Consider the following 68,045-nt stretch of genomic DNA (forward strand, 5'->3'; position numbering starts at 1 on the left):
AGTGCTGTGAACCACCTGACGCCCTGAGCATCTCTGTCCTGTCCCCAGGGAAGCCAGTGATGACCTTTTAAGCTGGAGCAGCTCTTAGTCCTGCCTGTGTGGGTGTTTCACAGAATTGGGCAGATCGATAAAACTGCCGTCCTGAAGGAGGGATTGTTGTCCTGTAACACATTTTTCCACCAATTTGTTGAGAATGAGCAGAGGCTGGATAATCCCAGGATCGTCTACAGCGGGTGTATCTGAAGCTACCCGTAATTAAAAATTAAATGATAACTGACAAAACAAGATCACAGCTGAAATGGTTTATAATCAGCAGTGAGTTCCTCCTTCGTGCCACGCAAGAGACATCTTATTACCCGTTCTCCTCGAAGAATATTATAACTAAATGTTCAGGTGACCAAAGGTAGGGGAGATTTTTCTCATCCATAGTCCAAGCTCAGGAAACCTCAGTTATGTGGGTTTGTCTGCCTGGAAATGCAGCTGGTGTCCCCCTGTCTGTCCCCCGGAGCAAGATGCGGACTGCAGGACAACATCCACAGCAGAAACGTGACGAAGAAGGAGTGAACCTCGCACCAAAACCTCAAGTATTGTGAGGGCTTGGAGGCTATCAAGGACACTAAGTCCATTCAGGAGAGATTTTGCACAGTTCCACCACATTACTGTTTGTGGCTGTGATGGTTTTTGGTCAGGATGTGACTGGAGAATGGCAGGGGTGAAATATTCATGAAAATATACTGAGGATTTAGAGATGGATGCAAACCGTCCCCTGCAGTAAACGTTTATTTCAAAGATTCTGTTTAAAAGCTATGGCATGAATCCCACACCACACTTTACAAATAAAACCAAACTGGGGTCCTTCTTTGTGTCCTCAGATTCCCCAAAAGATCTCAACCTCTTGCCAAGCCCTCAGTGATGCTCTCCTAACCCAACCTCCCCTAGTCTGAGGATTCAGCCCCAGGATGTTGGACCCAAGGAACCGGTGCCAAAAACCCCATCTATATTCTGGCTCGACTTCTGCCAGGGAGCATCCTGGGCAAAATGACTTTGAGGACGCACTCCAGGAGCACCACCAGATCCCACTACCTCACACAGCTCTTCAGCTCTTTCATTTATCAGAGACGTGACCGCAATTTGGAGGAATAATTGGGTCGGAGAAATGTAAATGAGATTGGTTTGAGGTTTTGTTATGTATCTAGATGTTACCTACCTGAGGCGCAGGTGGGGGCATTATTCACAAATGTCTCATATTGTAATCATATTTTTTCTGTATGGTGTCCAAGGACACATCCTGCACCACAGAAGACTGAGCATGTCAGAGCTCAGGATATTAGAGGATATCAGGATTATTATCAGGATATATACACAGGACAGGACTTTGCCATTTCTAATTGCCATCCAACAGCTCTCACTGAAGGATGGTTAGGGGACAGAGAAGATATTTACGCAGGAATCTGGAGCAGGAGGACATTGGTCTGGGAGAATATCTGGAGAAGGAGTTTACTTTAGTAGCCATGAATTGCTCCTCAAAGGGAATGTCTCCCTCCATTGACTGTAGAGCCAGGTGGCAGTATCTTCTCATGCCACGTGCCTGGATTCACCAGTCCACGCAGCTCCCAAGGGCTGTCGTTCTCCCCCTTGGCCTCAGCCACACTTGACAAAGCCTCCCAAAGAAGAAGCTGTGAGGTTCAGAGGTGATGGTCTCAGGGCGAGGAGATGGGCTGCTCACAGAGGCAGCCTGGTTGTCCGTGTAAAGGGGTTGTCAAGAAAGACAGGGAACTGCTGGAGAGGGTCCAGCAAAGGGCTGTGGAGATAATGAGGGGATTAGAACATCTCTCTTATGTGGAAAGACTGAGGGATTTGGGGCTTTTTAGTATAGAGAAAAGAAGATTGAGGGGGGATCTTATCAACGCTGATAAATCCTTCAAGGGCGGGTGCCGGGGGATGGGAGTGGTCTTTGTTCAGTGGTGCCCAGTGACAGGACAAGAGGGAACGGGCACAAACGTGACCATAGGCAGTTCCATCTCAACCTGAGGAGGGACTTCTCTCCTGTGCGGGCGGCAGAGCACTGGCACAGCTGCCCAGAGAGGGGGGGAGTCTCCCCCTCTGGAGCCATTCCAAACCCGCCTGGACGTGTCCTGTGCCACTGCTGGAGGTGCCCCTGCTCTGGCGGGGGGTGGCACTGGGGGAGCTCCAGAGGGCCCTTCCCACCCTCACCAGTCTGGGATTCTGCGAACATAGCTAGACATATCTAAGCATGGTGCACAGAGCAGTCCTGGGCTCCTCTCTGAGATGGCATTAAGAACAAGAGGTCAACCTGCAGAGATGGCTTCCAAAGAAACTCCCGAGCAGCCAGAGAAGTTGCCCAGCCCAGTCCCGTGCACGTTGTCTTTCCGGTTGCCCACTCCTCCTGCGCCAGCTGAGCCACGTACCAGGCTTGACCTGAAAATCCTGGAGAAAAGAGACAGAGCTAGAAGAGAGACAGGATGGGATCCTCTCTGGTTGCGTTTGCATTCGGGCATGCCCACCTTTGAGAGAGCTGCTGCTGGTTCTACCTGAGAGCTGTTCCTCTGCCTTGGCCGTGTACTACATCTTCAGTGTATGTCAGGTGGTGCAGAGGGGGAGATGGAGACTTTCACACCGTCCAGAGTATGACTCAGGCATTGGAAAGGAAATGCCAAAGGAAGGGTCAATATTAAACCATTGGAAGCTCCTCCAGATCTGGGAAGAAAGACTGGTGTTCCTCCAGTGTTTCTGCACCAGCCGTTGCCCAGGCCTTGCTTGACACAATGACGCACTTCCACCACACAAAAAACTTCATGCAGTGGAAAACTCTTGTCTATGCAAATCTGTTTGTACGATCTCCACCTGCTGTGACCTGCGGCGTGCAACAGGGGGATTCAAAACTGTTGAGATGCTCTATTGGGAAAATGACGTGTTGGTCTCCCAGCTCAAGGCAAGAAAACATCACGGAGAGCATCTCTGGGGAACATCTCTTGAGGGGGAGCCGGGCAGCACGTTCAAATACGTTCAATATCGGCAGCGGCTTTCCCCATTGATTTATTGCAGGAGCTTTGCACTTATCGCTAAGGATAACATTAAGGAAGGAGAAGACCTTGTTAGAACTTCAAAGTGCGAGTGAGTTATTGTTGCTACGATTCTGTTAATACGATAATATTTTTCTGACTAATTAAGTGTTTCGTTTTGATTTACTTTGTTCTCATGGGGCCCAAAATGGAAAAATATTATTGTAATACATGTCAACAAGCTCCAAAGAACGAGAATTTGATCTACTGTGTCTGAAAACAACTTCCAATCAATGCTAATTTTAAGGACATTACATGCTGGCAATTTTAATTCAATACAATACATTATCTTGTTTTTTTTTTAATAGCGTGGCGTTGTTTATACAAATTACATCCTTGAAGCTTACTAGTTTGGAAAAAATAATAACAAGAAAGAGAAATGGAGAAGGGTAGATTAGATGAGAGGTAGAGAGCAAACAAAATATCAATTATATTTAAATCTCAGTGGGGCAGAAAATCTATTTATTTGTAATATTAAATGGATCTCTCCTATATGGTTATGGAGATGACTTTCTGGGTGAAAGGTAAGACTATCTAAAAATTACCAGAGATTTAATAATGTTAGGAAATTGCATGAGACCAACCATTACTCTCAACCACCTGTGGCCAAGCACAAAACATTTCCAAGAGAGCTTTATTTCCCTTCTCTTAAATTGGAATAAGGAAACCAAGAAAAGACATAAAAACTTAATTTAGCTTCATCTTGCCTTCTTTTTTTGGCATAAACCTAATGAAAACAAGGGTGTTTTTTCTTCTGAACATGTTCTTAGTTCTGATTTACTCAATGTTAGAGAAAATAGATAAATTCCAAAGGAATTTGCACCTATGAAAGTGCAGCAGCAGTTTCATGGCTTGGATAGAAGGTGCTGGAAGTTTCCAAAATGTTGCTTTATTTTGCCACAGCAAACAAGCGTATTCCGTAGGGTTTGGGCAGAACACTCCTTTCTAATCTGCATTAAATCTTTATGAGTGACAAAGGAAGTATTTCTATTGAGAGGGAAGAAAATCTGTGTAACTCAGAAGTCTTAAAAGCTCATAAAGTAAAATAAATGGAAAAGTACGACGTGCTCCTTCTTACCCTTCCTGGCGAAATCCAAAAAAGTATCACAAGTTTATATGAATAATGCAACTGTAGAGCTTCATTATGTAAAATAAAGATGTGTAAGGGCTGTAAACTGTCGCACATCACGTCCTACTCCATCAGAGCCAAAGTCACTGACGGATACTTATTCCTAGTTTTTTATTACGGTGTCTTTGAACTTCATGAATCTCTTGCACATTTCTTACCGTGGTGGTAAAAGACATGATGTTGACCTACATCAGCCAAAAAAAAAAAAAAAAATTACTGAGAAAATTCCTTTGCTTTTATGTACCAGGAAATGACCTGGAAGTCAAAAGAAATTCTGTGTTTTCATCTGAATTTCAGCAACAGCGGCAGAAATTGACTGTGCGCTGCAGTGACCGTGGGAAACGCAGTGAGTTGCCAGTAGCCAACGAGAGGTAACGTGGGTGTGAAAAACAGTGATGAGAATGACTTTGGGCAGCAAAGATTGCCATAATCTAGCAAAAGAGAGATGGTTGATTGACTGCTTCTGAGCTAATTCCCTGAATTCCCTTAGAGAAGAGAAATGGGTATTTCCACAATGCTGCTCATCTCCTCCTCGGTGCAGAATGGGGCCACGTCCCCCAAAACGCTCCTTTTCCCCACAGACCAGAAAAGGGACCCAGGATGACCAGTGTAGATGGGGGAAGCTCTGCATGCAGAGCTCATCCAAAAGCTAGGTGAGACAAATCATGACCAAAGCTGAAGAAGCGTGCCACCTATAGGAGTCATCCACATCGTCAACAGAGAATCCAAATCATCTTAATTGTGGGTTAGAGACAAGAGGGGCCGAGCTGTGTCTTGCAATGTGCTCAGTTTCACCCAACGTGTGTTTTCCTTGCAGAACTTCTGCAAAGCTCCTCAGGGAAACATCTTCCCGCACATCAGCTTTTTTCCTTACTCCCTCTTCATCCTTGCAGGTGTTTTGACCAGCCCCACCATGGAGAGCTGCGGCAGCAATGCTTCCACTAAAGTCTTTTTCTTGGTGGGGTTTCCAGCTCTCCAGGATTTCCAGACCCCCCTCTTCGTTGTGTTCTTGCTTTTCTACCTGCTGATCCTAGTTGGTAATGCCATTATCATCACCGTGGTCGTGGTCGACCATATGCTCCACAAACCCATGTACTTTTTCCTGATTAACCTCTCCATGTTGGACGTGCTGTTCACAACCACCACTATCCCCAAAATGCTGGTGATGTTCCTGGCCAACGCTAAAACCATCTCGTTTCAGGGCTGTTTTCTGCAGATGTACAGTTTTCATGGGTTGACGGTAACCGAAGCGCTTCTCCTGCTGGTCATGGCTTACGACCGCTACGAAGCCATCTGCAACCCCCTCCATTACCAGGCCAAGATGACAAGAAGAGTGAACATCCAGCTGGCAGCGAGCGCCTGGATCACTGCACTGCTCATACCCGTGCCCGTCATCACGCAGACCTCTCGGTTAGCTTACAGGGACACAACCAGGGTTCACCACTGCTTTTGTGACCACCTGGCAGTGGTACAAGCCGCGTGCCCGGATTTCAGTGCTGATTTCCAGACCTTCTTGGGGTTCTCCATTGCTATGACAGTGTCGGTCGTCCCTCTGTTGCTCGTCACCCTCTCATACATACACATCATCCTCTCCGTACTGAAGATCAACTCCAAAGAAGGACGCATGAAAGCTTTTTCAACGTGTACTTCCCATCTGCTTGTGGTGGGCACTTACTACTTCTCCATCACTGTGGCGTATATGTCCTACAGAGCGGACATCCCCGTTGATGTCCATGTTGTGAGCAACGTTGTCTTCTCTATTTTAACTCCGTTGTTAAACCCCATCATTTACACTTTACGGAACAAGGAAGTAAAATCTGCAGTTAAAAAGTTTGTTTTCCTGAAAATCTTTCCGCTTTCTAAAAAATTGTATTTATTTGGGTAAAATTTACAGCAGTGCAGAAGCCTCATGCCATTTATTATTTCAGTCCTCTGGTTAATTAAGACATCACCACCTTTAGAGTTTTGTTTGGTTCCCCTGAACTGTGGTATCTCCTCTGTCAATGTATTTCAGCCTATTTCTCTGAGGTTTTTAGTAAACTTGCTGTAATATTCATAATTTTCTAGTTTGGTTTCTATCCTTCAGTGACTACATCCCTGATGCACTAAACAAAGCCACGAATGCACGAAATAAAGCCGAAAATGCACTAAATAAAGCTGAACTGGAGCGCTGCCGCATTTCTTTATGCTTTCCCCTCCGCATTGCACCGTGGAAGACGCGTTATTTTAATTCCTCCATTTAAGAGTTTCAGGGGTGGTAGCAGTTATTTTCCCTGCAAATGACGGAGGTGACCCTGGGCTGTTATTCCTGGGTGAGGAAACTACAAAATCACTTTACAGGACTGCAGAATCGCGGGAAACATTAAAGATAAATTAAGAATGCAGCACGTACAGCTGGATGAAACGGTGCCCGCGTGCAATACGGTGCCACCAACCACCTCTTACATCCAACAGCCTGATTTACAGGTTCCTGCATTATGAAAGCCAATGTGAAGTCACTAAAACACCACGAACCTCAAATTTAAGGCAGAGGTGCTATCAAGCATCAGAAAGCATGATTGTTTATCTGGAGCTTATTTAATTCATTTTTTCTTCCTGATCAGGCAGATAGTTGGGTGTGAATGAGCATCTCTGACCTTTTGAGACATGACTGAATTTTTTCGAAGATTAACATACTGAAATATATGTCTTCCCTATGGCATCTGTTTAACAGAACCTTTCAAAACTCACTAAAGGTGTTGGGGTCTGCATCAGGGATCTGGGGGAAGGCTTGGGCTATCTCCTCACTCATTTTTCGGCTATCATTTTTAACTCCAGATGCTGATTCAACCCATTGCTCTGATAGCCCACGTAAGACTAGAAGGGTCTCGATTTCTCCATTTCTTTAGCCTCCTGTGACCAGCCTTCAATGCTCTTGGCCACCTCTGAGCAGAGGACCTCCACAGCCAAGGGGGCTCGAGAGGAGAAAATGTTGCTAGGTGGGCAAGGAGGTGACATGGTCACTTCTCCTGCACCATCCACCACCAAAAATGTACACGTAGATTGGGAACTAATTGAAAGACAGTTAAGAAAGAGTTCATCTAACCATAGCAGTTGATTTTGGTGGAAGATGTTGTTTTTAAAATGTTATTTAAACATTCAGTGTTTCCCATGACACTGAGTCCCCAACATGCAGAGCATCACCTCTATCACAAGTGTGCGAGTAGGACCCGTGAGCTTGTAAGAGTCACTGAAGGCATTTGCATGGCATCCTCTTGGTTGCCTAAAAGTGTCCACCACACTCGGGTATAGTCTTTTGCTCCAAAGGAGGAGGCACCATGGCATCCAGAGAGGGGACAAAAGACGCCTGTGAGATTTTTAGCACATGAAAACTCAGCGCTGATCCCCTGTTCACAAGAGAGGAGAGCTGCACACGTGTTGAGAAAAAGGTTTCCACCAGGGATCCTGCAGACACACTAACAAGCACACCAAGTTCAGCTGCCTGAAGAGCTTCTGTGGGACCAGGATGTCTCTAATGAGCTTTGGGGACTTCCAGGGTTAGAGAGTGGGTGCCAGGGATCATTAATTTTTCCCTTGGTCCCAGCTTTTGCAAACTGTGGCCTTTGGGTCTGAGAGAGCTGACGTCTCCTTGCAGAACAAAGATCGATCACTTCTAGTTGGACAAAAGGAGTTTTCGGTTGAAATCCCCTCCTAGCAAAGCGGTTAGCAGCAAAGAACTATTCACAACGACCAGTAAAATGTTCTTTTTTTATTACTTGCACAGTTAAAAACCTAAGCAATTTCCACTTTGATGTTACTCACTTCCAGCTGTAAGATCTCATTTCACTTTCTGTCTGACACCAAATCCCTGTTGTCCCTGTAAATTCACATATGAGATGATCAAACTCTTCTTTAGGAAATGGGTGCCATGGGGCGGTCATTGTAATACATGTTTTCCAAAATTTTAACTGTTCTCATGATTTTTCTCCCAACCCTCTTTATGTTTTAACACTCTTCTTGAAGGGTAGTTATAAAAACTCGATATAATAATCCTGTATTGGCTGCACCATCATCAAACAGAGATTACCACTATTGAATCCTTCCAGCATTCCCCACTGATATATATAGGATTGCTCTACTCCTCTCAATGAGTCATTTGCAGAGACAAGCGTTCCCAAGAAAAAAAAAAGTAGCCCTAACTATATGAATTTCAGCTACTGCTTTGATTGCATGGATTGACCTGGACAGGCTGGAGAGTTGGGTGGAGAGGAACCCAATGAAATTCACCAAGGGCAAGTGCAGGGTACTTCACCTGGGGAGGAACAACCCCACACACCAGTAGAGCTTGGGGGCTGACCTGCTGGAGAGCAGCTCTGTGAAAGGGACCGGGGAGTCCTGGGGGACAACAGGGTGCCCACAAGCCAGCGATGTGCCCTGGTGGCCAAGAAGGCCAATGGCATCCTGGGGGGCATCAAGCAGAGTGTGGCCAGCAGGTGGAGGGAGGTCATCCTCCCCCTCTGCTCTGCCCCGGAGAGGCCACATCTGGAGCACTGTGCCCAGTTCGGGGCTCCCCGGGTCAAGAAGGACAGGGAACTGCTGGAGAGGGTCCAGCAAAGGGCTGCGGAGATGCTGAGGGGACTGGAGCATCTTTCTGATGAGGAGAGGCTGAGGGCCGTGGGGCTGTTCAGTCTGGAGAGGAGAAGGCTGAGGGGGGATCTCCTCAACGCTGATAAATCCTCCAAGGGGGGGGGTTGGGGGATGGGAACAGTCTTTTTCCAGTGCCCAGTGACAGGACAAGAGGGAACGGGCACAAACGTGACCATGGGCAGTTCCATCTGAACCTGAGGAGGGACGTCTCTCCTGTGCGGGCGGCAGAGCACTGGCACAGCTGCCCAGAGAGGGGGGGAGTCTCCCCCTCCGGAGCCATTCCAAACCCGCCTGGAGGTGTCCTGTGCCACTGCTGGAGGTGCCCCTGCTCTGGCGGGGGGTGGGACTGGGGGAGCTCCAGAGGTCCCTTCCCACCCTGACCAGTCTGTGATTCCGTGATTTTTCCAAGTGCCCCAAGGATCGGAAGCAGCCAGCGCATCGAGCAGGGAGCTGTGCAGAGCCCACCATCGTGGAGGCGCTGAGCCCAAAGGGGTATTTCCCAACCCAGCAGGGCTTGCATGCCTTTTTTCATCTGCTGCTTGGAAACTCCTTCCATAGCCCTGGGATGGGGCTCTGGAAAGGGATTAAAAATTCGTTGCCCTCTGGAGGAAGAGTGAGCACGGTCTGCGAGGAAAGGGGGAGTGCTTTGCTCTCCCCTCGGCTAGCCATCAGGAAAAGAAGAATTAAGCCGTGGAGAAAGGATGCATTCGTGTTTCCCCCAGCGCCAGTGGGGTGGATGTTACCAGCTGCCATAAAAATCCCATGGTGGTCCTGGGTGATGGCTCGTAACCACAAACCGCGGTGGGAAATCAGCCTCCGCAGCCACAGGGGTGAGATGCTGAGACCCACCAGCAGCACCGCTCCTCCCCTTCCAACACCCATGGGCAAACTGGGGTGAAAAAGCCCCAAAAAAACTGAACCGAAACCAAATACCACTCGTCACTTCTTACAGGTTGGTTTCGTTATAAGGGAATCAACCTCCCCCAAGCCGCAGGTGTCCCCTCTGTGTCCTTCACAGGAGCCATCTACAGGAGCTGCACCCATTGCTCCAGCACAAGCGCCTTCATCTCAGGAAATTATTAATATAAAGCCATTACTTGGAGTTTTGTCCCCCTTTGCACATCATGGCATTGCTGAGACTTAGTCTTGAGGAAGAGGGGATGTTTCTAGGACATCCCGAGAAGGGACGAGCCCTGGTGCAGCACCTTGCTGGGGGCAGGACTATATAAAAGAAGGAAATCCACCCAAAGGATCTTACATAGTTTTTAAATAGTTTTCCCCTCGTACAATGTGAGCTGTTCGTTTACTTTGAGGGACTGGACTATTTTACCCGGGTAAAGCCTGACACTGTTCGTCGCTCGAGAGGGAAGCAAAGACCTCGGCTGGCTCTTAACATCTGCATCCAAGGGCAAGATTCGAGCAGGCAGGGTAGAGGGGCTTGCAGCCGGCATTCAGAATAACATTACAGAACAGAACTACCAAGATAGGATGCTAAAGCCTTCTCCGCTTCCCTCATTCATCACATTTGACAATATAATAATTCTGCCTAACAGCTAGAGACCATTTCCAGCTAATATTATTTGTTATCTGCAGCAATAGCATTATACCAATATCCAGAGGGTCATGCAGCTGCCTTTTACAAGACATTGCATTCACGTAATGCGCTTTCTGCTCCAAACCTTCATCTCAGTTTTATAGGAAACAAAAAAAAGAAATAAGAATTACACCGAGCAGAAGAACCCGCAGACTCCAAGAACGAGTCTTCCAGATGTGGCTGGGTATTTCCGAGCCATGAGACACAGTCTGGTTATGAATGTGAACCCCCGAATCCTCCCCATACCCAATCTGTAGGTCAGCCAGAACAACACTGGGTAATACTTTACTCTCCATCCAAGCAGCAAATTCCTCACCTAATGCTCATTATTGTCCTTAAATCACTCCAGTGCTCTCCACCTCACCTTCGGGGATGTCAGCCCCCCTTCTCCAGCCCCTCCACATCTCAGTGGCTCAGACCACTCTCCTTTCTCAACAGAAATCTTGCAGGAAAACCATGATTTGATTATTATTTTTTTTCCCCCCTGATTTCAAAATGAAATAAAACCAGAAAATCATATCAAAAGATGTCAGGTTTTGCATCAAGCTAAAACTGTGTGCACCCCAAGGAGCTTAGCAGTGCCCACATCCATCTGCTGGTCTCCCCCTCCATCGTGAGAGCCCTCTCCCCCTCGCCTGGCTGCTCCTTCGTGCCTGAGACACCCTTCCCAAGTGGGTCATGAGCTTATATGTCATGCAAATTATGTGCACACGGCTGCAAAGCACAGGCCAGATTGTTTCAAGTGCCATTATAATAATAGCTTAAAAGGACATAAGTGTTTATGTAATCTATTTTGCAATCAGAACTCTTCTGCAAAAAGTTCTTGCAAAAGCAGATGTTCTTTTTCCATGGTTCCCTTATGCTCGTCATCAAACACAAGAACTTCAAAATACTTTTGCTTTCATTGTTTTTCTGTTTTGGTTTGCTTGTTTCTGCCTGGCGTGAAGTGAAAGCCTCACCCACCATGGTGCTCCACGGGGAAGGCACCCAAGGGTACCCTCCCACACCTCCTTCTCCCCCTAAAAAAAGCACAATGCTCAGTGGGATCACCCAAAAGCCTCCAAAGAAACCCCTGAGCACCACAAGCAACACCCCGTTCCCCCCCAGCTGATGTCTCCCCCTTCTCACCCATCAGGGCCAAGCTCTCCAGCTGGGCTCTTCCAAAGCCAACAAGGAAAAAAAGAGCCATATTCAGGGGTAAGTCATCTTGCCTCTTGCATTTCTCCACGTGGGATGGTCTGCACCTGGAAATGTTTGCAGTCGCCAGGGTGATGGGGCTGGACACTTCTTCTCTCTTTAAAGCAGATCAGTTCTGGTCAGCTCACAGGGGATCTTGCTGCGGCATCACAGCAGGGAACTATGAAGCCGTGAGGTTTCCGGGACTCTTTACAGATGTAAAAGCCAGGGAAATCTGGGTTGGGAAATGTCACAACATCTGCAGTAGAGTGATACGCATTTTGACTATTTTTTTTTTTTAATAGAATAAAAACTGAACCTGCAGGTTGAGAAGTGGGTGTCCCTGCAGGCAAACCCCCAGACACACAGCTTCTCCACTGGGACCTGTCACGGCAGAAGTCCCAGCATCTGGAGAGTGAACCCATCATTGTCTCGGTGGTTTAACACCATTTTTCATCGTTTGTACCAACGGTGCAGCACTCAGTCACACGGATGTCTGTTTTTTTCCCCTCTGCTTTTTGCATAGATTTTTTTCTGCGGTCGCCTGCATCCCGTCGCTCCCGGAGAGCTGCATGACATTTGCTGTGTATTTGTCATGCTGGGAGAGTCTGAAAATAGTCAAGGGGGGGTGGGGGGGTGGGGGGGAGAATTTTTTTTGTACACAGAAGAAGAAAAGCCTTACGGCCTGAACCACAGGGAGCCCGGGGAGCAGCTGGGAAGCACTCCCAAGTCATGCTCTACTGCAACTTCCCTGCTTGATGGCTTTCTTCACCATTTCTTCCACGGAAATCCACACAGCTGCAAACCCCACCAGGAGCTGGGCGTCTTTAAGGGTCTTCCACGAAACCCTTGGTCTTCCCTGCAGGCCTCTACTTTGAGATATCTCCTTTCCCATGTCCTAGGTGGGTGACCTGTCCTTTCAGAGAAGTGATGTTGCTGTGTTTGAGATTAGATGGCTCCTTTCACCCGACCAGGCAAGAAGGGATCAAGAGGGAACCTCCTCCCCGTTCCTGCTGCCGAGAGCCTTCTCCTTGGTCCCTCTGCCCCAGGCTGGTGGGAGCAGGGGAGACATCACGTCCTGGAAGGTGCTTTTCCCGTGTGAGGTTTGCTCCTTGCGCTGGGGGTGAGCTGAGCTCTCCTGAGAAGGAGAGGCAGATGTGCAGCGTCTCACCGTGAACCAAATCCTCCAGCTCTTGCTGTTAGAAAGGAGGGGGCTCGGGGAGGTCACTGCAAGAGTCCTGTTTGGCCCCACACACCTTTCTACGAGTCTTCAAGGCGAGAAAAAGTAGTAGCATCCTTCTGCCCCTGCAGCAAAGGTGAATGGTCTCCTGGGCTGCATTAAAGATGTTGCCGGCAGGTCGAGGGAGGTGATCCTTCTCCTCTGCTCAGCACCGGTGAGGCCACAGCTGGAGTGCTGTGGCCGGTGCTGGGCTCCCCAGTACAAGAGAGACAGGGACATATTGGGAAGAGGCCAGAGAAGGGCCACGAAGATGCTGAAGGGACTGGAGCATCTCTGCTGTGAGGAAAGGCTGAGAGAGCTGGGACTGTACAGCCTGGAGAAGAGAAAGCTCAGGGGAGATCGTATCAAAGTCTGTAAATACCTGATGAGAAGGTGCCAAGAGGATGGAGCCAGGCTCTTTCCAGCGGTGCCCAGTGCCAAGACCAGAGGCCATGAGCACAAACTGAAACACATGAGGGTCCTTCTGAACATCAGAAAACACTTTTTGCTGTGAGGGTGACAGAGCACTAGCACGGGTTATCCAGGGAGGTTGTGGGGTCACCAACCTTGGAGATATTCAAGAGTCATCTTGACATGGTTCTAGGCTCTAGGTGGCCCTGCGTGAGCAGGGGGTTGGACCAGATGACCTCCAGAGATCCCTTCCCACCTCAACCAACCTGTGATTCCGTAGCAGCTGGGGGAGATGCTTGGTGTGGTTGCAATCCCACTGCACACCAGGGAATTACTGCAAAACTATGTGAATCCTCATTCCTCGGGGTGGGGGGTGGGGGGATGGAGCTTTGTGAGCAAGATATGGGCTTGTCCTGCCTTTGTGTCACTTTGTACGCTTCTCAGCCCTTGGATTTGCTGTCCATAACAGCCATTTTATCCATTTGCCTCCAGGAAGCTTCTGGTCTTCCCAGCGTGTGTGCACAGATGCACGGAAGTAGGATTTTCTGGTCAAACCTGAATCTGGTTAAGTTTCTGTGGTACTTTGTGCTTGGGTGTATTTTAAGCGTGTCGGTGGTGTAGTTCCTCTGCTTGATAGATGCGCTTGTGCTGGTTTGACTTTGCAAACTGCTTTATGGATTAAAACACAATATTCCCTTCGGTCACAGGCTGGAGAGGTGGAAATGCAAAAACACCTTCTTTGGTGAAACACATTTCTTATTCATAGTATCATTTATGGTTTTAGGAGCAGCTGCCCAACTTATATGTAAATTATACTTGGTAACGTTTATCAACTTCATTGCTAAGGAAGGAGGATGAAGGTGAATTTAAAACAACAACTAGGGAAAGGGCTGCAGCCCTTGGCGTGAAAAAGACTGGATTTGCTGACTGTAGGTCATTCAATCCAACGGGGAACTGCTGCTCTGGCTCCTCCTGCAGCGCAGAGGATCATAGAATGATTCAGGTTGTAAGAGATCTTAAAGATCATCTCATTCCAACCCACCTGCCATGGGCAGGGACACCTCCCCCCAGCCCAGGTCGCTCCCAGCCCCGTCCAACCCGGCCTTGAACACCTCCAGGGATGGGGCAGCCACAGCTTCTCGGAGCACCCTGCGCCAGGGGCTCACCGCCCGCACAGGCAACAATTTCCTCCTAATATCTAACCTAAATCTCCCCTCTTCCAGTTTGAAGCCATTCCCCCTCATCCTATCACCATATGCCCTTGTAAAAAGTCCTTCCTCAGCTCTCCTGGAGCCCCTTTAGGCACTGGAAGGGGCTCTGAGGTCTCCCCAGAGCCTTCTCTTCTCCAGGCTGACCCCCTCCACCTCTCCCAGCCTGTCCTCCCAGCAGAGGGGTTCCAGCCCTCCCAGCATCTCCGGGGCCTCCTCTGGCCCCGCTCCAACAGCTCCATGTCCTTCTTATGTTGGGGGCTCCAGAGCTGGAGGCAATATTCCAGGTGGGGTCTCACGAGAGTGGAGTACAGGGGCAGAATCACCTCCCTTAACCTCCCTCAGTCTGTTTCTGGTTTAAGTAGGAATCTATGGATATCCATATCCAAGAGGGATTCGAGCAACTGAGACTGGGCACCCAGTTTTCCCATCCGCACCAGTTCCCCGCCACCTCTCATGCCTCTTTCCCTCCTCACAGCCCTTTTCAACCCCTGCAGTGTGTTGGGGTGGGACAACCAGGGCTCAGCCAGCGGTGTCCCCTGCAAGCCCCGGCAGCAGGAGGGATGGAGCAAAGCAGCAAGCAATCACCACTGGAGAAGAGAAGGCTCCGGGGAGAGCTTATTGCGGCCTTCCAGTCCCTAAAGGGGGCCTACAGGAGAGCTGGGGAGGGACTTTTTACAGGGGCATGTAGGGATAGGCCAAGGGGGAATGGCTTCAAACTGGAAGAGGGCAGATTTAGATGAGATCTTCGGAAGAAATTGTTGACTGTGAGGGTGGTGAGCCCCTGGCGCAGGGTGCTCCGAGAAGCTGTGGCTGCCCCATCCCTGGAGGTGTTCAAGGCCGGGTTGGACGGGGCTTGGAGCACCCTGGGCTGGGGGGAGGTGTCCCTGCCCAGGGCAGGGGGGTTGGAACTCGATGATCTTCAAGATCCCTTCTAACCTAAACCATTCTGTGATTCTATGATTTTTTAGCAACATGAACACCGCGGGAACGGGACCCTCCTGTCTCTTGCTGGCAGTGGCAGCTCTGCTACTGGGCTGGAGCAAGGCAGGAGCAGCACACAGCACATCCCCAGAAGATTCTTCTGCTTTCCTGGCTGTTTTCTACCTTTAAGATGTTAAGAGTCACGCGGGAGATGATCAGTTCCTTGAGGAAGGTTTTGTTTTGTGAGGAAGATGAGGGCTTCTACCCCTACCTGGGAACCTCGGCAGGAGCTTAGTGCCTTGGGGCAACGATGCTTTTTTACCTCATCACATGCAAAAAGCTGCAATATTATCGTACCCAATTTATCACCCTTTCTCTGGTGGATGAGATCTAACTTCAACCCTATTTCATACCTCCTGGCTACCCTCACCATTGTGTTCTCATCCTGGGAAGAGTCGCTCCCGCTACAGCTCCTCACAGCAGGATTTCCTTTGATTCTTCCCCCAACAGCTCTGTTTTGCTTAATTTAATCTTACCTACATTTGGTTGTTATGTTTTGCAAATTATCTAGCGTTTCTATTTTGAAGATCTATGGAAGCCTGTCAACATTACTCCATCCCCTCCAGCAGCCGCTGTACGTTTCCTCCTCCTTTATGTTTGAATGGTCCTTATTTTCTGTCTTTTACCCTCCCCCAAAAAGTCCCCAAAAGGAACAAAGTTACCATGGGTTAAAAGAAAACATCTCCTGTAAATAAATACCTGGTTAATGGAGATGATGTACACAAGGGTAGAAATTAAAGGGGAGACAGCCGGGGACTGGTTAGAATCCCACGTAGTTTGGCGTGGTTTCTAAAAACTGTCCTCCGCGGTTTCTCGTACGCTGAGCTTCATTAGAAACCAGCATTAACAGCAGAGAGCCGCTCAACCACCTCCTTTATACCTCTCATTGAAGACAGATGGACTCACGAAATTTAAACACACCAATTTTTTCAAACCTTCACTTCAAATCCTCCTTCTGCGCTGCAGGGGTGAGAAATCCGTCATTGCCTGGTGTGATTAATGCCCTTTTTCCCTACATGCAGAACCTCTTTCAGGTTTTACTGAAGCATCAAGAATCATCTACGCCGAAGTAACGGTGCCCAGGCGGCTGGTGGCAAAGGACAGGACCTTCACACAGGTCATCTGCTTTGTAGGAAATGCTTTTTCCACCATGGGTCTAGACCATGGGCTGAGTAAAATCAGCCAGTAAATAGTGTTTCCGCTGTTGGATTAATTTCTGAAATCAATCAGTGCCTCGGCGTTCCAGGGGGATGCGTCCTATTTAATAACGGCAGAAGAGAACCACCACGTCGTCCATCTGACACAGGCAGAGTAAGGCTCTTCCCCAGTTTTCCTTCCCCTGCTATTTTTTGCACAGGGCGATTACAGGGAATTAATTAACCTGCACCAAAGATTTCTGCTTTGTTTTTTTCAGAAATTTGACAGCCAAGGACATCCCCGTTTTCACGTACAGTCTGGAGCGACACCTGATAAATGAGTTTCCACATATTCAGGTAAGTTTAGACATCTGCCAAGGATGCACCAACGGGCAGAACTAAATGACCTCCTCCTCCTCGCAGGCTCATCCGAATATACCAGTGGATATTCAAAGCAAGGGATGGCTTTCTGTTTTTTTAAAAAAATCATTATTTTTACACCATTTGTTTAAGAAAAATGAGGGAAACAGTATAAAGACTGATAAAAACTGGAAAAAGCAATTTCAGATTCATCAGCACACTTGATTTCCCTTTCAAACTTTTGAAGTTTTTAAAATCATTTCACTCCATCAAAAGAAAAATCGAGAAATCACAAAATACCCCCCGGAAAATTCATCATTATCCAATGATGAGCTCTCAGGCTCCTGCGTTTTCCTTGCTTCCCTTCTTTGCTTTCACTTGGTTTTTTTGCACATGAACCACCCCTCCCAAAGCGGTGAAGGGTGGATTTGGGGAGGTTTTATGTGTCCTTTTACTGATGCAGGGTTTTTTTTGACCACGGCATGAGAGCTTTTCCCACAGCCTGAAGCCACGTTTGCACCTCGCAGGACGGCTGCTACTATGAGGGGTTTGTGGAAGGTTCCCTGGGATCCATCATCTCCCTCAGCATGTGCCTCAGGATCAGGCGAGGCTCTTCGCAGGGGAAAAACGGGGTTTCGGTCTCAAATTACCTGGGCTGGGCATTTCTCTCCCTTTTTAAAGCAGGTACCATCACTTCTGCGTGCAATGCTTCCTGGTGCATCCCGCTGCTGACATGCAAATCTTCAAACGCAGCTGAGATTTTTTTTTTTAGCGTTACAGTTTTTACAGCATCTCAAGTATAGGTTTTAAAGGCAGATACGAGCACAGAAATGAAATTTTTGGCCAAGCAATGTGCTTTATATTCTTCTGGCAGCCTGTAAGCAGGCAGCAGGTTCGACACGCCAAGACAGATCAAAGATTTACTTTAAAGACAGTAAAGCAGACAAGCACTGCTCGAGAAACTTTCCTCTTCAGGCACAGTCCACATGTGGGATGTATTTATTTCCGACAGTGCAAGCGCTGAACACGTGGCAGAAAGCGTATCTGTGCGGGAATAACAGTCTCCGGCAAATCAGACTTCCCAAGACACAGCATTAAAGTGGGGGTCACCCACAGCCATCACCTCCATCCCTCTTGAAGTTCCTCTTGTAGAACTTACTCGCTTCATAATATCAGTCAAACGGAAAGGAATACCAGCGTAACCTCTCCTCTGAAGATTAAGAGGATATTTTAATGCACCGCGCACAGCTCAGCAGTTGCGTTATCCCTCTGCAACGTTATCAAACCCAAACCTTCGATCTTCTCCAGAAATATCAGTCCCGGGGAGCAGGAGCTGCTTTTTCTTAAAGAGATCGTCTTAACTTTGAAAACGTTTAATATTATTTTGTATTACTTCCGCTGGCTTTGATGGAAGGAAGTCATCCAGCCTTCCACGCAGCCGTCCATGATTTACAGCACCCAGCAGAAATGCCCACGCTCTGCTCCGGCGTCAGACTCCTCACAACAATTCTTGGCTTCCTTCACAGCCTGGATGGGGGAAACCGGCGATTTTTTTCCCATTAAAGACCTTCTTGATGAGTCCACTAGCACCACTGCCTTAGCAAAGTCTTCTGGGTTTCCAGCTCAGTGTTTGGTGAGGCCACATTTTCCTATTGCGATATACAAACCAGTTGTTATGAACATTTTAGGACTAAATAACTCAAACTCCAACAAAACTAAACCCCATTGAGCCTCTCTTATAAGACCAGGCATGAGATAGAGATTTGGCAGACCTACCTGCACCTTCTTTCTCAAACAAGCACCCCAAAAAGTCTCTGAATTAAGTGAATTTTTTTTTAGGATGCAAGCTTATTAGCAGATGCAGCTTATTTAGCTGCAGTGTCTACACAGGGATAAACAGATCTTAAAGATGGATGCTCCTTGGAAGAGCCACAGCGCAGAGGTTTTATTGCCTTCCCACTTTCATTTAATATATGGCATTTATCTGTAGCTTCTTTACTTTTCCCAAAAGCTGCGCGATTGCTCTTTGCAAGATGGCTGTCTTACATATCCTAAAGCTCAGGCACGACACTTTTTTCCCATCAAAGATCTTTTAGGTGAGCTCCTTGTATCTTCTCACAGGATCCCTGCCCACAGGTGCACTGGTATGAAAAAGCTAAATCTTTCCATATCACATTTTTCCCAAAAAAAAACACCCAACCATAAAATATGGGCTGATCCAAATAGCCCTGAACCCCAGAGGTGGCTCCTGTGGTTTCTACCTGTTGGTGAGATAGACGGGGCTGCCCCACATCTCCGGCCATGCTGTGATGAGCACCCTGCACCTTGCTTGTTTTTGTATTTACTAAATAATTTCAGAAGTCATTTAGTTCGCGTCTCTTACTGTCTTCTCTGTTTGAAAATTCGCAGTGGATTTTTGCCAATTGGAGCTCTGAGGTACAAAATCGAGGCCATGGAGAACTCCTCAACGTTTCAACACCTCATTTACTGAAGGGGACTGGAAGGTGGCTCATGTTGGCTGCACCAAGTACCCAAAGAGCACAAGAATCACCTGCCTGAAGACAGAGAACTTGCAAAGGGGAGTCGTAAAGTCCTTGTTATGGAAGTAAGGACATCCCATTCACTCACGTCGCTGTCACACACTCGTGTGTATACATACGGGTTATGTTAAATGCTGGGAGTGAGCCAACCATCGGGGAAATTCCCGTTGCATTCATAAGAGCGTGGCAGCGGGTTCACGCTGTAAAGTATCTGCGGGTCTGGAAGCAAAGAGGATTTCTGTGCAGTGACCGTGAGCAAAGCACCCTCACATGGTATAGAAACTATAACTACAGCCATGCCTAAGCCTCACACTGCCAACCAAAGACCTCGTTTTGTTTCTGAAGGAGTGTTAGGTAGCACTTAGGTGCAGATCATCCTGCCCTGGGGTTGATTCTCGCTTGAGAACCCGTCCTGCTTGCAAGTCCATCTCGCAAACCCTGAAAAAAAAATATTCAAGTCTTAAAAATGGTAGTTGAAATGAAAATGGAAGTAGAAAAAAAGACTTTTTTTTTTTTTTAAGACAGTGATAAAGAGGGAAGCTGACATGTCTGTCAGCGCTGGAGGTAAAAGCAGCCGAAGGTTTCAATAAACAAATCTGAAATGTTGCATTATTTTTAAAGACAGTTAGATAACGTTTCTAAATAAGCTGTGTTCAGAGGCTGTCGAAGCAATGATTTCAATTGTTACTGAGTTTCCATTATAGATAATCTATCGACAATCCAGTACTTTACCGCCTGACTCCAGAAAGGAAAGTGCAGATTTGTGGACCAGGGATCTGCATCCAGGGTTCTTCCCTCCAGACCCTCTTCTTCTAGGGCTGCCCCACCAAAGAACCTGGGAAGGACGCAGCCTGGCAGGTGGGCCGTGCTCCGGGACATGGGTGCCATCAGCCTCTCTGACAGCAGTCTCAAGCTCCATCCCATAGGAAGATAGGATGACCCAGGTTGGAAGGGACCTCAGGAGGTCTCAGGCCCAGCCTCCTCCTCCACATAGGGTCAGCTCTGAGGTCAAACCAGGTTGCTCAGGACTTAATCCAGTTGGGTCTTGAAGACATCCGAGGATGGAGACTTCACAAGCCCTCTGGGCAACATCCTGCAATGGTTGAGACTTCCTTATTAATGTGTCAGAAATAAATGCTCTGAGGATGTAATTCCCCTTTTTTAGAGAAACCTCTGAAAACCTTCCAGTGGCTCTGTCTGTGCTGCCTTTCCCTTACCTCCTTCCAGTACCTAAACAGGGCCTACAGGAGAGCGGGGAAGGACTTTTTGCAAGGGCATGTAGCGATAGGACGAGGGGGAATGGCTTCAAACTGGAAGAGGGGAGATTTAGATGAGATATCAGGAAGAAATCGTTGACTGTACGGGCGGTGAGCCCCTGGCGCAGGGTGCCCCGAGAAGCTGTGGTGCCCCATCCCTGGAGGTGCTCAAGGCCGGGTTGGACGGGGCTGGGAGCAAGCTGGGCTGGGGGAGGTGGCCCTGCCCAGGGCAGGGAGGTTGGAACTAGATGATCTTCAAGGTCTCTTCCAACCTAAACCATTCTATGATTCTATGACCTGGAGGTGCGAGTCTTTGGGGCCGTGGCTGGGGGCCTCTCTCCCAGCAGGCATTTTTTGCTGAAGCGTTGTGAGCACTGAGTGAGGAGGAATTTTATGTCACCTGCCTTTACCGATGATACTCCTGCTCCTACATCCTATCTGTTTGCTTTTCCCTCATGGAGTAGCAGAATAATTTCGAGTCTCATCACAGTTCATCGTACTACTCTGATGGAGATGTTCGCAAATCTGCCAGCACGCTGCCTTAACCGCGGGTTGCTGGGATAGACGTTGAACAGGTTCCACGCCGGGTCTGACCCCCTCGGGACTTCATTTAATGCGTCTTTACATCTTGGCAGTAGAGATCGGCAACTGCTCTCTCTGTGCCTCTAATTAGTATTCACCCTATAGAAAGCAAATTTGAACTCTACTGCCCCAGATTGCTTAAATGACACGAAAAAAAAAAAAAAAAGCCTTAGCGATGTCAAAATGCACACATCTGCTGGTTCTCTTCTGTTCAGAAGCGCAGTTTCTATGTTATCAAAGGAAATCAGTTTGTTCTGACATCACTTGTTATTGGGTATTACTGATGCCGTTCTTTTCAGAAACACCTTGGTTAGAAAAATAGTTTATTTGCTTTGATTTGTGAATGCTTTCAGAGCTTGTGAGGACTTTTGTCACTGCTGCTCCTGCTTTCAAAAGAGCTGAGATAAAGTGTTATTTTTGTACCTACGAGCGTGGATTATTTATAGCGACAGTCTGGCCTATGCCAGCGTACTGTGATTGCATTCGGTGAAAGAAATAAAGAGTGACATTCAGAGATGCTGCCTCCTGATAATAATACGAAGCATTTAGATGAAAGAATTACTTATCAGCTCCCATGGCAGAAATATACTTTTATAAATTGCTACAATTTTGCTGAATTTACTGAGAACCTGCCAGGGAAAGAGGAAAATTTATAATAATAATAAAGCGGTATTTGTTAAACAGAGAAAAGAGATGAGTCCCTGTGCTTAAAATGACTTAACCAACAGCAATTTTTTAGCCATGCATACTTCTGCAGCAGCCAAACCATTTGGAAAGTTGTAATTCTGAGAGATAGAAACTACTCCTCCTCTCTTCTACCACCGAAACACCTGGGAACTACTCAAGAGGAAAGCTAACGTGTCTTCCTCACCCCTACCTCAGCCAATGCCAAAGCTACCAGCCGGGTGTCTGTAGGGTCATCTTCTTTTTCCCCTTCTCACTTGACCAAATCTGCAGATCTTGAACACTCTCACAGTCTCGCTGTGCGCTCACCCCACCAGAGGTGGGACATTGCTGCCAATCAGCAATACCTGCTCGGAGGAGAAGAGAGAGGAGGAGACATGTAAAGCATTTGGCACTGTTCCACATGACATCCTTGTCTCTAAATTGGAGAGACATAGGTTTGACAGATAGACCACCCGGTGGATAAGGAACTGGCTGGATGGTCGCACTCAAAGAGTCACGGTCAACACCTCCATGTCCAAGTGGTGAGCAGTGACAAGTGGTGTTCCTCATGGGTCACTGTTGGGACCGGTACTGTTTAACATCTTTGTTGGTGATGTGGACAGTGAGATCGAGGGCACCCTCAGCAAGTTTGTCCATGACAAAGCTGTGTGGAGCAGTTGACACGCTGGAGGGGAGGGATACCATCCAGAGGGACCTGGACAGGCTGGAGAGGTGGGCCTGTGCAAACCTCATGAAGTTCAACAAGGCCAAGTGCAGGGTTCTGCTCGTGGGCTATGGCAATCCCAAGCACAAATAGAGGCTGAGCAGAGAATGGATTGAGAGCAGCCCTGAGGAGAAGGACCTGGGGGTGTTGGTGGGTGAGAAGCTCAACGTGAGCCCACAATGGGCACTCACAGCCCAGAAAGCCCCCGGCATCCCGGGTTGCATCCCCAGCAGCGTGGCCAGCAGGGCGAGGGGGGGGATTCTGCCCCTCTGCTCCGCTCTCGTGAGACCCCACCTGGAATATTGCAGCCAGCTCTGGAGCCCCAAACACAAGAAGGACGTGGACCTGCTAGAGCGAGGCCAGAGGAGGGCCACAAAGATGATCCAAGGGCTGTAGCACCTCTGCTGGGAGGACAGGCTGAGAGAGTTGGGGTTGTTCAGCCTGGAGAAGAGAAGGCTCTGAGGAGACCTTACAGCAGAATTCCAGTCCCTAAAAGGGCTACAGGAGAGCTGGGGAAGGACTTTTTACAAGGGCATATGGTGATAGGATGAGGGGGAATGGCTTCAAACCGGAAGAGGGGAGATTTAGAATAGATATCAGGAAGAAATCGTTGCCTGTACGGGCGGTGAGCCCCTGGGGCAGGGTGCCCCGAGAAACTGTGGTGCCCCATCCCTGGAGGTGTTCAAGGCCGGGTTGGACGGGGCTGGGAGCACCCTGGGCTGGGGGGAGGTGTCCCTGCCCGGGGCAGGGGGGTGGAACTCCGTGATCTTCAAGGTCCCTTCCAACCTAAACCATTCTGTGATTCTATGATTCTCTGGATAACCCCCCAGATTACCCATCAACCAGTTGCTACCAGCAATTAATGCGCTGGATGTATAAAATGTAGAAGTCAATGAGCTCTACCCAGCCCACGACCGAGCGCGTCACACCTACAGCAGATTTTAAATAGGGAGCTGCGCATGCACAGGTAAATATGCAAAGGGCACAAGCAAGAAATACTAAAAACCTTATTTCCAGAGGCTGCTGGGTGCCAGGCGTAGTACGTGGTGCCTCTCGCTGGCTGGGTCTATCGGTGTGCGTGCTCCCATTTGCTGTGCTACGCAGGTGTGCTGGGTAAAACGAAGCAAAACTGAGTAAGAGTTATTTTAGTGGCTTTCATACGGCTTGAACAGTTTCAGTTCAGGACCAGTCTTCATCTGCACTCATCTGTTTACCCTCCTGGTTTCTAGCATGGAGCTACTTGGCGCAGGCAGCTGGTGTTGACCCCACTCAATTCTCCCTTTTACTGGTGCTGACCCCACTCAATTCTCCCTTTTACTCAGCTTTTGTAGTGCCAAATTTAATGATTAAAAAGTGGCCTGAGCACGTGCAAAAGTCTGCAGCTCGTAGTGAGCTGATCTAACGTGAGCCATGCCAGGTAATCCCCCTGCTACCAAGAAAACCCCACCTACAACTGTGTTCTGTCTCTCAGTCTCTCTGTTCTCGCCCTGATTACTCGTTACGCTCATTAATCCCTCTCTAATGCATAATTGCTCTGTGTTCTTGTACTTACGGGAAATTCTGGATTAGCTGGAGTAACACCACCTTGGATTTTGTAATACAGCGTAAGCTTTTAAGCTCCTCAACTGCCTCAATAACTGCAGTGTGGTTTGTTCGCTTCCAGGAGGTCCCCGGTCTTCAGATCCCACCCGCGCCCACCAGATCACAGAATCGTAGAATGGTTTAGGTTGGAAGGGACCTTGAAGATCATCAGGTTCCAACCCCCCTGCCCTGGGCAGGGACACCTGTGATGGCTCTGGAGCTGGCTCTGATCACAAACAGGGAGCTGGTAAACATCAGAAATGGTCACCAGGCTACGGCCGTTGTGTTATATCGGAGGTAGTCCTTGGCATTGAGCGTTGTAACGTAGCCCTTCTCCCCTCTCAGTTTAAAGTTAACAATTAGAATGAAACCCTGATGCTACAGCTGTTCGTTTCCATAAGCAACCTCCTGAACGCGCTGAGTTTTAACGCCGCGGTAATTACGATCGCCGTTCTGTTCCGTTGGTTGTCTCTCTGACCTTGGGAAAAGAGAGGAATGATCTCTGCACTCTACCAGGAACCAACGTCCCCCTCAATGCTGTAAAACCCATTTCAGCTGTTGAAAAATTGCTTCAAATATGAGTGAAGTCAGTTTAGAAATAATTTGGAAATCATCCCTATAAAGCGGTTGATTTGGAATATGCATTATTGTTACTAAATGCTTTCTGGTAGCTCATTACAGCCTCCCTTTCTCTTCAACCTCTCCCTGTTCCGAGTCCTCCAAAACAGGACACGAGTTTTCATCTTCTGCTGCTTCTGTGTGAACACACCGATGAGGCAGCGGTGCACCGGCCACGAGGCACTCAAAAATGACCCACACAGAAAGCTCCGTTAAATCAATACACTGCATGAAAATAAAGGCTCAGCTCTTCCAGCTTTAGCAAGAAACGGCTTCTTGCATGAACAACGCGGTGCCCAGGGTCGCTGCGTGCCCTGTGGGCTGCAGGGGATGCAAGCTCTTGCCGTCTTCCAGGTCTCCAAGCTGCGGAATCATCCTCAGCACAGTGGATACGCGGACCAGGACGGACCAGGTGATGACTACCCAGAGCCTGGCCCGGACGCTGCAGGTTTTTGCCACGTGGTGTCAGAGCGATGCTGTCGGGTGCGTTAATTACGACCAGATCAGTTACTGCTGTGAGAGTCCTGCGTTTTAATCACTCAGCTCACACACCCGCTATGGGGAGATAAGAAGGGAGCGAGAATATTTTCATCTGTTTCTTCTTCTAATTTTTACTTATATAAGCTGATAAGTCTTTTGTCCTGGTGATATCTCATGGAAAAAAAAATGTAACCGCTTAATCAGTCCATGTACTCATCAGCACGTTTGTCATGTAAATTGATACAAGAATTCGCTTTTCCTTTTCACTGTCCTCTTTTATATTTTTCCACACATGTACACACACAGAGTGTACAGCTTATTTCCAATTTTGATGCCATTGTCTGTGGCTGAATTATTTAATCCCATTTTTAATTTTAATTCATTTTTACATACACAAGCCACTCATTTTTTTTTAGATATAAAAATTCATCGCCACATGGTTTACAACTCAATATTTCAATTAAACCTTTTTGCTAGGATGAGTGAGGTAGATCTCAAATGACAAGATGTTTAATCACTTATTTCACTCATTTGCTTTTTAAGACCTAGAACCTTGGTTTGGTTTTGTCTGTTCCTTTTTCCTTTATTTTGAGGGAAAGAAACCTTCCGCACAGTAAAATATATATCTCAAAATGTATTGCAGATTTCTTTTTCCAAATTGAACCTATATTGCCAAATCTTTTAAAAATAAGTTCGAATAATTATATTTTATTGAAATAGCCTATAGGCTACTCTTCCCATTTAAGTAGGGAGGGGGCCAATGAGTTTATAAACTGTGGTTCTGCCTCCTTAATATCCGTGCTAGCATGACGCATCACTGGTGCTCACACACCTGACCTGTGGGTACCAGCCCGGCGGCACACTGGGCTCCCATAGCAGAGTGCGGTGACGCTGGGCGTTTCTGCAAGAAAGGTACTCCTCGTTACCCGAAACCATTATTTTCGAGCTGTAATTCAGGTGATGCATCTCTCCATTGAGACAAAGTTGTTCCGCATTTCTTTAATGTTCAAACTTTCCCGCCGCAGTGGGCAGCACTGCGAGGATTCGCCTGGAAGGGGACGGTGGGCCAGATGAACTTCATGGATGTCGTAAGGGGAAACCTTGAAGGTTTGCACGGCCTGAAAGGAAAAATAAACCTTTTATATTCACAGTGAACCTTGGGAGTTAATGCTACATAACTCCTGGGCTCCGGCTTTTACCAATTAGCGGGTAACACCTAAACTGGGCATCTAAAGGAGGCGATGCTGGTCTTGTTTTTGCCATTTCTTACAGAAGATGAGATGGTGAAGGAACAACTCTCCCAGGCTTCCTCAGACCAACTCTCTGGGGATCCTTTTGTTTCTCTAATTGGTTGTTTGCCAGTGCCAGTCCCCAGCTAGCGCAATTTTCACAGTTACTGAGCAAAACATTGGAAGGAAGTTCTCCACATCAACATACGCTGACTTGAGAAAATGTGGAACCTGCGGTTTTTCTTCCTGCTTGCCGTTCCCTGGCCACAACACCATCAGTGCCATGATGACACTCGCCTATGAGATAGACCACAGCTCGGGCTTCAGCCATGGCAACAGGAAACAATTTCACAACAAATTCTGCGATTGCAACTGCACCCACAGAGGACGCATCATGTGAACATCCCCGGCGTAAGTGAAGCTTGGCTTTCCCTACAGCACTGAGGGTGAGATTTGGGTCATTGCCTTCAGTCGTCCACCTCTGAGCAGAAACCGCTGTGTTTCTGTAGGGGGGTGCGTATGCCCATTCCTCCACAACATCTTTTAATCTTCCATCTCTGTTTGGCAGAGGAATGGGAGTCTGTTGCCCCTGCTTTGTACAGATGGTTGGACCAGGGACTTCCAGAGGTCCCTTCCAACCTAAATTACTCTGTGATGCCTTATCAAGTGAAAATAGTTATGTAAATAAGACAAGAGACACCAGTTCTCCCCGAGACACAAATCCACAGAAAACCTGTCTTCCTTGGATCCACTGATCACATAATATTTCTCTTCTGTCTGCTTTCACCAAGTGCTGCTTGGTTTTGGCTTCTTCATAGCAGCAGCTGCTCCTCGTACCTGCTCTCTCAATATATGACCATCATGAAGAAAAATAATTTCACTAATTAATTAATGTCTCCTGAAACCTGTGAAGAATATTTGGTAGAAACCATACTCTATTGCAGGAACATCCCTGATGTCAGCTCCAACTACTGCGGATAACACAATGTCTTTAAAAATTACTCATTCCTCTTAGCTCTAGAGGTCCGCCCAACACACAGTGAACTTCCGCAGGCAGTGAAGGTTGCTTCATTGCAAATTTGTTTGCTTCCAAATCCAAAGATCCTTTTCTTGGCGTGAAGAAGTCCTCATTTCTGTTTCACTCTCTGCAATGCACATACTGCAGCAATGAGAAGGAAACAGGCTCCATGCCTAATATTAGACCCTTATCTTTACTGGAGACCAGCTAAGCCTCCCTGAAGACATTAAGGATTTGAGAAACTGAAGTCTCCTAGCAGATCTGTCTGCGCTTTCAATAACATCAGCTTTGAATCAGACATTTCAGTGGGGTCATCAGCAGTCCTGCTTCACCCCGTGATGGTTCCTCCTATCCCATCCACCTGGAAGTCACCTCCTTGGCGACCTCAAGGTGACGGAGGACCCAGCACACAAGGGCTGGGGTGAAAACCTCAGCAAGTCAGAGCACTGTGTTTCATCAGAATCTGATCCTTCAGCTTTTGCTGCCATCCATTTAAATAGAAACCTTGTTATCCTGATGTACTCATTAAATTTATCTGTTTCCAAACCTCTGGTTTTAGGCAATAGTTCTTCCAGAATTCCTAAATGGGGATTAATTGAAATGTTCAGTTGAGGTGTTTCCAATTTGGCTGCAGGAATTTCCATGCCCATATTTATATTTCCATGTGCACATCACCAGTAATTCTATTTCCAACACATCCATCCCTCCACCCCTCCATCCGCTGTTGCTTCTCATCTACCCCATGATGTCAATTTTTATTTCTCATCGGTCCTGTTCGTACATCACCCCAGGGGCTTGTGGGCCCTCAGCACCTAAAGGCATGTCTCCACAGCCTTGTTCCTTATTTGAATTGCTCTGTTGTCCCATCAGCGCTGCCTGACATCACACTTACCAAAGCTGAGGGCAAACTCTCACTTTGTTTCGGGCCACGTCTACATTTTCTTTGATATCTGCATCATGCACACTACATTACCATCTTACTTCAGCTTTCTTCTAAATTCCTACAATCTGCATTCAATTCTCTTTTCAAATCCTCTGAAGAGATAACTCCACTTTTGGAAATTCTCATGCCTGCACTCCTGCACCGTTCATGAGTAGCTGTCATTGCATCCCCAGCAGCGTGGCCAGCAGGGAGAGGGAGGGGATTCTGCCCCTCTGCTCCGCTTTCATCAGACCCCACCAGGAGTACTACGTCCAGCTCTGGAGCCCCCAACATAGGAAAGACATGGAGCTGGTGGAGCGGGGCCAGAGGAGGCCCCGGAGCTGCCGGGAGGGCTGGAGCCCCTCTGCTGGGAGGACAGGCTGGGAGAGGTGGGGGGGTCAGCCTGGAGAGGAGAAGGCTCCAGGGAGACCTCAGAGCCCCTTCCAGTGCCTAAAGGGGCTCCAGGAGAGCTGGGGGGGGGACTCTGGATCAGGGAGGGGAGCTGTGGGATGAGGAGTAACAGTTTGACACTGAAAGAGGGGAGATTTAGATGAGATCTGAGGAAGAACTTCTTGGCTGTGATGGTGGTGAGCCCCTGGCGCAGGGTGCCCTGAGAAGCTGTGGGTGCCCCATCCCTGGAGGTGTTCAAGGCCAGGTTGGATGGGGCTTGGGGCAACCTGGGCTGGTGGGAGGTGTCCCTGCCCAGGGCAGGGGGTGGCACTGGATGATCCTGAAGGTTCCTTCCAAACTCAATCATTCTGTGTTTCTATGACTGATATAAGCACGTAGGCATGCAGCCACCCTGTTTCTCACCCGGTTACCCTGCAAGTTCCAGGTAGTTTTCATAGCGTTCACACGAAGACATGTGGATCCCTCTTTCACACCCAGTGATCTGCTCTCCCCATTGTAACGAATCATATCTAATCTTGCATTATCTGTAGTGCATCCTGTCCTCCACCTTCAGCTTTCCACAACAACCAAAGCACTTTCAAAGCTGCTTTGTGGTCTTTCTCCCATGCGGGTAACTATTCTTGACTCCCATGTCTCTATACATGAAAAAAAGTAAAGAAAAAAATTGTTATTCCCCCTAAAACTGCCCATATTGCTCTTTGCTAGTTAATCTGTCTGTTCTTTGAGTCCATCAATTACTTTACGTGTATGATATGTTATATATCATTAATATTTTTTCTTACAGTTCTTGCTTGGCATTCAGTAACTGCACTATGGGAGAATATGGCGATGAAGTAATAAGAAAAAATCTACTTTGTCTACTCCACGTGCCATCTTTAAAACCGTTTCTTCTTGAACTCTGTAGCAACGGTGTCTTGGAAAAAGGAAGAATGTGCTTGTGGCAGTAATGAGGTTAGCAATTAAGTATTTCACTGCGATCTACCTGTTAGTGTTAATAAAATTGGGGTGGTTTTGCAACTATAAAAGCTCACTGACTCGCGGGAAGAAACGGGCTTTGACGCGTCACACATTCAAACGAGCCCACTGGCTTCCACTTCTGCGAATTCCCTTGAAGTGGGGATCTTCCCAAATATGGCTTTATTTGTGGGCAAAATACACATGATGTGTAAACACATGCAGAGCATATCTAGAGGAAAATTCAGCTTTTCTTCCATGGCTACGGAGGGACCTTTCGTGGCAGAGTCTGTGCAGAGCTAATGGTGAACCCTGGCTGCAAGTGTCTGATAAGGAGTCGCGCTGCTGGGACAGAGATGAGACCTCTCCGTACGTCATCCACACGGAAAGGTGTTCTCCTTCTGGCTGTACGAATGTTCATAAGAATTAGGGGACTGAAGAAAAGTATCTGAGCAGTGTTGAGGTCAAAGTGGGAGACTCTGCAGAAGGGACATGTCTTTGCCTCCAAGCAGCTCTATATACAAGTAAATCATGAGCTTGTCTGTAAACTAAGAGTTTTTCTATTTCTGTTCTTTCTTCTGTTATATTTACCCTGAAGTCAGTGAAATAAGTGCTTTTCTGAAGCACTTGCGTGTCGGTTTCTTTGCAGCCCTAATTCGAGGATCCGTGCAGTTGTGACATTTCGGAAAGTTGGGAGTTTTCCAGTGGAAACTCTTGTTTGCGTTTTGTGCAATCGTTATTTGTACAAAGCTTCTGCGGCTCTGTCAAAACTCAGCCTTTGCACTGACATTTCCCACGTAGAACAATTTGTATATCGAGACTTGGGCTGAACAACCTGCACCTTGCTGGTAAAGAGGATTCACCTGCTTTACAAAATGATGCTAGGAAAACCCAAATCCCACTATCTACAGCCCCCAGACCTCTGGTCTCTCCAACCACTGGTCCCAGACCTCTTTTCCTCCATCAGGGACGGGACTCAGCCATACAAGTGCACTGATCAGGAGACCCTTTTTATTATTGCCTCCTTTTACCCCTCCTCTTCTCTATTTTCCCCAACTTGTTCCTCCCCAATCCACCTTAATCTCTCCCTGCCTTTGGTCCTTCCCCTAACCATCCCATGCAAAGCTCTGCACATCCCCACATTCACCTGAAAACGTCCCACAATAAGGTTTACACAATCCTACGTTCCCTCTCAAATACCACATTGTAGGTGTGGTTCCTCTTCAGGAGACCCAAGAAGATCTTGTTTTCCATCAGCGACCGGAGAGGTCTGGTCTTTGCTAATGTCCCTATTATCTCCTCTTCGTCAGCGTGGTGTGATTAATTCATTACTGTTCCTGTCACCTTTCCGTGTTTCTACGCTAAAAAGCCATTAACCAGCTATCCTTACAAAGCCTTGTAAGCCCTAAATATCCTTGAAATGTGCGTAATTACTTTTGTTTATGTGACAAAGTTCAGAATCCAACAGCTCTAGCACCCTGAGCAATTTGGGATTGGGAATTCGAACTTTTAAGGAAATGGTGGATCACTGCTGAAAAAGCTGAAAAAGGGAAGGAAGGAAAGTAGGAAAGAAGAGGAAAAAAAGGCCAGAAAGGGAGACTAATCTCTCCCATTGTGCCCAGAAGGGTTTCCAAGCACTTTGGAAACCTTAATGAACCTATTCTTAGAGCACCCCCCCGTGAAGCTGGTAGGTCGGCTGATTAATAGAGGAGATGAGATAGAAGCATTAATGATGAGAGAAAAATGTGAATTGTTTTAAAAAGCATCTACACGAGGCGTATTTCCCCTCGACGCAGAGCTCCAGAATGTCGAGTTTGAGGAGCAACAGAAAACAGCAGATTTTTTTTCCCCCTTCATTGCCTTTAATGCTCTGTCTCTTAAGCTAGAGAAAATGATCCAAACAAGAAACTCTCACACCGAGACGGTACGGCATTATTTGCTTCCAGGCATGCCTCCAAGAAGGATGCTGCTTCTCCTCCAGCTGCTTGCTCACGCTGGGGGGTTCCTGTTACAGAGGTGAACACTGCCACAAATGTCAGGAAAGTTATAACAGCGACAACGGCTACTGGCTTTGTAATGTAGGGTAAATTATTGATTTAATTATTTTTCCTAGCTGTTAGGTGCTATAATGCTTATTTCCTGCATTTCTCAGTATATCTGGTCAGAAAATAGGCATAAACTTGACTGGAAACCTCTCGTGTTCATGTAGAAAACAAATAGTTTAGAAACACCAAAATTATGTCAGACAAAACCCATCAGCAGGAGCAGCAAAGCGAGGGTGTGAGGACAGGACTGCCTAACTCAACACAAGCATTGGTGTCATGGACCAAACATCCAACAACCACAAGTCTGGCTGAAAGGAAAGAGATTTTAAAACCTCATTTACATTCCTGCTGATTTTGAGCTTTTAAAAAAGCAGCAACACTGTATTTGTAGAGGCATTTCAGATTCAGCCTGAGATGCACAAATAAAACCATCAGTTTCTCTGCTGGAACATCAGCAATCACCATTTGCCATTTGATAGGACGAGGGGGAATGGCTTCAAACTGGAAGAAGGGAGATTTAGATTAGATATCCGGAAGAAAGTTTTCCCTGCGAGGGCGGTGAGCCCCTGGGGCAGGGTGCCCCGAGAAGCTGTGGCTGCCCCATCCCTGGAGGTGTTCAAGGCCGGGTTGGACGGGGCTGGGAGCAACCTGGGCTGGGGGGAGGTGGCCCTGCCCAGGGCAGGGGGGTTGGAACTGGATGATCTTCAAGTTCCATTCCAACCTACACCATTCTGTGATTCTATGATTTTATGATTCGTTCTCACATTGATTATTCTGGTCCAAGAGAGAAGAACAGGTTAAAAAAAAAAAATGCCCATAAAACATGGCAGGTCAAATGCAAGCTGTGGTTGACTAGAACTTCATTTCAGAAAAAATCCCAAAAATCATCTGGAGGGATTACAGGGGGTGCGCATAGTCCCTGCCTCCCCGTGAACTCCTCCTTTTGCTCTCTCGCTCTGCAGCCGCCCACCGTGCCCCACCGAGCTGCTTCAGGGAAATGAACGTTGGAGGCCACCGGTGTGGGAACTCTGGCTGGAACGGGATGTACTACACTAAACGCTTGGAAGAGTAAGTGCTGGTTACTGGTGTCCCAGTTCTTCTACTGGGACACCACTTTTGGGTACTGCTGTAAAAAGCATACAAACAGGACGCTGTTTCTAAGGGGCTTTCAACTTGATTTTTTTTTGTTGTTGTTGTTGGGATTAAGCACAGTACGAGAGGAAAAAGGAAAAGTGTTATCAGAAAAAGGAGTGCAGCTTTTTGTATGACTCTGCTAGGCTTTTCTGGTTGGTTTTCACAGAAGAAGGAGTGAGGTACCAGCTTTGCGGAGAGCCTACCGGTAAAACAGTCAAAGCAGGGGAAAAAAGCACATGGCAAGAGGAGGAATTTGAGGCAGCGTTTCTTCAGGTTGGGTTCTTCTGGCACTTTACTTTCAACCCAGAAAGTTAAGCGAGGACAGATTTCTTTTCACAGGAACTTACAGATTTTTCTTCTTTGCTTGTCCAGAGCAGCCTTAAATTTTATCTCCCAGCACTAATGGAAGTTCAGTGCATGATACTTTCCAGCTTCGCCGCAGTAAGGGGTCATCCCATCACCAGGTGAGGGCTCTGAGAGAGGGTTCAGTTTGATAGTGGGTTGTCTCACCATTTTTTTCCTATAGCATTAATGCTTTTCATGTCGCTGCCGTGTGCAGCAGTCATCAGTCAGTACATCTTGAAAGACATCTCTAGATAGAACCATGTCATAGAGAGCACGGCTCTTCAACCGTCGAACTCAACGCTTTCCAAGCCCTCCTCTGTGGTCCCATCCTGAGAGTAGGACCTGCTGAGAATTACCCACGCTTGAGTGTGGATATGGACGACCATTCAAAAAGAAGACTGTTTACCAGGACCTTAGAGATTTGCCTTCCCGATGCGCATTAACATTCACTCAAAAATAGGCAGTTACTAGTACCTAACGCCTCTCATGCTTGCACTTTGGCAGCACCAAGAAGGGGGACATTGCTGTCATTAGGGGAGACACTAGGATGCAAATTCAGAATTTCAGCTTATTTCATCTTTTGCAACTGAGCACTACGCAGGCAGCACCCGAGCTTCACTGTTGCCATCTCTGGCCAAAGAGATGAGTTTCTGAAGAACTATACCCAGTTCCTCCCGGCATAAACAGCAGTGTTTCTCATACAGTACATAAAATGGGCAAAATGCATGAAAATTGAGGGTCAAAAAGTCAAATGGAAGCGTCTCTGCAGCTTCTGGAGAGATATACCACAGGGCTGTGCCTATGTGCCCAAGGCACTGACACCAACTGGCGCTGGTGAGGCCGCATCTGGAGCACTGTGTCCAGTTCGGGGCTCCCCGGGTCAAGAAGGACAGGGAAGTGCTGGAGAGGGTCCAGCAAAGGGCTGCGGAGATGATGAGGGGACCGGAGCATCTTTCTGATGAGGAAAGGCTGAGGGACATGGGGCTGTTCAGTCTGGAGAAGAGAAGACTGAGGTGGGGTCTCATCAATGCTGATAAATCCCCAAAGGGAGGGCACCGGGGGGATGGGAACAGTCTTTTTCCAGTGGTGCCCAGTGACAGGACAAGAGGGAACGGCCACAAACTGGAGCACAGGAAGTTCCATCTCAACCTGAGGAGGAACTTCTCTCCTGTGCGGGTGGCAGAGCACTGGCACAGCTGCCCAGAGAGGGGGTGAGTCTCCCCCTCTGGAGCCATTCCAAACCCACCTGGACGTGTCCTGTGCCACTGCTGGAGGTGCCCCTGCTCTGGCGGGGGGTGGCACTGGGGGAGCTCCAGAGGGCCCTTCTAGCCCTCACCAGTCTGGGAGGCTGTGAAAAGAGTCTGTGTTAATACTACTGATATGTCTTAACCTCAGAAAAGGGGTGGTTGGATGCAAACTGCCTAAAAGGATTGATCCCGCATAGCTGGAACCTCTGACCATGCCCAGGGCTGCTCCAAGCGTGTGAGCTGGAATGGACCAAATTTGTACCAGGGTGCTCGAATAGCTGATGGCACAGTTGTGTACCAGCACCATGGATCACCACATCTTCAGACGTCTCTGTAGACCTTGCAGCAGTCCATTTGTCTATCCCAGGAACGTCCTGTGTGGAAGAGTGCAGTGTGCTAACATTAAAGGAGTACCAGTCAGGCAAGACGGCGAGACCATGGTTCAGACTCCCGTGAACGATCAAGCTCTGCTGGGGACTCGAGTTTCACCTGGCTTCAGACACCCCTGACGAGGGGTCAGTGAAAGACGGTACATCACGTGGTAGAAACAAGGTACCCTTAGAAAGCTGGGAGGGTAAACAAATAGTACAGGACGGAGATTAAGTGGAAGGATTTTGTTCCTAAAGGAGATGTTCTAGATAAGCCCCATAGTGCCTTCTGTTAAAGCCTCCTTTAGCGGCTGAAAAATAGCAACATCTTGTATTGGTTTTGTGGGTTTTTCCTCCTCAGACTGAGTGGCTAACATAATAGTTGCTATTTTTTCCATTAGACAGGAAAAGCAGTAGATTGTACTCTTCTTTTGAAGCTACTAACCAAACTCGAAGTTTATTTGTTGTACATACAAAAAAATGTGAAGTGTTGTATCAAGAATAGGACTCACTGCTTCCCTCTGACCCAGAAGACCAAATTCCTGTCAAGCTGGTGACATACTAAGGGATGAGTTTCCTGCTATTACATGGCAAGGAAAATATTTCTAAGAAAAACAGAGGTGCTGGGTTCCACCAAAAGGGAAGGAGCTGTTCAGTGTTGGCTCCAGTAAAGTTCTCCTTTCAGGAGAGATGGGTTTCACGCCGCCAAATGCAAACACTAATTCCAAAAATAACTAATTTGCAAGGCAAAAAGTTGAAAACGTATCTCCTTCATGCTCCTTCTGCACTGAAGAGATGTGTTTGTGTCTCCTAGAGCTAGGAAGATGCTCCAAGTGATTCACTGTGCCATCAAAACATCTTCTCTTGTTCCAAGGTCTTGTCCACGTCATGTTGGTTGGACAGGACGAGACCGGAGTTCCTGAGCCACAAACTGCCAGGAGCTGGAGAGCACGCTAGGGAAATAGTGTTGCCTGCATGTACAAAGATCAGGATGGTTGTGTAGGATCAGCCCAAGAGTTCATCCAGCCCAAAAACCTCCCAGCCCAGCCTCGGGCAGGTACCTAAGGAAGGGTATGAAGAGAGAGGGCACATATGATATTTCCTACTAATACTGGCACAACCTTCAATTATTTTCAGCTCTTAATTACTCAGCCCCTGAGGCAGAAGTGGTTTCTGTGCATTTTGTAACCTTCAGTGGGTTTGTTCAGTCTCCCCTTTGGTTTGTCTTGAACCTGGAACCTGAGATCTTCATTTTATTTTCCCCTAGTGCTTTTTGGAGAGAAGGAAAGAAAAGTCTCAAACGAAATGCATCAATTAAAAGACTCGCCGGGCTGTTTCTCACTACCTTTACCTCTATTCACCAGCCAGTGCCCTTTCCTAATATCTGTCATTTTATCATTTCACTGATATAAATGTGCCTCTTTCTGCAGCTATGTAGTAATAAAGGGACGTGTCAGAGTCGCTTTTCTCAACAATGATGGTAGGGAGAAAAAATGCAATGGCAGAGCGGTAAGTAGAAAACATCCAAGTATCCCCTGACTATTAAAGTACAAAAAGTCGAAATTTGTCTCTCAAAAGCAGTATTAGAAGTCCAGAATCATTCCTGGTTCAGCAGCATGGAGGTAATTTTGGTTTTCACCCGTGACTGTCCTCCCAGCTTCTGCTCTGGCCATCCACAGCTCTTCATAGCAGCATGTCCTGGTTACTTTTACCATTTTTCTTCTTAGTTCCCTCAAATATTGTGAATACCAACTTCCACATCATAACGCTTCATCCTTCATCGCATCTGTCAGTGCTACTGAATTTAAATTAGCTGGAGTTGGAGAGATCTAAAAAATGCATGCTCAGTTCTATAACTTTGCTTTCCTTACAAATACCACATAAATGGCACATTTTGTACAACATTGGCTGCCCATAGTCTTACATAAAACCTACATTTCAGACATTAACACTGGCAGAACTATTTTACATGTGGATTTTTTTTTTTTCATGACATCAGTTCCAAGTTACCTGCCCCTTTCCAGACAGATATTATTGTAGATCATAGAATTGTCTAGGTTGGAAGGGACCTTTAAGATCATCAAGTCCAACCATTAACCCAACACTGCCAAAACCACCACTAGCCCATGTCCCTCAGCACCGCGTCTGCCCGTCTTTTAGATACCTCCAGGGATGGTGATTCCACCCCTTCCCTGGGCAGCCTCTTCCAAGGCTTGACAAACCTTTCAGTGAAGATTTTTCCTAAAATCCATCCTAAACCTCCCCTGGTACAACTTGAGGCTGTTTCTTCTTGTTCGCCTGTTCCTTGGGAGCAGAGCCTGACCCCCCCTCGCTACCCCTCCTGTCAGGGAGCTGCAGAGAGCGAGAAGGTCTCCCCTCAGCCTCCTCTTCTCCAGGCTGAACATCCCCAGGTCCCTCAGCCGCTCCTCACAAGAGTTGTGCTCCAGACCCCTCACCAGCTCCGTTGCCCTTCTCTGGACACGCTCCAGTGCCTCAATGTCTGTCTTGTCGTGAGGGGCCCAAAACTGAAGACAGTACTTGAGGTGGGGCCTCACCAGTGACAAGTACAGTGGGACAATCACTGCCCCAGTCCTGCTGGCCACACTCTTCCTGATACAGGCCAGGATGCTGTTGGCCTTCTTGGCCACCTGGGCACGTGGCCGGTTGTCGACCAACAACCCCAGGTCCTCTTCTGCCATGCAGTTTCCCAGCCACTCTGCCCCAAGCCCGTGGGGTTTTTGTCACCCAAGTGCAGGACCCGGCAGTTGGTGTCGTTGAACCTCATACCAATGAGCAGATCTGTCTGGGTGTTAGTGCAGATGCTGTGTAGTGTAGATGTAGATATAGGGAAGATTTGCTATCATCTGCCCTTTATCTGTAATGTTGCCAAGGACCAGTAAGAAAAGTTACTGGCAGTCTGTCAACCTGTAATTGGAAGGGCCTGAGGTCTGCTTTTCTTCTCTGTCACCAGCTGTAGGTGGCAGAATCCATCAGAAGTTCTGTTCTGTTCTGGGCAACAGCATCCTCAAAGTAATTGGAATAACCATGTCTTATTGCTGTCTCCATAGAGAAAGGTTATAACCCCAAAAATGCATGCTTTTTTCTCGAGAAGCAGTTCTCAAAACTAAATATGCATCCTTGAATATTAATAATTATTGCTCTATATGGTTTGGGCTGCACAAATGAGCAAAGAAAGTTAGCCTCAACCCTGATTCCCCAGAAAAGGAGAGAAAAATGGTACTCAAAGCAGAGTTCGGGTGGGAAACTGTCACTTCCTACGGGGGGGGGGGGGGAGGGGGGAGCAGAGCTACGGGTCCGTACTACCAAACAATAACACAAACCTGGACTAACAACACATAATAGGGAATCAGCCAACTGGCATCTAAAGAGGGTTAGAGAGGCTCACTTCTGCCTCACCTCAGTGTGTGCCACCGACACAGGCTGACCACAGACCCACGCTGCAGCACGACCCCGAGTCAGGGCGGCAGTCCCAGGGGAGCCCTTCCCTCTGCTCCCAGTCCACAGCGAGGATACTCAGGCTCTTCGGAAGCCCTCGCTGCACCCTGTCGGGCGTTCAGCTGGTACAGACCATGAGTGAGAACTGAGGAACGCAGGAGATGAGTAATCCAGCCTGGACAGGACAAATAAACGTGCAACCAAGGGAGCCACGGTCTTATCTTGTAGGAAAAGCCATAATTTTTGAATCACGTGAAGGTGACAAATTCATTTTGGACATATTTGCGACAGAAATAGTCAAAGCATTCACAAGTGCAGGGTAGCTCTGCAATTAACGACTGCAAAAACACTTTCCAACTTTGAAATTAAAAATGGGTTGAGAAATGCAGAAAGCACTCCTGCTAAGTTGGAAAAAGGCAAATATAACCACCTTTCACCTTCTATATGCTGTCGTCTCTTCCCTGCTGTCTCGGTAGCACCTCTTCCAACAGGACCATCACCTCAGTGACGGTTTGGGAACTCCCACCGCGCCGACACAGCAGACCCCTAATGATGGGTACAAGCCACACAGCCCGCGACAGCCTCTGACCGGGGGGGCACCAGTCTACCACCTTTGCACAAAACAGGCTGAACATTTCCACAGCGGCAGCTAAAGCAGAGTAATGAATTTATCTTAGGACATGGATTTCATCCAGCCTGTCTCCACTGTGCCTGCCAAGAAGCTGTGCTAGCAGCCTGTTCCCCGGGGAAACGCAGGGCGACTTCATGATTTCTTTATTTTTCACGCCATAAAATACTTGGTTTCTTTTAGGTGTGCAACAATAAGAAAAATTGTCACTGCAGTTTTGGATGGGCCCCTCCAGACTGCAAGCGGGAAGGATTCAGAGGCGGTGTTGACAGTGGACCACGTCCTTTGCACACTAAGTGTGGTGGGGTGGGACTTCTCTGCACACCACGCTGCCTGTCTCAGCTTTGTTTTTTTCTTGAACAAGTTCAGCAGTTCCCCATCTATACTTCCAGGTCACCACAGACTCTGTTCAGGCATCTCTTTGTCCCTGGCCATTTAGCCATGTCAGATTATTATTTTCCTCTTTTCTCGCCTTCTTTTTTATTGTTCCAGTTGTGTTTGCCTGGCCTGACTCTATCAGACTATGCTCAGGGCACCCACAACGAACTGCAGATCGATGCCATTAAGCGCAGGGGCCAAGCAGCCAGCGCACAGTTCATTAAGATGGTTTATGAGGGGTGTCTTCTGAGCTCATCAAAACCCTCTTAGGAGAATCTGCCTCTCAACACAGCCACCCAGCAGAGCTCCGGTTCTGAGAGGAGAGGACATAAATAAATATGATCCCGGCATGTACCTCCGAGAGGTACACTTCTGCCTTCCTATACATTAGGCGTTCTAACTTGCTGATTAAGAAATACCTCGCAGTCACTCGGCAGTGCTCCGCAAACCCATCAGCACCCGACAGCTGACAGCCTTCGAGCTCTTGCCCAGCCCTCTTTGCTCATTAGTTCTGCTGCTGACGAAGAATTATTAGATCTTTCTGCTGTTTATTTGACCGGGCAGATGGCAAGCTGCTCAGGCGGTAACGGGCCCACTGGCACTGCAGAAATGTAACTCTTTTGAGCAGATAACAGTTTATATGTCGAATCAGCTGCTCTTCAAATATCAACCCATGGTGATATTTCACATGCTTGCGTGGAGGGGAAGGCACCCAAGTAGCAATGTTCTGCTCCCCTCAGTGCACAGAGAAGGCCACAAAGACGATCCGAGGGCTGGAGCCCCTCTTCTGTGAGGAGAGGCTGAGAGAGTTGGGGGTGTTCAGCCTGGAGAAGAGAAGGCTCCAGGGAGACCTCAGAGCCCCTTCCAGTGCCTAAAGAGGCTCCAGGAGAGCTGGGGAAGGACTTTTTACAAGGCCATGTAGTGATCAGATGAGGGGGAATGGCTTCAAATTGGAAGAGGGTAAATTTAGAATAGATATTAGGAAGAAATTGTTGCCTGTGAGGGTGGTGAGCCTCTGGCACAGGTTGCTCCGATGTGGCTGCCCCATCCCTGGAGGTGTTCAAGGCCGGGTTGGACGGGGCTGGGAGCGACCTGGGCTGGGGGGAGGTGTCCCTGCCCAGGGCAGGGGGGTTGGAACTCGATGATCTTTAAGGTCCCTTCCAACCCCAACCATTCTGTGATTCTATGATTCTATAAAGGCTGATGCCAAGTTTTTGGTTTCTGCTAGGGTGTCCTTAACAGTTGCTTAGGTGTGCTGGAAGAAGTCAACCCTTTTACACCTTTCCTATGAAAAAACTCTCATACTTATTTATCCATACTCTAACTACAACACTGAAGCCTCAGCCATTAGCTGAAGTAGGTGTTCAGCTCGTGTTACTTTTCCTTCAGCGCTATATTTCAATATTTCTTCATCTGTGCCCTTATCGGGAAACCACATGGGAAACCTTACTGCTCGTTCGTTATGTCCTCAAACACCCTACCACGCAGTCCCAAAGACTCGCCATTTCCAGGCCTATATAGCAACACTTTACCCTCTACACTGCATACCTCGAGGCTTTTTAGTGTTTCTTATAAAGATAAGAACGCCGATCGCTCCCAAGTAGCAGTGCTGGAGGTGCCTTGGAGACCCAACCCGAGAGCAAAAGGGATAGAGCAGTCCAGTGAGAATCTGCTCATTTGGGGTTGAGTGTGTTCACTGACAAATATCTGAACATATCTGACAAACTGCTGTTTCTCTTAGCATTTTCTCGCGCCAGAAACATCTGATGCGCACAGAGCATGATGTTCTCTCTTTCTCTCTTCCATTCCAGGTGTTGAGAGCTGCGAGGAACACGGGAAAAGCTGTTGAAATGCTTCTTTTACTCGTCTTGATCTTGACCTTTTCACTGTACAAGAGGGTTGCCATTGCTCAGTGGATCCGAAGGTAGGTATATCTCCACTAATCTTTACGTCACCCGGCAAAACAGAGGCACATTTGGCAGCTTCTAACCAAGGCGCTCAGCATCCCTTCCCACGAAAGGCCTTAGTGCGGGTTCACGGCGCAATGCTGACCTCCTCTCTTGCGAATCCAGTTCCTCTTGCTTCAAAGACAATCTGTGAACAGAGTTTTGTCACAATTGCCTCTTAACCAGAAATGGCAGCTAGAGCTTAAAAGTTTTTAATCCTTTCTGGCACTTTTTCACAGTTTTCCATAGAAATTTTGAAGCTAAAATTGGTGTCTCGCTTCAGGATTATTTTTCAGAAAGTTTGGCTTTTTCTAAATGGCTCCTCCTTTTTTCTCTTTTGGAATGTTTAATCCCATTTTTTTTACCTTTTCCTTTGACTTGAACTTTTTTCATTCACTGAAAAATGTGAACAAAAGTTGAAAAAAGAAAGATTTTAAAATAGTGTGCGGAGGATAAAGGCTCTCTTATCCTCTTACTGTTTTGCACATTTTTCCCAGGTCAAAGGGGTTTATAAGCTTAACTGAAAGAATATGGGAATGTGACTGCAGACAGGGAGAATGTTCAAAATCCCAAACCAGAAAATGAATGACAACATTCCCCCCGATGATCTCGGCACCTCCACATGCTTCAGATTTGCTGGGCTAATTTATTCTGCCAAGAAGTAGGAAAAACCACATGGAGGTTTGGTCTGCTCTTGGCAGCAAGACTGTCTAGCACCCAGCGACCTCATGTACCACCAATTTAGGTATCTCTACCCTGTGTTACCATCTCCAGAGCAGAAAAAATAAATGCTTTTCCCTTACCTCAGTGATTTGTGGTATCTCTGGTTCTCAGGTGAGACACAGGATTTAACTTACTTCATTTCTTCAGTTCTATTTTCCTGTCATTTTACACATCCATGTCAGAGAACGCAATTTCAAAAAAAGCATCCATCATTTCGTGTAAGGTACTTGCCCACAAACTAGAGCATCTTATTCTGCATGAAATCACTGTCCAAAGTTCATGTTTTTCGAGCACTTTATGTTATAGGTGGCGATTTAGAAGACAGGGAAAAAAAACATAATACTGTTCCTCCTCCTCCAAATGAAGTGTGTTCCCCCATCTCCAATTTAAAAAGGACGTTCTCGAAGGAGTTTGGAAAACTGTAACTTCTCAGTACTTTCCAAACATCTTTTTCCTTTCTTAGCAATTCTTGCTCCCCCAGCTCTTTCAGTGCAAGTTGAAAGCTGCCAGTGAGGACACAATGAAAAGAGCATGTGCAGCATACCTGCAGAAAACTGTTTTGGTTTATGTCAAAAGACAGTTTAGGGTAAAAATACCAAGTTCCTATAAATAGAATTGCATTCAGACTGACTGCTTCAAGAGCTGGCATTAGCGCGACAACACAGCTGAAGAAAGCACAAACAAAATACTAGCCCTTGTCAGAAAATAAGACTTTTGTCTACGTTGGAACAAATACAACATTTCTCCCAAAATGAGCAATATGAGGTGGAAGACACCACAGTGTCCAGGCAGGGAGCTGCCAGGCAGAAGGGTAAAGTTCAAGGCTCTGCTCCGGTCCTGGCCATGGGGCTTTTCTGTGGTGCCTGTCGCTATTCAGCAAGGCTGCTCTATCCTCCAGGAATTTGGCTAATCTAAACTACGTCAAAGCTGATGCAATGTTATCAGATCAACTTTTCCAAGGAAAAGCTCTCTGGAAAAAAAAAAAAAAAAATATATATATATATATCCTGCCTCTTCTAGTTAGTAAGGCAGAAGAAAACAGCCAAGGAAGCAGAAAACAGAAAATACAGGATGAAAGAAGAGCGGCTAAGGTCTCACGTCGCACCCCGTGCGCAGGGATCACCCATCCAGGAAGCCCAGAGAAGAGCCGTGGGGTCAGAAATTCAGGGCAAAACTGGAAGATGTGGGTTCTGTAATTTGAAGACGTGACTGAGGGGATCACAAAATCACAGGATGGTCGTGGTTGGAAGGCACCTCTGGAGCTCTTCCAGTCCAACCTTCTGTCAGAGCAGGGGCACCTCCAGCAGTGGCACAGGACACCTCCAGGCGGGTTTGGAATGGCTCCAGAGGGGGAGACTCCCCCACCTCTCTGGGCAGCTGTGCCAGTGCTCTGCTGCCCTCACAGGAAAGAAGTCCCTCATGTTCAGATGGAATGTCCTATGGTCAAGTTTGTGGCCGTTCCCTCTTGTCCTGTCACTGGGCACCACTGGAAAAAGACTGTTCCCATCCCCCGGCACCCTCCCTTGAAGGATTTATAAACACTGATAAGATCCCTCCTCAGTATTCTTTTCTCTACACTAAAAAGCCCCACATCCCTCAGCCTTTCCTCATCAGAAAGATGCTCCAGTCCCCTCATCATCTCCGCAGCCCTTTGCTGGACCCTCTCCAGCAGTTCCCTGTCCTTCTTGACCCGGGGAGCCCCGAACTGGACACAGTGCTCCAGATGTGGCCTCCCAGGGGCAGAGGAGAGTGGGAGGATGACCTCCCTCCACCTGCTGGCCACGCTCTGCTTGATGCCCCCCAGGATGCCATTGGCCTTCTTGGCCACCAGGGCACATTGCTGGATATAGGATAGTAACCCCCAAATACATTCAAGGCAACCACAATTCAGACCTTGCTTTTTAGGTTTATCACGGGCAGAACAAAAAGGGGTGAGACTAACCTGCAACACGAGATGTTGGCTAGGAAGAAGTGAAAAAAGACTCTGTGTCGTTTTATACAGCAGTGAGGAGATCCACCACATCTCATAGAACAAGAGAACCTAAAGAGAGAGATGGAGAAAGCTACTTTTTTTCTGTCAATAGTTAATTGAAGAATAGCAGTCATTGTCACAAGATGCTGATGAAATCAAGCACTGAGCATAATGCAAGCAAGATTAGTCACATGGATAGATAACAAGATTAATCAAAATTTTTACCCACAAAATAAGTAAGAGAGCAGAAGAGGTAGTCTAGGATGATGGCTCAGTCTGCCATCTTTGTTGTTAATACATCATGTGTGGTCTCTAAACACCACAGGAGTCTGGAAATGACAGATTGGATAAAATGCACATAAACTAATTCTGTTGAGGCAATGCAATTTAAGAATTCCACTACAATTTGGCAAACATTATAAATGAGAAAAGCCACTGAAGACAGAAAACCTACATTAATTAAGAATACCAGGGAAGCACTGAGACACCAGGGCAGAGGTTGGAACCTCCAGCCCAGGGAACAGGAGCAGGGAGAGGAGGTGCCTGGGTTATATTTGCAGGTAATATCTCTAGAAATGTAATACACCATGACAACTAAAGAAGTTATAAACAGAATATGAGCTGGCCCATATCAAGACCCATCCAAAGCAGCATCTCGTCTCCGGTCTGCAGTAACAGCCTGGGGAAAGCATCATCACCACGACACGGTGAGCTGATCCTTGTCTCCTGAAGTTCTGCTGATGGCCACTGCTTGCATTCAGACCACTGTATTTAAAGGTCCTGTTGGACTCACCCTCCACAAACGCACCTAATCCCTCTGAACCTACTTACCCTACTGCATCCCCAGGATCCCGTGACTGTGAATTTCAACAAAAAAAGTCTTCGCCCTCTGCAAGTGCATCCTTTCAAACAGTTCCACTGTTCCGGTATATATTCCTTAAAATTGTAACCACCAGCATGCTAACAGAACAACCCCCATTTAATTAGAATATGCCGTACTAACCTTAACATTTTATTTTTCAGGAGAACCTAGCAGAGGAAGAGGGAAGTCCTTCCCTGGATTAAGCCGGAGCAGTGCCTCTCTGCAGGACACAAGACCCCAGAGGGTTGAAAACAGCCTAGGCACGGCTCTGCGAGCAGCCTCACGCATCGCTGGCTCTGCGGGAACTGCAGGAAGCCCTGCGGCCAGGGCAAGCTCACACACGTGCCGGTGTGTACCTGAAAGGACGCATGGATTGCAGGATGAGTGGCTTGGTCCTTAGGATTCTTTTAGACTGGCTGCTGGCAAGTCCACCTCCCACTTCTCTACTCTCTGCTTGGTAGTCCAAAGAGCAGCCACATCACTTCTTTGACTTCTCAGAAAAAGAAGAACAAAAATAATTGCATTTCTGTTTGAAATACTCACCCCTGAACACACTGAGCCATGCAGTTGCCTTGTATGGGTCTGGATTTCAGAGTCACAGCAGAAGATGGGGCTGGATGGGCTCTGTGGCCACAGAAATGTCCACAAGGTCTGCTGCGTTCAAAGACTGAATGAGAACAAAGAATTGGAAAAAAATATTGTATCAGTGTCTTTGCCACAAACAATCTGACACCAATTCTTGGTAGCCATTCCTGTTCTAACTACCAGCTGATCTTCCCCCAAAGAGCACAGGAGATCCTTATGGCACAAAATAGCTAATTTCAAGACACAATCTGGAAGAAACGGCCTTCCCACCTCTGCCTGAAGATAAGCAATGACTACAAGGGAAATGCAATAGTCCCAAAATTACATTTTTCTTGCAGGGAGGTCCTGAAAACACTGCCCACCACCTTCCAGTACCTAAAGGAGGCCTACAGGAGAGCTGGGGAAGGACATTTTACAACGGGCATGTATGATCAGATGAAGGGGAATGGCTACAAAGTGGAAGAGGGGAGATTTAGATTAGATATCCGAAAGAAATTATTTTCTGTGCGGGTGGTGAGCCCCTGGCGCAGGGTGCCCCAAGAAGCTGTGGCTGCCCCATCCCTGGAGGTGTTCAAGGCCAGGTTGGACGGGGCTGGGAGCAACCTGGTCTAGTGGAAGGTGTCCCTGCCCATGGCAGGGGGGGTGGAACTCGGTGATCTTCAGGGTCCCTTCCAACCTAAACTATCCTAGGATTCTATGATTCTCCCTGATTTTCATCAACATGTCACAGTGACTGGCACTGTCTTGGCCAGAGTGAAATACTCTCTAACTTGGTCCAAAAGGTAGGCTCTTCAGGGCAACCAGCCTGCAAGAAATGCAGGTCTATCAAACTTTCCAAGAACTCATCTACACTGAAGTTTACTATAAACATCTGAGGGGTGATCACTCTTGGTGTGCAGCCCACAGGAACATGAAATAATGCGGCATATCTGCAGCCTGAGGAACAGCTCATTTCAGCAGATATCTCATCATACCCCTCAGAGAAGCAGTACTCACCATCACCTCTGCTGTGCCCAAGACAGTAACGCACTCAGGATCTTCTTCACCAAATAATGGATGTTCTTAAGATACCTGAACAGGAAAAAATTCTTTAAGTGTTTGACAAACTGTATCAGCACCCGAGAAATCAGTTTTCTCTGATTACCAGCATTGGAACTGGTAAAACAATGGTGTCTTCAAAAAAGCAAATACTAGTTACCTTCACCTACATTCAGAGGAGTCACGTGCATCTCATCCCAGAAGCCTTCATAAAAGCTCCTCAGATCATTTTGTCTTGGCGACCATCTCTGTGAGGCATGCCAAGCTGCCTCAAAACCTTCTCGCGTCCCATTCTCCTTCTCCACATGCTTGCAGGGATTCTGTGGTGACAAATTATCATAGAATAAAAAAGACTGACTTCTACGTCTCAGAGAAATACAAATGTTGGCTTTATATAGAGCAAATGGATTGTTTCCACATCGGGGCTAATTGAACAGATAAGTGCCTTCAGCCGTGAACCAGGAACGATAACCTCAGCCTTCACTAATTTCATTCTTAGACCTTCAGGGCTGAGCAGTACATTTTCATGGATAAGCTCACCCTTCATGCAAAAAGTCTCTGAAAATCCACCTAGTCAAATTTCTTTGATGAATGCAGAGTCTTTTCTCTAGTATCTCCTCAGCGCTAAGCTTTCAGCAGTGGTAGTCACTCACCCCTGAAGACTGCAATATGCCCATACCTCCATAACTGATTAACTGAAGAAAAACCGTGGCAGTAGCCAAAGGGCTCCACCAGATCTTACAGATCCTCCCTACGTGACAATTAAGGACCACAAAGGAGGTTATTTCTCTCATGAGTTTGGAGCACAGAGCTGAAAAGAGCAGTGCCAGATTGCACAAAAACAAGGACTTGGCACTTCAGGGCAGGTTGAAGGACATGCCATCTTACAGAGCTCAGCAGCCAGGTTCGGGCTCCCAGCAGTGGAACTGGTCCACCTTGGCCTTTGAGGTCACCTGGCATCCTGCACCTATATTACGGTTTGCCAAACTTCATCTGTGTGCACTTAAAGCGTGATGAAAAATGAGGATGCGCCCACAGATACCACCTGTACGTGACAGTAAAGGTCCTCTGGGAACTCTTCTTGTTAAACTGTCCTGAGGATTTTTCAGACTCGGGCTCTCTTGAACACTGGCAGAGTTTTCCCACAAATAGGTAGACCTCAAGAGCTGCTTGTTTTGCTTCGGTAGTGTTTCTTCCTAGCTGTGAGAGCTGATGACCTAGCCCCTTGCTATTCCCCTTCTGAGGAAGAGAGGATACGCAGATTTGCACAGAACTGAAGTCTTCAGGTGGCACTGCCAGCCTTCCTACCCACAGAGTCGTTGCTTCGGTGCCACCAAAGCTGGAACTCAAGAGGACCACACTTCTGTGTCAGAAGAAAGGGTAACTCACCTTGTAACAACCGTGTTTTCTGAGGAGTGCCACCCATGATTATTCCAGTAACTTCTGGGGTACAGCAATAACATTGGTTTGTGTGGGACCGCTCATACGTCCACTCCATATGGGGACAGATTTCAGTTTGGGCAGAAAAGCTACAACGAAATAAATTCAAATCGTGTCCTGAGCCTCCTCCCGGGCTGCTGAGGGTGGTTCAGCTATAGAAATAGCAACTGGAAATACTATTTTTATCCTTGTGAGTAACTACCGTGTATCATTCAGACTGAAGACCGCTCAGACATCCAGTAGGCAAGTACCATTTCGTTTCATTTAAAGAGCGTATCAGCTCAAAGTGACAATTTCCATTCCTAGCTCCCTCACCGCTTCCTTTCCCAACAGACGTGTCTCCAAGGCTGCCCAAAACCAGATACAGCGCAAAGTCAGTGGGCAGAGAGAAGCAAGCAAGGCTGTAGAACTCCGAGTCTCCTCCGCTTTGCCAGGCTCTCCGCGTGCACAGAACTTGCTGAAAAAAACAGTGGTGTTTTGTATTTTTGTAATACATATGGCAAAGTCACATGTTGAGGCATAACAAAACAGCATAACCCATTCCTATTATTCCAACTCTGTAACGAGCATTCCTGTTTTTTTACTCTTTCCTCTTCAAAAAATTGAGATTAAAAAATTCCTTTTCTGGAGAGATTGTGAAATAGCCTTAAAATGTTTATTTTGTTTCAACTTCAATGGTCATTTCAGTTGTTATCTTCATTCAGGCCTTGGCACTTCAAAAACAGTCTGCATTATCGGTAGTACTGGAGAGCTTTTCTTTTTTCCCCCACTTATCCACTTTGCTCCCTTCGTACACTGGAAAGATAAAGAGAAGATAAAATAAAAGGCAAGAATGTGCAGAGAAAACCATTTTCGGGCTCTCTGCTTTCCCCACCTGCAATCCACAGCATCCAGTCGCTCCCCGCACCGTTGTGCCTCACGTTCCTTCTCCTCAAACAGCGGCCACCAGGAGATGATTTCCAAGCACTTATTACCACCCCCTAAACCAGTCTCTGGAGTTCAGGGGAGACACAACCTGTTCCTTTGTGGACTATAAGTGACGCAAGGCAGTATGAGAGCAAGGTTGCACCACAGCTCATGGCCAAACATCTGGTTCCCCGCTCGCCCTTTGCCATTTCTCCTTTTCTCTGCGCTCATGCCTCGCTGGAGGAGCACCCTGAGCTGACTTGAGCACTCCTCCACCTCAGGCTAAGCTCGTGTCCTGCAATTAACGTACACAGATGAGAAAAGAGTTAATGGGAGAAGGTGACAAAAGGCTGACATAGCTCTGAGGCCACGGAGTGCCACATCTCTGTGTTCTCACGTGCAGCTGGTACCGTCCTGGCTTTACTTCCCGGCTCACGCCAACAGCCCTCACAGGTTCCTATCAAAGGTATTACAACGATCATATTCTTTACATTAATAAAAAACCCAACAACTGCAGAGCAGTCAGTTTGTTTCAGATTCTTCACAAGATGTTTACTCAACAGTTTCTTTTTGAATCACAGTACGTAGAATTAAGGCAAGGCTTTTAGTGAATTTCAGACGGTTGAGCTATTTTACAAAAATGACGCGACTGCAATACCGCTTCCTCTCTACATAACAATTCTTGCCAGCCGTTCTCTGAGCGCTTCCAATACCAACATATCTTGAAGCGACAAAGAGGAGGATGTCGGTAAAGTAACTGCCGGTGAGGAGAAGTGCTTCTCGCATCGACCAGCTCCAGTTACTGCTTCCAGAGCAGCGCTCGGCCTCTTGGCTGATGGAAGAGGTCTGGCTTGCCGTCCTTGTTTTCACAGCACTTCTGCCTCTGTACCTGCATGTGCCGTTGCTTCTTTCTCACTCTCTTCTGTACTGACAGCCCTGAATTAGCCCTGAACACAGAGTTCAGGTAGCACAGCCCAAGTCTGAACCCGTCACGTCGTCCAGAATGTCCTACCACCTCTCCGAGATCTGCAGGAGCCCAGGAAACTGCCCTACAAAACCGCCCCAAAGCATCTCCATCCCTCTCTGACAACTTCTGCACGACCGACGCTGACAGTACACTGAAAAGCGAGGGAAAAATAAATAATACAGAACGTCAGGTAACATAGCAGACAATGCAGAGACTAAAAGATTCACATTCAGATGCATTTCTGTAAAAACAAGCCGTTTTTCTGATTAACCCGGAGCCACCTCAGAAGCTGCAGGCTGCCACCTTGCAGTGTTACAGAAAACAGACACAGCTTGCTTCACAACATCGTGCGTGCCAGCTAAAACCTGGCCAGAAGGCAGAAAAAGCACAATAATCTGTAATAAACTCCCAATTATCACCACTGATCCTGAAGCGACACTGTTAGCAGGCTGCGAGCCCACAGCTAGAAGCAAGTTATCTGCACTGATCCTTCAGCACCTGGTCTGAGCCTATGCTGGAGAGAAATGGAGAAGAACATATAGCTGAAGGAGCGACCATCTTCTGCAAACGTGGGTTCATGGTGAGGCCCAGCCCTGCAGTCTCGGTTTGAGCAGCATCCTCTCGGCAGGAGAACCAGAGTCGGTGCGACGATACACAGCACTTGTCAGGAAAACTGGAGAGACGTGGATTTGACAGGTGGAACACTCGGTGGATAAGGAACTGGCTGGACGGTCACACTCAAAAGAGTTGTGGTCAACAGCTCAAGGTCCAAGAGGCGACCAGTGATGAGTGGTGTTTCTCAGGGGTTGCTGTTGGGACTGGTGCTGTTTAACACCTTTGTTGGCAACATGGACAGTGGGATTGAGGGCAACCTCAGCAAGTTTGTCCATGACACGAAGCTGAGTGGAGCAGTCAACACGCTGGAGGGAAAGGATGCCATCCAGAGAGACCGGGACAGGCTGGAGAGGTGGGCCCGTGTGAACCTCATCAAGTTCAACAAGGCCAAGTGCAGGGTCCTGCATGTGGGTGAGGGCAATCCCATGCACAAATCCAGACTGGGCAGAGAATGGATGGAGAGGAGATGTGAGAAGGACGTGGGGGTGTTGGTGGGTGAGAAGCCCCCCAGGAGCCGGCAGTGTGCGCTGGCAGCCCAGCGAGCCCCCGGCACCCCGGGCTGCATCCCCCGCAGCGTGGCCAGCAGGGCGAGGGGGGGCTGTGCCCCTCTGCTGCGCTCTGCTCTGCTCTGGGGAGACCCCCCCCAGTGCTGCCTCCAGCTCGGGGGCCTCAGCACAGGAGAGACATGGAGCTGGTGGAGCGGGGCCAGAGGAGGCCCCGGAGATGCTGGGAGGGCTGGAGCCCCTCTGCTGGGAGGACAGGCTGGGAGAGGTGGGGGGGTCAGCCTGGAGAAGAGAAGGCTCCGGGGAGACCTCCGAGCCCCTTCCAGTGCCTAAAGGGGCTCCAGGAGAGCTGGGGGGGACTCTGGGTCAGGGAGGGGAGCCGTGGGACGAGGGGGAACGGTTTGACACTGACAGAGGAGAGATTGAGATGAGATATGGGGAAGAAATTGTTGGCTGTGGGGGCGGTGAGCCCCTGGCGCAGGGTGCCCCGAGAAGCTGTGGCTGCCCCATCCCTGGAGGGGTTCAAGGCCGGGTTGGACGGGGCTGGGAGCAACCTGGGCTGGGGGGGGGTGGCCCTGCCCAGGGCAGGGGGTGGCACTGGGGGTGCTTCAGGGTCCCTTCCAACTCTTAACCATTCTGTGACTCTATGAAAATAGGAAAACACCCAACTACACCACACATTTAATCGCTGAAAATGAAAAAGCAAAACCCACGTGAGGCAGCGTGAGCTGGGAACCACCCCATAACCACGCCACGCAGCCGGACTGGCACAACGGGCTGGCTTCTACACAGATTCTGGAACCTTCTGGATCTATGTATAGCCGATAAGATACCCACAAGTGTGTTATATTATATATATTATATAGCCCGTGTTATATTACACACCCGCACGTCAGCCCGCACTGACACCTCCATTTTAGCGCGCCGAATCCTCACAGAATAAGAGGAACAACGCGCTTCCCCCCCACCCCCCCCGCTCTCCACCGCCTTTTCCCTCAGGGCGGCGACCGCGGCCCGCGCTTCCCTCAGCGCCGCCGGCCCCGACCGGCGCCAACCGGCGCCAACCGGTTCAGGAACCGCCCGAGGGGCGGGGCGGAGCGGGCGGGACCGGAAGAGGAAGTAGAGGGTAACGTCACTGCTGCGCGCCGCCGCCTGACGTCACACGCAGCGGCGGGCGTTGCCATGGAGGCGGTGGGCGCCGGGGAGGAGGAGGCGGACGAATGGCTGCTGCAGTCTCTGCGCCTGTGAGGGACCCTCCCCCCGGCCCCCCTCCCGCTTCTCTTCCCCCGCGGCCCCGCCAACCTCTCCTCCTTCTCCCCGCAGGTACGAGGACCTGCACACCTTCGAGCTCCAGGCGCCCACCCGCCTCATCGAATGGGCCCGGGGAAACCGTGAGTGCGGGGCGGAGCGGGGAGGCCGGGCCGGGTGGTGCTGAGGGAGGGGGAGAGAGATTGGGCCCGGGTCCCCCCGGGGAGGGGAGTGGGTGGGTGGGTTGGACGAGGTCCCGGGGGAAAGAATTGGGGGAGCAAAGGGCTGGGCTGGGCCACGGGGGTAGGGAATGATAGAGTCATAGAACGGTTTGGGTGGGAAGGGACCTTGAAGACCACCCAGTGCCACCCCCTGCCCCGGGCAGGGACACCTCCCCCCAGCCCAGGTTGCTCCCAGCCCCGTCCAACCCGGCCTTGAACACCTCCAGGGATGGGGGGCACCCTGTGCCAGGGGCTCACCGCCCCCACAGGCAACAATTTCTTCTTCACATCTCATCCCAATCTCCCCTCTGTCAGTGTCAAACCGCTCCCCCTCATCCCACAGCTTCCCTCCCTGACTCAGAGTCCCTCCCCAGCTCTCCTGGAGCCCCTTTAGGCACTGGAAGGGGCTCTGAGGTCTCTGCGGAGCCTTCTCTTCTCCAGGCTGAACCTCCCAACTCTCCCAGCCTGTCCTCCCAGCAGAGGGGCTCCAGCCCTCCCAGCACCTTCTGATCATCACAGAATCCCGCGTTGGAAGGGATCATCTGGTCCAACCTTTTTCAGCACAAGCCTAGTCTAGGCAAGATGGTCCAGCGCTCTGTCCATATGAATCCTAAAAGTGTTCAATGATGGGAAACCCGCTACTTCCCTGGGGAGATTCCTGGTTCCAGCTCTGGAGCCCTCAGCACGAGAGACATGGACCTGTTGGAACAGGTCCAGGGGAGATGCTGTGAGGGCTGGAGCCCTTCTGCTGGGAGGACAGTCTGGGAGAGTTGGGGCTGTTCAGCCTGGAGAAGAGAAGGAGAGACCTTATTTGGGCCTTTCAGTACCTAAAAGGGGCCTACAGGAAAGATGGGGACAAAGTTTTTAGCAGGGCCTGTTGCGATAGGACAGCGGGTAATGGCTTTAAACTGAAAGAGGGGAGATTCAGACTAGATCTAAAACACTTCTTCCTTACGCTGACGGTGGTGAGACACTGGCCTGGTTTTCCCAGAGAGGTAGGAGATGGCCCATCCCTGGAAACATTCCAGGCGAGGTTGGACAAGCCTCTGAGCCACCTGATCTAGTTGAAGATGTCCCTGCTCACGGCAAGGGGGGTTGGACTACATGGCCTTTAAAGATCCCTTCCCACCCAAACCTTTCCATCGTTCTGTGATTCTATGAGGTTATTCCAATGGCCGATTGTTATTGTGACAAATTTTCCTCTTGTCTCCAATTGGAATCTCCCCAGGAGTAACTTGTACACATCACACCTCACCTTTTCCATGCAACTCCTTGTAAAAAGGGAGTCTCCGTCTCCTTTGTAGCCACCCTTTAAATACTGGAACGTGGTGAGAAGGTCTCCCATGAGCCTTCTTTTCTCAAGGATGAACAAACCCCGTTCTCTCAGCCTTTCCTCAGACAGACAGACTCCCCATCCTTTGATCATCTTGGTGGCCCTTCTCTGCGTCCTCTCCAGCCCGGCCACAGCTTTTTTGCATAGCGGGGACCAAAATCACACACAGTGTTCCAGGTGTGGCCTGACCAGTGCTGAGCAGAGTGGGATAATGATTCTTTCTCTCTGTGGTGGTGCCCGTGGTGATGCAGCCCAGCACCCCATTGGCTTTCTCTGCCGCAGCAGCACTCCGCTCACTCGTATTGAGCTTGTTGTCCCCCAGGGCCCTTTCCACAGAGCTGCTCCCCAGCCGGGTGGATCCCAGCCTGTGCCACATTCCTGGATTATGTTTTCCGGGAGCAAGACCTTATGCTTGTCCTTGTTGAACTGCATAAGGTTCTTGTTAGCCCACTCTTCCGGCCTGTCCAAGTCTTCCTGCCAGGTGGCTCTCCCTTCCCAAGTGTCCACTTCCCCACTCAATAGGGTGTCATCAGCAAACTTCGTCAAGGCACACTTGATCCCATCATCTGGAACACTTATGAAGGTGTTAAACAGCGTTAGAAAATGGGCCAGGCTGGGGCCACAGAGGGGGGAGAAGTGGGACCACAGGGCCAGGCTGGGGCCACAGAGGGGGGAGAAGTGGGACCACAGGGCCAGGCTGGGGCCACGGAGGGGGGAGAAGTGGGACCACAGGGTCAGGCTGGGCTGGGATCCCAGAGGGAAGGCCAAGATGTAGGGCGAGGACCCCAGGAGTGGGGCCAAGCAGCTGGGGCTGTACTGGGGTTCAGCCTGGGCTGGGGCTCCGCGTCCAGGGTTCAGGATGGACCACACTATGATCCAGGGAGAGGGGGGGCAGATACGGGGGAGCATCCCTCACTATGTCCCTGGTTCTTCATCCCCATTCCAAGGTGTCTGTGTAGCCGGGTATGGACAGTCTGGTGGGAACGAGATCCTGCAGCTGCTCCCGCCACCATCGCTGCAGGTGAAGGAGACCCAGGTGGGTGTTGCAGCCAAGGTGGAACCAGATCACTCTGTCCTCCTTTGCCTGGTGTCTTCAGGGACTGGGCTGTGCTCCGCTGGGCTTCACAAGCTGTTACCTGGTCTCTGTTGCTCTGACAAGGGCTTGGCCTGGTCTCGAGCAGCTTTGGTTGAAAAGTAAAGCATGTAAGTCACTTGGCTGCTATCCAGTTGAGGTAGCACAGGTTGGCGCACCAGTCTCATGTAATCCTGCAGCGTTGCGGGCAGCTTGTGCCATGAAAACTTCATCTCCAGATGTGTGAATGAAAGCGTTTCATGGGGAAATAGGACAGATGACAACACCAAGGCAAATGGAGAAGGGTCTTGGTGAGATGCCCAAGCCTGGGGCACCGGGTGATCTCTACATTAAAGTAGAAGGTGGTGTTTGGTCACTGGGTGAGCAGAAAGCTCCTGGGCCAGACTTTCACGGATGGCAATGAACCCAGGCAGAGTTCTTGGCAGGAGCTTTCTCCAGATTTCTTTTCCTCTAACTGTTTTGGGATCCTTCAATCCTGCAGCTCCTCTGAAATAGGCGTTACTGGACAGGTGAGAGCTTTACTGAGGATGTGTCTCTTTTCTCGGTCTTTTTTCATGGTACCTGATCACACTGAGTTCTGCACCATTACTTGTGAAGAAATGACTTTCCCTCTGATTTCCAGGGCCTGTGTCCAGAGAGAGATTTCAAGGTGGAATGTGGTGGATTTTCAAACCGCCCGGTGTACAGCCTGAAATATGTGCCGGACACCAGGTATGACCACAGAGTCCTTCCAGAGCATACTGGAGATGGAGAGGGAACTTGTTCGCTGAGAGAGAGCTCCTTTTCCTTGCCCGCTTCCCAACCCAGACGGTCAGTCCCGCCAGCTCTGAAAGCGGTGTGAGTCTGAGAGGGAACTTGCTGGCTGGTGACATGTAGTGGTCCTCCCAGAACCCCGTTGCGGTGTTTGGAGAGAAGCCGTCTTTAGGGGTGCTCAGCAAAACGGCGTGCACCCTGCTGCTGCGGTACTGAAAGCTGCAGCGTGTGTCTTGTGGGGCAGCTGGCAGGGAAACCGAAGCTGCCGGTGGATAACTCGAATCCTCGGCTTCTTCCAGAAGTGAGCCGCGGGGGCTGCTGACGTTGATGCTGGCTCACCAGGGATCCCTCCCTACCCCGCTTCTGAGCAAGGGGGGCCTGCATAGCTTCCTTGCTCTGCCGCTCCCATCCCTTCCTTCTGCCATTTGGCACCTCTGAACACCTCTGCGTGGAGGTGTTCAGCAGGCAGAGCGGGATACTAGTGGCTGCTGCCACCGCTCTGTAAGTCCCTGCGTATGCAGGTTCAGAAGGTTTTTTCCTGCTGTGGGTTGTAGACCAAGCAAACCCGCTTGCCTCTGGCTGATTCGTTTCGCTCGTTCAGCTCTCTCCTCCTATGCAAGCCCCCGTTGCTACTTTGGAGCTCTTTGCACCATTCTTAGTCTAGCGCTTTTGGAAAATGTGCTAATTAAATGCTGTTGCCTGGGACTGTGTTTGCCTGGGCTGCGTAGAGCTCCCTGGCGTGAGGAGTTCTGGCATTACAGTCCTTGTGGCCCCTTCTCTGCTCCAAGCAGAGGCAGAAGCTCCTGAGCACAGGAGGAGCCGCAGACCAGTTTGTCCCAGGCTGGGGAGAAAAAAAAAACAAAAACAAAACCAAAAAAGGCCGTTCTCTGCTCCTGAAGAGTTACGTGGGGTTCTTCTTGTTTCCTCAGCTTGCTGGTGACGAGCGGACCACCAGACAGCTCCCTCCAGGTCTGGCAGGTGTCAGCAGAGGATTCTGGTAAGGAAACAGATTTCTGAGCTTGAGTAGTTTCTCAATGTAGTCCCTGCGGTAAGCACCTCTAGCTTCCCCTTCTTCCTGGGCGTAAAACGAGGAGGGGAGCAGCAGTCCCATTCAGTGAAGTCCTGAGTGACTGCCCTTGTGTGGCAGGGGCTGGAGAAGGGCACGAGACAAGTGTCTATGCCAATTCTGGTGGCTTGGAAAGAAATAGACTCGATGGCACAAACCTCGTAAGGGAATTAGTAGGTTCAGGCCTGTCACGGTGGCTTTCTGCTTATTTGTGAGCTCTTGGTCGTACAAACAAAAGCCCTGATCATAGTTGGTGCAACGTTCCCTTCATAACTCCGAGGGTTAGAAATAAAAAGCTGCGTACATCACCTTTCAGGATATCGAATCGTGGAATCATAGAGTAGATACATCATCAACCATCTCAGTTCTACAAGCCTATGTCTCCAAGCCTATTGCATCCAGCTCTGGAGCCCCCAACATAGGAAGGACAGTACCTAAAAGGGCTCCAGGAGAGCTGGGGAAGGACTTTTTACAAGGGCACGTAGTGATAAGACAAGGGGGAATGGCTTCAAACTGGAAGAGGGAAGATTTAGATTAAATATTAGGAAGAAATTTTTCATTGTGAGGGCGGTGAGCCCCTGGCGCAGGTTGCCCAGAGAAGCTGTGGCTGCCCCATCCCTGGAGGTGTTCAAGGCCGGGTTGGACGGGGCTGGGAGCAACCTGGGCTGGGGGGAGGTGGCCCTGCCCAGGGCAGGGGGATGGAATGAGATGATCTTTAAGGTCCCTTCCAACCTAAACCATTCTGTGATTCTATGGCTGCCTCCATCAAGAAAGGATTTCCGTTGCTTTGTCTGTTCTTGCGAAATACTTTGAAACCACCAGAAAGGAAGTGCAAAATGCTATTAGTTTTCCCCTTCATTGAAAATACACATCTTGATTGACAACTTTCCGTGCATTTTGCTAGATTTTAGAGGGCTTGTTGTCAGTCCTTGCTGGATGTTGGAAAGAGTGGTTTTATTCCGGAGAGGGGGTTAGTCATAATTGGATTTCTTGTTGGTTTAGTAGGTCACTTTTAGCTTTATGAGGCTGTGAAACAGCTTAATCTTGTGGATTACTTGATTCCTGATGTGTTTTACAACTGCTTACATCTCTTTCGAATAGATGTTATTAAATCCGTGAGTGCTATATCTACAGAAAATGGCACTGGGCAACCCTGGGCTAAAATTGCAACCATTTCGGCCAGAGCGCCGTGGGTCCTTCACGGCTCAAGACTCAACAGCGTCCAAATTACAGAGGTTGAATCGAGGAAAAATGTCTACACGGCAGGTATTCAAACCAACTCTGCTGACTTGGTTTTTGTAAAGTTGGGGGTTGGGTAAAGCAAGGGTAACTGCTTAAGTGGCAGAGGTTTCGCTGGGCGGGTAATTTCAGACGTGGGCCAAAGGGTGTAAAGATATTTGCAGAAAGTACATTGTCTTGAGGAAAGAGGTTACAATGCTCTGGCCCATCACCTCCGGCTTCTCGTTACTCCCATGAAAGTGGTTTCTCAGGCTTCTGCCCCAGATCTGTGCCCTGTGAGAGCGCTGTATGTGGTTTCAGTGCAAAGAATCGGCTTAGCAGAGGGCTCCCGTGTGTTGTGCCAAATGAGGGAGGAGCTGACCGCGGAGTCACATCGCCTGGGGTCATTGACATTGGCTTCGACTTCTGAGTGAACTCTGTGTTCCTCTGTGATCTGTCCGTGCGGACAGGAGGAGGATCGTGCCAGCCCCGTTAAACCAGCTCTGCCTTAACTGGAGGTGGTAAATCCATCCAGGTCTGGTTTGTTGGGTGTGCTGGAGATCTGCCTTCACCTACCCAGTAAGACTCAGTCCCCACACACCTCACCCCGTGGTGATGGAAATGCGTGTGTGTGTCCAGTGGCTGTAACACAGTGTGCTGAGCAAAAAGAAGGTCTATTTGTCACTGCTCTGCTGTGTCCCTGTGCCGCAGGGACTTGTGTGACTCCCACTGCTGAGGGATAATGCTGGAGGCATCTGCTCTGAGTGCTGCTCCGTGTCGGGTCTCCCGTGGGAGCTCGAACAGAGCTAGTGTTAGTCCTGAGCCTGCCTGTCTCCTCTGCCTGGGTGTTAACATCTGCTTTTGGGCGGTACAGACTGTGCCTGCTCCCCGTGGACCCTCCGCAGAGATAATTCCCGAGCGGGCCGCCGGTCTCCGCTGCTGGCTCTCTTGGAGAACTAACTAGCGTTGCTTGAAAGCCACTTCCAGGGATGAGGCTGGAAAACTGCTTTCTCGGGCAAGATTGCAGCAGCAAAATCATGCAAACGTTCCTCCTGTCATCTGAGATCTGCCTCTCTTTTCTAGCCTCCAGAAACAGCGAGGAGCTCGGCGGCCTGGCGTTCCTGGATTGCAACACCTTGCTCCTCTGCTGTGCCAAGGGACAGCTGTGCCTGGCTGACGTTCGGCAGCCGCAGAGTCCCTTGGAGGCTGTGTCCGTCCCCTCGGCGCCGTGTGGCGAGCGGTGGTGCATGGGAGTCGGGCGCGGACCTCAAGGCTCTGACTCAAGCTCCCGGCCCGTAGCTCGCCTCTCGAGCGGAGGGCACCTCACCCTAACAGACGTAAGAAAAACCTCCGAGTCCTTGGCCTCAGCAAAGTGCAGAGTGCCCTCTCCCAGCTCGGGTGCGGAGTTCCTGTCCGTCTCCTGGGCTCCTGCTCTGGAAAGCTGCCTTGCTGTTTCAGGTATGTGCTTTGGGCCGAGATCTCCTTTTCTGGATGCTTTTTCGAGCTGTATTTCTATCAAAGCCCAGTTCGCCCCACCTTACTTTAAACACTCCAGTTAGGGGGAGGTTGTTCCGAGCTCCTCCTGGAGCCGGCGGAGATGCGAGCTAACCGTCCTCTGCAGCTGCATCTCTCCAACAACTACAGAAGGGGCCCGGATGAGTTCTGGGGGACCCCCGCTTCCCTCCTGGGAGAACAAAGACCCCAAGCCCTTAGCAAACACTGCCCCCATAGCGCCAGTGACAGCCTGGCCGCGGGGATACTGCGTTGATAAGACCGACTGGGCGGCGAGGCTGCCTCCTGGCCAGGGCATTGCAAATTCAGACTGGTGAATCCGCGAGCTTTTTGGATCTGGCCCGCGTTCTCCCTGGCAGCTGTTAGCTTGAGACAAGCTCCTCGGAGGCTTGGAAGCTCTGCTGTCACAGGTTGTGAGCCCAGTTGGACTAGAGCAAAGCAATTTAGTCCCGCGGACTCTCTGATTCCCTTTTATTCAAGGTTTCGATGGGACCGTGCACGTGTATGACATGCAGAGCTGGGACAGCTCTGGCAGGGAAGCAGAGCCCATCTTTGTTCACAAAGGCCACGCGTTCGGCGGATGGGACAGCAGCGGAGGCCCTCCCTTGGTCACAGCGCACGCGTGGCATCCGCAGAAAGCAAGAACTTTATTGTCAGCGGCAAGCGACGGTTCCCTGCACGTTTGGGACTGGGTTCAGTCTTGTGGGAACTGTGGGTAGATCATACTCGCAGTGAGATGTGCTGCGTTTCCTGTCTGTGTTTGAGTTTGCGTAGGCTGCGAGGCGTCTGTTTGCACGCAGATACCGCTTTGAGACAGTTGTAGTGAACAGAGCTGACTTGTAAAGAGCGCTATTTTAATATAGTAAAAAAAATTTTGATCCTGTTACTTGTCCTCCTGTGTACCGGCCTTCAAACGACAGCTGTGGCTGTGGAGTAGCTCTGGTTGTGTCCGCTAGCTGAGAACATCCTGCCAGCGTTTTATCGTAGACCCGTGTCCTGTCCGCACCATACTTTTCAGAAGAAGACAGACCAAAAAACACCCATGAGTACAGTTTGAGGAAATGGGCTGTTCTCTGGCGTATTTAACCCCAAAGCTCCGGGATGGGGTGGGGGGAAGGTTGTCCTCCCCGTCGGGCGTTGGCGTTTTGTCACGTGCGTGTGTCGCAAGTAGCGGCCTCCGCTCAGGAAGTCGCCGTGCAAACGGCAGCCTGCTCGCAGCCCGCAAAAGGAACAGGAACAACCTTTTCGGCCCCCGCCTGTTACAAGCTTCGCCCTCCCCCTGCGGAACTGGAGAGCGCCCAGTCTCGGAAAAGGCCTTGGTATCTTTTGGCTCTTGTCCCACCGACTGAAAGTTTAAATTTGATCGAGCTCATGTGATTTCCTGGGCCTGAGGAAGCCAGGCAATGGCTTTTGCAATGCCTACGCTGTTACCAAGGTGTCACTTTTGGGGGGGGGGGGGAACTGTCTGCTCTTTATTCCCAACATGAAAAACTGTGTTTCGCCGAGGAGCTGGGGAGGAAGCGGGGAGCAGAGCCTGGCGGTGGGGCAGGGGCGGGATGCGGGCAGGGGGTGCTCGCCCTGCCAAAGGGGGGGACCCTGCCTTGCTCTGGCGCCGGGGCTTGCTTGTGCTGCAGCAGCCAGCTCAGATGTGACAGTGCAAATGCTCGTCAGGCTGTGTCCCCTCTGCTCCGCGTTTGCTGTCCCCTTCTGCTTCTAAGTGCCTTTTCACGGTTATTTCTGAGGTCGGCAACTGCCGCTCTGCGTCCCTCCGGGGGTTCCTCACTTTTCAGGGTGGAAGCTGAGGTGAGAGGTGGGTTGAGGACAGGCGTAGACGGGTGCCGCGCTGGGTGAGTTGGGGAGAAGGTTGCGCTTCAGGAGGAGGGCGCTGGAAGCGGCTGGGGAAGCCTTGGCGCTGGGAATGCAGTGTACCGAACGGCGCTGTGTCATGGCAACCGCTGTTTGCCTGTGGGTGCTAAGGCTGAAACCTGTTCCCATCCGCGCTGTAACGGCATCACAGGGGAAGCTCCACGCAGGTCCTCACCTCGCAGGCCTCCTGCCAGCACAAGCTGTGGGGGCTCTTCCCCTCCACGCAAAAAACCGTCCCTGCCTACGTGGCGGCGTGGGAAATGGGGGGAGCATGTCCTGCCCAAGGCTGGGGGGTTTGATCATAGAATCGTAGAATGGTTTGGGTTGGAAGGGACCTTTTAAAGGCCATCTCATTCCAACCCCCCTGCCCTGGGCAGGGACACCTCCCCCCAGCCCAGGTCGCTCCCAGCCCCGTCCAACCCGGCCTTGAACCCCTCCAGGGATGGGGCAGCCACAGCTTCTCGGGGCACCCTGCGCCAGGGGCTCACCGCCCGCACAGCCAACAATTTCCTCCTAATATCTAACCTAAATCTCCCCTCTTTCAGTGTCAAACCGTTCCCCCTCGTCCCACAGCTCCCCTCCCCGATCCAGAGTCCCTCCCCAGCTCTCCTGGAGCCCCTTTAGGCACTGGAAGGGGCTCGGAGGTCTCCCCGGAGCCTTCTCTTCTCCAGGCTGAACAATCAGAGCGGTTTGATGCTTTGTCACCTACCGAAGCCATAGGTCTGTGTCACCACCAGCGGTGGCAGTTGCTGCACCAGCAAAGAAAAAAGCCTGTTTGAGCACAGGAGGAGCTGAGCGATTGTAGAGATAAGATGAGGGGGAATGGCTTCAAACTGGGGAGATTTAGATTACATATTAGGAAGAAATTTTTCACTGTATGGGCGATGAGCCCCTGGCGCAGGGTGCCCCGAGAAGCTGTGGTGCCCCATCCCTGGAGGTGTTCAAGGCCGGGTTGGACGGGGCTGGGGGGAGGTGTCCCTGCCCAGGGCAGGGGGTGGCACTGGGTGGTCTTCAAGGTCCCTCCCAACTCTAACCCTTCTGTGATTCATGCAGGAATGCTTGGTCCTCCTTTCCGTCCCTGGAGGGTCCCCAGCAAAACCAGTCCAGCTGTGCCAATGTCAAACTGCTGGGAATAGGTTCTGACCAGGCGTTTGGGAGGATTTCTGCCCCGGTGAAGGGCAGCTAGGAGGCCTTCTGGCTTTCCAGTCACCCCACCTCTGCTGTTGAGTGTGCTCCTGCCTGAGGGGGGAGAGCACAGCGTGCCCTTCCCTGCACCGAGACCTCCAGCGTCAGGAGTTCAGGAGTTGGCTTCTCTGGCCCAAGGCTGGCACCAGGTACAGCCCCAGGAAGGGCAGTGTGTGGCTGATGGGTACGCAGGCATGGAGGGTTCCTCAAGCTCGATCCTGGAGCTCAAGGGATCTTTTTTGAGCACCCCTGGAAGCGGGTGGTTTGGCCAACTCACCCAGCTCTTCTCAGCTCCACCAGGGTGAGGGGTCAGCCCTGGGGGAGGCGGGCTCCCAGGAGGAGACATGACCGCTGCAGCCTTCCCAGCAACCAGGCTTCATCTTCCTCACTGCCTCCTTTGCACGGGGGAGGAGATGACAAGCAGAAGCAGCAGAGCCACCCCTGGCCCCGGTCCACGTCACGGTGGCGCAGGTAGTGCAGAGGGGACAGGGAAGCAAACTTGCTCGGCTTGCTAGAGACGTGGGGCTTAAGCAATAGCACAGTTTGTACTCATCTAAACTTCCCTTTATTTTATTTTATTTTTTTCCCCAAAATAACTTAAGCCGTCTTGTCCAGCTTGAACCAGATTGGACGGGGGACTGGAGATGTCCAAAACGTTAAGTACTTGCAGCTGCCGCACAAAGGGATTACGCACAGAGGAGGGATCTCCCTCTAAACATGACGCTGGAGAACTCGCGCCGGGCGGTGAGAGCATTTCTCCCAAAAATGCACCGTGCGGACCTTCAGACAGCGCCCGAACGTTTGATCAGAGAGTCCGGTTGCGTGACTGTGGGGACCTCGGCGTTGCTGGAGCCAGCTTTGCCTTTGGTGGGGAAGGTCGGGATGGCTCCTGCCCCCGGCACTAATGCTGACGCCCCCGAGACGGATCAACTTATGGACGGTTTCTCCTTCCCCGCAGCATCGCTGTGGGGAGGGGCAGCTCGCAGCTGCATTGCACATGGATGTGTCCAACCTCAGCTCTCCAGGGGACCACGGAAAGGTTCTCCAGGACTTCTATCTTCACTGAGGACAGCTGGCCACAAAGCCTTCCCTTCTGGTTTAACCCCAGGACAAGGTGTCGCAACTGGGGTGACCCAGCGGGGTGGAGAGCTGTTTCCCGGCCAATGGAGCAGATCCAGAATCATAGAATCACAAAATGGTTTAGGTTGGAAAGGACCTTGAAGATCATCCAGTTCCAACCCCCCTGCCATGGGCAGGGACACCTCCCACCAGGCCAGGTTGCCCAAGGCCCCGTCCAGCCTGGCCTTGAACACCTCCAGGGACGGGGCCTCAACAACCTCTCTGGGCAACCTGTGCCAGTGCCTCACCACCCTCACAGTGAAAAACTTCTTCCTAATGTTCTATCTGAACCTGCCCTCTTCCAGTTTGAAGCCATTCCCCCTCATCCTACCGCTACATGCCCCAGTAAAAAGTCCTTCCCCGGCTCTCCTGTAGGCCCCCTTTAGGGACTGGAAGGCTGCAATAAGATCTCCCCGGAGCCTTCTCTTCTCCAGGCTGAACAGCCCCAACTCTTTCAGCCTCTCCTCTTAGGAGAGGTGCTCCGGCTCTCGGATCATCCTCGTGGCTCTCCTCTGGACACGCTCCAGCAGGTCCATGTCCTTCTTCTGTTGGGGACTCCAGAGCTGGATGCAGTACTCCAGGTGGCGTCTCACCAGAGCAGAGTAGAGGGGCAGAATCCCCCCCCTCGCCCTGCTGGCCACACTTGTTCTGATGCAGCCCAGGATATGGTTGGCCTTCTGGGCTGTGATCACACACTGCTGGCTCATGTTGAGCTTCTCATCAATCAGCACTCCCAGGTCCTTCTCCTCAGGGCTGCTCTCCCGCCATTCCTCGCCCAGCCTGGAGCTGTGCTTGGGATTGCCCTGACGCAGATGTAGGACCTTGCACTTGGCCTTGTTGAACTGCATGAGGTTGGCTTGGGCCCACCTCTGCAGCCTGTCCAGGTCCCTCTGGATGGCATCCCTCCCCTCCAGCGTGTCTACCTTGCCAAAGAGCTCGGTGTCATCGGCAAACTTGCTGAGGGTGCACTCGACCCCACTGTCCGTGTCGCCGACAAAGACGTTGAACAGAACAGGCCAGAATGGTGCTGTGGATGGTGGCGAGATCAAGCCATGCTCTGCGTTTCTCCTCCCTTGCCTGGGAGGGGACAAGCCACAGCCTGAGGGACTGTCCCCCAGTTCAAGCCCAGAAACTGGGTGGTTATTTAGCTCACCCCCCCCGGGGTCCTGGCTCCTCCTGCTCCCAGGGGGGGATGTGAAGCTGGTTGCAACATCAGCTCCTGGCTCTTTGCGCCCCGAGGCGGAGCGGTCCAGCCCTGGAGCTGCCGCGATGCTGCTCCACGGACATCTCCACCCTCCTGGGACGCCCATTGCCGGGCTTGGCCGTGGACGGGCTGAGATGCGCAGGCGTTGCTTCCTCCTTCGGAGGAGAGGCCACTGGGGGTTTCGGGGGCTCCATCCTCACCGCTCACCCCGGCTCCTCCTCAGCCCCTCGCTGGGAAGATCACGGAATCACGGAATCTCAGAGTTGGAAGGGACCTCTAGAGATCATCTAGTCCAACTCCCCTGCCAAAGCAGGATTGCCCGGAGCACATCCCTCAGGACTGCATCCAGGCGGGTCTTGGAAACCTCCAGGGAAGGGGACTCCCCCCCTCCCTGGGCAGCCTGTGCCAGTGCTCTGTCACCCTCACCGTAAAGAAGTGTTTCTGTGTATTTGAACGGAACTTCCTATGTTCTAACTTGTGCCCATTACCCCTCGTCCTGTCACTGGGAACCATTGAAAAGAGCCTGGTTCCATCCTCCTTCAACCCACCCTTTAGATACTTGTATGCCATAATAAGGTCTCCCCTCAGCCTTCTCTTCTCCAGGCTAAAGAGTCCCAGCGCTCTCAGCCTTTCCTCATAAGGCAGATGCTCCAATCCCTTCATCATCTTAGTTGCCCTTCGCTGGACTCGCTCCAGCAGTTCCCTGTCCCTCTTGAACTGGGGAGCCCAAAACTGGACACAGTATTCCAGTTGCGGCCTCACCAGTGCAGAGTAGAGGGGGAGAATGACCTCCCTCGACCTACTGGCCACACTCTTCCCTACGCAGCCCTGGATCAGGGAGGGGAGCCGTGGGTCGAGGGGGAGCGGTTTGACACTGACAGAGGGGAGACTGAGATGAGATATGGGGAAGAAATTGTTGGCTGTGGGGGCGGTGAGCCCCCGGCGCAGGGTGCCCCGAGAAGCTGTGGTGCCCCATCCCTGGAGGTGTTCAAGGCCGGGTTGGACGGGGCTGGGAGCGACCTGGGCTGGGGGGAGGTGGCCCTGCCCGGGGCAGGGGGGTGGAACTGGATGACCTTTGAGGTCCCTTCCAACCCAAAACCTTCCATGATTTTATGGTGGTCGGTCTTCCTTCATGCACGTGGGCGCCAGCCCCTGGGGGTGTGGAGCCCCGCAGTGCCAGCCCTTAGGACACAACGTCTTAAACCATCGGACACAACGTCTTAAACATAGGACACAACGTCCTAAACCACGTGACCTTGCATTTCGTTTCCGAAATCATCCCTCCTGCGGGATACAGAAACCTCCGTCTCTTCCCCGCTCCCCACTGGATACATCCGCGTGTCCCCGCGCCCGGGGGAAGGCAGCGCGGAGGGGACGGAGGGGACGGGGTGGCGCGGCAGAGCGGCTGCGAGAAGGGCAAGTGCTTCAGCTCACCCCGGTCCTTGGCAGGAGGAGTGGGATCTTCCCCATGGTGGCCGCGTCCATCCGCGCTCGTCTTTTCGGACGGCGTCCCAGCAGATGGAGAGATGCCGGCGTTTCTGGGGCACGGTGTAGCCCGCCGTGTTGGTGCGACGCCGTGCCCTGGCCGGCTGTCTCTGCCGGGCAGGGAGCCCAGGCAGGACGGGCCGAAGCTACGGGAGTTGTTTCTCATCCGAATAACCCCGATTTTGGACGTTAACGGAGAGCGCCGAGGCTGGTGGGGTGACGGGGAGCCGTGCGGGTCGCGCCGGGGCAGGCGGCCAAGCTGGCACCGACCCGTTGCCGTGTGAGCTTGGAAGCCAGGGCACGGCGGGGAGCAGGGAGAGGCAGTGGCCAAAGTCTCCTGCAGCCAGGTAAGAGGGTCTGGGGGGGGGGGTTGGAGGGGCAGACGCCGAGTGCCGGGGACCAGGCAGGGCTGTCCCAGCGGTGACGTCCGGGCAGGGATGCTGGAAAGCCCGGGGGTGGAGATGGGATGCTGCTGGAGATGGGATCCTGCTGGAGATGGGATCCTGCTGGAATGGGATGCTGCTGGAGATGGGATGGTGCTGGAGATGGGATGCTACTGGACATGGGATGCCACTGGAAATGGGATGCTGCTGGAATGGGATGCTGCTGGACATGGGAGCTGCTGGAATGGGATGCTGCTGGAGTTGGGATGCTGCTGGACATGGGAGCTGCTGGAATGGGATGCTGCTGGAGATGGGAGCTGCTGCAAACAGGATGCTGCTGGAGATGGGGATGCTGCTGGAAATGGGATGGTGCTGGAAATGGGATGCTGCTGGAGATGGGATGCTGCTGGAGATGGGAGCCGCTGGAGATGGGATGCTGCTGGAGTTGGGATGCTGCTGGACATGGGAGCTGCTGGAGATGGGGATGCTGCTGGAAATGGGATGCTGCTGGAGATGGGATGTTGCTGGAGATGGGATGTTGCTGGAAATGGGATGCTGCTGGAATGGGATGCTGCTGGAGGGATGTGGAGATGGGATGCTGCTGGAATGGGATGTTGATGGAGATGGGATGCTGCTGGAGATGGGATGTTGATGGAGATGGGATGCTGATGGAGATGGGATGCTGATGGAGATGGGATGTTGATGGAGATGGGATGTTGATGGAGATGGGATGTTGATGGAGATGGGATGCTGATGGAGATGGGATGCTGATGGAATGGGATGCTGATGGAATGGGATGCTGCTGGAGATGGGATGCTGCTGGACATGGGATGCTGATGGAGACTTCTTTGTGTGATAATGCGCGAATGAATGAATTTGCGAGTGAGGAACAGTGCAGCTGAGGGCAGGAGCAGCGGGACCGGGAAATCTGCTCTCCTGAGGCTGCGCCTGACATGCCGGGGTGGCACATGCAGGGGGGGGACAACGAGACCCTCCGCACCCCCCCTTCCCCCAGCACCACCATCGGGTGCCCCAGGACTGTGCCACCTCCCCCTGTCCTGAGCCAACAGACGTCTCCAGGCACTGGGACTCTCTTTTATTATTTTATTTTATTACTTTTTTTTTTTTCTGAGTTTAATAAACTAGAATAATTTATTTGACAGAACACAGAAACGTCACAGATAATGGTGGAGAAACCAAAGAAGCAGGTATCAATGAACAGTACAAAGTAACCACTTTACAAAAAGAAGTACCACGCTGCCCATCGGCTTTACCCAAAAATAACGGGGGGGGG

At 50.0% G+C, this 68,045-nt stretch overlaps 2 protein-coding genes across 2 annotated transcripts; both read left to right on the forward strand.

Annotated features, from left to right (window-relative positions):
* Positions 1-5,125: 5,125 nt before the first annotated feature.
* Positions 5,126-6,097, forward strand: OR2AT4 (olfactory receptor family 2 subfamily AT member 4; the record flags this gene model as incomplete). Its single annotated transcript, XM_082498075.1, has 1 exon — positions 5,126-6,097. One exon carries the CDS (start codon positions 5,126-5,128, stop codon positions 6,095-6,097), a length of 972 nt encoding a protein of 323 aa, XP_082354201.1.
* A 46,149-nt stretch (positions 6,098-52,246) lies between these two features.
* Positions 52,247-60,392, forward strand: WDR73 (WD repeat domain 73). The gene is made up of 8 exons (XM_082490943.1): positions 52,247-52,309; positions 52,389-52,456; positions 54,815-54,903; positions 55,583-55,671; positions 56,643-56,710; positions 57,881-58,045; positions 59,081-59,455; positions 59,990-60,392. The coding sequence occupies exons 1-8, from the start codon at positions 52,248-52,250 to the stop codon at positions 60,226-60,228; spliced, it is 1,155 nt and encodes a 384-aa protein (XP_082347069.1). The 5' UTR covers position 52,247; the 3' UTR covers positions 60,229-60,392.
* Positions 60,393-68,045: the final 7,653 nt, after the last annotated feature.

This window comes from Vanellus vanellus (genome assembly GCF_965231255.1).
Source record: "Vanellus vanellus genome assembly, chromosome: 1".
Lineage (NCBI taxonomy): Eukaryota > Metazoa > Chordata > Aves > Charadriiformes > Charadriidae > Vanellus > Vanellus vanellus.

Bases quoted from the DNA above. Each gene is read 5' to 3' on its own strand.
- WDR73 (XM_082490943.1), top strand. From the start codon at position 52,248: ATGGAGGCGGTGGGCGCCGGGGAGGAGGAGGCGGACGAATGGCTGCTG. The intron at 58,046-59,080 runs GTATTCAAACCA...TCTCTTTTCTAG, and splicing joins GAAAAATGTCTACACGGCAG to CCTCCAGAAACAGCGAGGAG. The intron at 59,456-59,989 runs GTATGTGCTTTG...CTTTTATTCAAG, and splicing joins AAGCTGCCTTGCTGTTTCAG to GTTTCGATGGGACCGTGCAC.